The sequence below is a fragment of the Cervus canadensis genome, chromosome 12 (genome assembly GCF_019320065.1).
Source record: "Cervus canadensis isolate Bull #8, Minnesota chromosome 12, ASM1932006v1, whole genome shotgun sequence".
In the NCBI taxonomy this organism is placed as follows: Eukaryota; Metazoa; Chordata; class Mammalia; order Artiodactyla; family Cervidae; genus Cervus; species Cervus canadensis.
In genome coordinates this window covers 12,831,107-12,903,195 of record NC_057397.1, presented here as the reverse complement: position 1 = coordinate 12,903,195, position 72,089 = coordinate 12,831,107, and the positions used below count along the sequence as shown (strand labels likewise).

General features: G+C 43.5%; 1 protein-coding gene, 1 long non-coding RNA gene and 1 other non-coding gene across 4 annotated transcripts; 1 reads left to right on the top strand and 2 right to left on the bottom strand.

Moving 5' to 3' along the window:
• Positions 1–17,196: 17,196 nt before the first annotated feature.
• On the bottom strand, positions 17,197–41,707 carry LOC122451391. Of its 2 annotated transcripts, none has more exons than XR_006272401.1 (3): positions 41,400–41,707; positions 39,733–39,801; positions 17,197–17,502 (listed from the first exon to the last, which is right to left on the bottom strand). It is a non-coding gene; the product is annotated as an uncharacterized LOC122451391 (long non-coding RNA). The 2 variants fall into 2 exon arrangements; XR_006272400.1 differs by lacking the exon at positions 41,400–41,707 and adding an exon at positions 39,894–40,057.
• Positions 33,199–33,271, top strand: TRNAG-CCC. Its single transcript has one exon. It is a non-coding gene; the product is annotated as a tRNA-Gly (tRNA).
• Positions 41,708–52,019: 10,312 nt separating the features above from the next.
• NTAQ1 (N-terminal glutamine amidase 1) lies at positions 52,020–70,597 on the bottom strand. Its single transcript, XM_043483881.1, has 6 exons — positions 70,129–70,597; positions 65,043–65,142; positions 64,201–64,251; positions 59,955–60,103; positions 58,835–58,959; positions 52,020–52,675 (listed from the first exon to the last, which is right to left on the bottom strand). The coding sequence occupies exons 1-6, from the start codon at positions 70,215–70,217 to the stop codon at positions 52,566–52,568; spliced, it is 624 nt and encodes a 207-aa protein (XP_043339816.1). The 5' UTR covers positions 70,218–70,597; the 3' UTR covers positions 52,020–52,565.
• Positions 70,598–72,089: the final 1,492 nt, after the last annotated feature.

Here is a 72,089-nt window from a genome sequence, read left to right as displayed (position 1 = left end):
TGGAACATGCCCTGATCCTGACACTGACACTCCATCAGAAATTGACATAAAAGTCACCTGAGAATAATTAGAATCTTTTTTAAAACTCCCAGCAGGATCACAAAATCTCACCATTCCCTACACATGCCATGCAGTCTTCTTTCAGGTCGTTCTACCTTCCTACAATGCTCTTCCCAGCCCCTCTGTCTGATAATTATCCATTGCTCCTTAGGGTCATTTCCTAGCTGCAGCTTTCTCCAACTGAGTAAATCTCATCTTCTGGTATCACTTTTTGGGCTCTCCTGGTGGTTCAGATGGTAAAGAATCTGCCTGCAATGCAGGAGACACGGGTTTGACCTCTGGGTCAGGAAGATACCCTGGAGAAGGGAATGGCAATCCACTCCAGTATTCTTGCCTGGAGAATTCCATGGACAGAGGAGCCTGGAGGGCCACAGTCCATAGGGTCACAAAAAGTCTGACAGGACTCAGTGACTAATACTATATTTTCTGTTACACCATAATCTTACTTGTACCTAGCATAGTGCCTGGGCCAAATGAATGAATAAATCCACACATACATTCACAAAATGCTTCTGAAAGTCTCACTTAGGACCACAGACTTACCCTGGACTAGAATAAGTATCAGCCTGAGTTTATGTGCATAGACCTATTTATAGCATCTTGGTTACAAATTAATGGCAATTGAAAAAGTAACAAATGTGGAGACCTAGTGTTCATTAAAGTTTAAGTTCAAGCAAATATAAGTCTAGTAAATTTTCATACGAAATAAGAGGGCCTTTTATTATTCTTTGAGAAACTCACATTGAACAGACTAAACAAGTCCCTTTGACAAACAATAAAAATTCTTTTAAACGTTTTAAAACTGCAATTATAACTCTAATGCATTTGCTTTTTTTAAAAAGTAAGCACTTCAAATACCTACTCACAGAAGCTTCAATCCTAATAAGCAAAACATTCCCAAGTTAATTAATAACTTATAAATTTAGTAAGTTAAACATAAATATATCTCAAATTCTTTCAAAGAAAAACTTCAGCATTCTTAAAATTAGTGAAATTATTATGCCTTTCCATTAAAAATCATCTTACACTAATAGCTTATTTTAAAATGGAAAGCATAAGGCTACAATGGTGGGTGGAATAATGGTCCCCCAGAGCCAAGGAATGAGATCAAAGTCTACAACCTGGAAAAGGCAAGGATTAAGCATCCACCCCTAGAGCCTACGGACTTCCCTGGTGGCTTAGTCGGTAAAGCATCTGCCTACAACGCCAGAGACCTGAGTTCAATCCCTGGGTCAGGAAGATCTCCTGGAGAAGGAAATGGCAACCCACTCCAGTACTCTTGCCTGGAAAATCCCATGGACAGAGAAGCCTGGTGGGCTACAGTCCATGGAGTCGCAAAGAGTCGGACACAACTGAGTGACTTCGCTTCCTAGAGCCTACAGAAGGGAACCTCACCCTGCTGACAACTTGACCTTGGCCCAGAGAGACCTGTGTCAGCCTTCTGGCCTTCTAATGAATTTGTGTTGTCTTAAGCCACTGAGTTTGCAGTAGTTTGTTACAGCCACACAGGAAACTAAGACAGAGAACCTAGCAGACACTCTAGCTCTGCCCCTTCAGATAAATTCCCACTCATCCTTCTGCTCCATGTCTCCCGTCCCCCGCTGAGTGGTAAACTGTCTACCATGAAAGGCACAGCCTAAGTCAGCACCCAGTCACTCTGGCCGCCCTGATACATGGGCGGATACATGGGCTTTCTGGATACATGGTCCAGAGAGCTGGACCGCAGGGCTACGCCTGTTGGAGGCAGGTGTGAAGCTGCCTCCTTCCCGCTCTACACGGGCTTCATTGAGGCTGACGCCAATCACACTTCTGGCCAAGAAGCATCCAGAGACCCAGCATTTCAAATTCTCGCCAATAAGCCATGTTTATGAAGCAGCAGTGTCCTGCGCACTGGGGCCGCCCATCAGAACCATGAACTCAGGGACTTCCCTGGTGGCCCAGTGGCTGAGACTCCGAGTTCCCAATGCGGGGGCCCAGGTTCCATCCGTGGCCAGGGAACTAGATGCTACAACTAAGAGTCTGCACACCACAACTAAAGAGCCCGTGAACCACAACTGAGGCCCGGTGCAGCCAAATAAATAAATAAAATTTTAAATAAATATTCAGTTCAGTCACTCAGTCGTATCTGACTCTTGGTGACTACATGGACTGCAGCACACCAGGCTTCCCTGTCCATCACTGACTTCCAGAGCTTGCTCCTCATGTCCATCGAGTTGGTGATGCCATCCAACCATCTAATCCTCTGTCATTCCCTTCTCCTCCTGCCTTCAATCTTTCCCAGCATCAGGGTCTTTTCCAATGAGCTTCAGCTTCAGCATCAGTCCTTCCAATGAGAGTGAAAAAGTTGGCTTAAAACTCAACATTCAGAAAACTAAGATCATGGCATCTGGTCCCATCACTTCATGGCAAATAGATGGGGAAACAGTGACGGATTTTATTTTCCTGGGCTCCAAAATCACTGCAGATGGTGACTGCAGCCATGAAATTAAAAAGACACTTGCTCCTTAGAAGAAAAGCTATGACCAACCTAGACAGCATATTAAAAAGCAGAGACATTACTTTGTCAACAAAGATCCATCTAGTCAAAGCTATGGTTTTTCCAGTAGTCATGTATGGATGTGAGAGTTGGACTATAAAGAAAGCTGAGCACCAAAGAATTGATTCTTTTGAACTGTGGTGTTGGAGAAGACTCTTGAGAGTCCCTTGGACTGCAAGGAGATCCAACCAGTCCATCCTAAAGGAAATCAGTGCTGAATATTCATTGTAAGGTCTGATGCTGAAGCTGAAACTCCAATACTTTGGCCACCTGATGTGAAGAACTGAGTTATTTGAAAAGACCCTGATGCTAGGAAAGATTGAAGGCAGGAGGAGAAGGGGACGACAGAGGATGAGATGGTTGGATGGTATCACTGACTCAATGGACATGAGTTTGAGTAAACTCCAGGAGTTGGCAATGGACAAGGAGGCCTGGCGTGCTGCAGTCCATGGGGTCGCAAAGAGTCGGACACGACTGGGTGACTGAACTGAACTGAATGATTATTCAGGACTGATTTCCTTTAGGATTGACTGGTTTGATGAAAACTGAAAAACAATGATCACATGAGTTTTAAATGAATAAGTAAATCTATATAGATAGATTTTAAAGAACAAAATATTTTATTTTAAGGAATAAAATCTATCTCTACATATCTATTAATATATCTGGGGGAGGGATTACTATCTATAGTGAGAGATGGAGAGAGAGAGAGACCAGTACCTCCTATTGGTTCTATTCCTCTGGAGAACCCTAAAAAAATACGAGCTCCTAGAAAGAGAATAAGGGCAAGGCAAGTCTAAAGGAAGGATTCAGAGGGCAAGAGGAAAAATCCAGAGGAGAGCGGAATCTAGTGGCTACCAGAGGCAGTTAGCCAGCTACCACATCCTGAAAATCATACTTGGCAGATGCCAAAGAGCATAAGGAAAGAGTCACTCTTAACCCACAGAAGAACATTTGAGTGACTCTCCTGTCTCCGTACTTTTAAAACTTGCATTCAATTGTTTTAATTTTACTTTGCAATTTTTTTTTCTTAATTTCAAAATTACTCCATGGAGCCCCTACTTCCTTCAAAGAGGCAACAAGGCCTAGAGATGAAGAGCAAAGAATCTGAAGTCAACTTCCCGGGTTCGAACCCCACCCTACCTCTTCTCGGCTGTACCAAACACTGTACTAAAACCTTGACCTGCCTCAGTCCCCTTATCTGTAAAATGGGAATGATGACAATACCCACATCATGGAATTGCTGTGAGCAGTAATTGAGTTGATGCATTTTACATGGTTTTTCTGTGGTTAGAGCAGTGCTTAACACATAAGCTTACTTATAAACATTTGTTATTATTATTCACAAGCCCACTCTCCCTTTTATTTTGTTTTTTTGTATTATGTCTTCTAAGCAGAAAAACCATGTAGCCTTCACTATCTCTCAAGAGAAGCACAATGACTAAATCAATGACCCCCGCAATTCTAGCCTTTGTTTATTATTTAAAACCAGTGGTCTCCAACCATCGCATCAGTAAATATTTTTTAAGCATAAACCAAAATACGAGTGTTTATTTATGAACTATTGGCAAGCACTATTATCATTAATTAATATTTCAAAGCACAGTGCACACATAGGAGGAGGCTCATTATTAGTAATAATGGACATAAATCCATATTCCAAATAGCTGTGACCATTATGAACTTTTGGGCCAATTTTCAATTCAATTTCATTAGCTTATCATTGAGCTAATGCAGCCAGTGAAGAGCAATGTCAGTGCTCACACTTTTGTGTTTCTTGGCATCTGCAACAGTATCTTCACTCTGCTGTTTCTTTGCAAGAAACTAGGAAACTTCTTAAAGCATTCGCCCATTTTGTGAGATTTTGCTTATTTCAGACTAGATACTATAATCCACAAATCCACTTAGTCGGGCATACAGAAGTTGCAATATGTTACAGTACACTGATCAACTTTGGGTTCCACTGCCTTCCACTCCTCATTGGTACCAAAGTGCCTTGGGTACTGAATGATGTCTGATAGATGGATGGAAAGGACCACTGTCAACCCAGACATTAAACATCTTTAAGGCTTTTGTGCTAGTTGTTCTCTGCTTGACCCTGAAGATACATTCTCCGCTTCTCTGCCAAGCTCAGTGCCCTAGGAGGCTGACCGCAAAGAGCCCTATATCCCCCAGACTCTCTTGCCAGTTGGCATCTGGTTGGGTTTGTCCAATAGGAGGTGCTGGCAGAGACCAGAGCAGAGAAAGAGTTCAGGGTCATTCCTGCCTGCTCTCTCCTGGCTGGTCCCTGGTCCCTGGCAGAAACTGTATCCCTCCTCCTTATGGTTCCAGCCATCCCTAGGCTTCTCTCCAAACCTGGGAGAAGTAATTCTCATTGTTGCTCATCTCTGGGGGCCTTAGCATCTTCTGTGTTCCCTTAACCCTGCCCACACCTGTCTGAGTAATTCCTTCGATGAAATGACACAAGATTATTCCCTGGCAGAAGATAATTGCTTGACGTCTCACTCTTTAATAGAAAAATCAATAGTAGTTTTGGGGTTTTTTTCTTCCAGCCTCTCACTTTGGAGACCACTGGTTTAATGAACTGTTCTGATAATTGAGTCAAATCACTTTTCCTGAATAGTATGAAAGGAAGCCTGAGATTTCCATCACTCTTTGCTCATGCCAACAAGCACAAGCTGAAAAGAATTGGACCCACAGATGAGTCCCGAATAGCCAGTCAGCAGAGCCGGCTTCCACTCGGGGCTCTGTTGCAGCTGGGCTAAACCTGAGGGAAGCCACTTCCACTCTCTGACTCAGTTTCCTCATCTGTAATAGGAAAGAAGGTGGGTTGGTTTAGCTATCTCTAGGTCCCTTTTATTTCATATAATCTTTTGAGATTTTAGGAAATCATATATTAGTTCAGATGAAACTAGTTTATTTTGTCTTTTTGTTTTATTTCTTGCTTCTCCAACAGTCTCTCCATCCCCTCTCCAACTTCTGCAGCAGACATTACACACCCTCCACCAGTTAGGATTTTTCTTGGATGAAAATCCTTTCAATTTTATAAACTCCTAGGTAATAAGAAATGAGAAAGCCCAGATGCAACATCAATAATAAACTGAATCCTACTCTTGGCCAAATGCTTTCAAATATATTATTCTTTTGAACTGTCATAGCAGGCCTGTAAGACAGATACTAGTATTGAATATTATCCTCACTTCACAAGTGTGGAAACTGGGGAGGCTCAGAAAAATTAGATGATGTGTCCAAAATCACACAATCTGGTAGGCTGGAAATGGCTCATGAGAGCTGAGCTGAATGCATTCAACTTTTTTCAACTCCACATTCAGTAGCATGTTAGTAACTTACAATCAACCATAGTGGGAATATTTCCATCTCAGAAGTCAGGAAGAACTACAAATCAGAACTTTTTTTCTTATTTGGAGAGTTGATTCTTTTAAATATTTACTATCACACACTTTGGTCACACAGTTCCTAAACCACAGAGATAGGTTTTAAGCTCAAATCTGACCCTAAACCTGGTGTCCTTTTATGACTCTGCAGCTCCCCCTGCCCCACAGTGCCTAGTGCTATACCTTATGAAGAGTCTTTGTGAAATATTTCCTGCACCAGCTGCCCAGGGTCCCTAGGCTAACCCTTCATTAGCCTTGACATCCGAATGGTCTTATAGAGGGAGACTTGCCAGCAAGTAACTGAACAACTTCTTGGCTTGTGCTCACAACCTCGCCCCAGTAGATGAGAAAAGATTATACACAGAGCTCAGCCCTGGGTCCGTCGCCCTCCTATGTATGAACACAGCTCCCGCCTCCCCTCTCCCGGTTAACATCTGCCCCTCTTTCTAGTCAGGCATTTCACAACTCTGAAGTGCTTTGACATGAATGTGATTTTTAAACTATAATTGATTTACAATATTGTGCTAGTTTCTGGTGTATAGCAAAGGGATTCAGTTATATAAAAATATTTATGTGTTATTTTTCAGATTCTTTTCCATTAGAGATTATTAAAGCATATTGAATATATAGTTCCCTGTGCTATACAGTAAATCCTTATTGTTATCTATTTTACATATAGGGGTGTGTACCTGTCAATCCCATGCTCCTAATTTATCCTTCCCCCTCGCTTCCTCTTGGGTAACCATAAGCTTATTTTCTATGTCTGTGTTTCTGTTTTGTAAGTAAATTCAGTTGTATTGTTAGTAAGTGATATCATATGATATTTGTCATTCTCTATCTGACTTACATCACTTAGTGTGATAATCTCTAGGTCTACGCATGTTGCTGCAAATGGCAATATTTCATTCCTTTCTGTGGTTTTTGTTGTTGTTTAGTTGTGTCCAACTCCAGTATTCTTGCCTGGGAAATCCCAGGGACCAAGGAGGCTAGCAGGCTACAATCCATGGGGTTACAAAGAGTCAGACACAACTTAGTGACTAAACAACAGCAACACAATGTCACATAAGGTTAAAGTATACAACATAATGATTTGATACATTGGATGTTATGATTTTTTGTAACACCTTATGGAAAAATATTAACAAATATTGGCCAACCCAATATATTGTTACATGATATCACAATTAGGTTAGTTAACACCTTCATCAAAAAAAGTTGGCTTAAACATCATCATGAAAACATTGGCTTAAAACTCAACATTCAGAAAACTAAGATCATGGCATCCGGTCCCATCACTTCATGGCAAATAAATGGGGAAACAATGGAAACAGTGACAGACTTTATTTTTGGGGCTCCAAAATCACTGCAGATGGTGACTGCAGCCATGAAATTAAAAAGACGCTTGCTCTTTGGAAGAAAAGCTATGACCTAGACAACGTATTAAAAAGCAGAAACATTACTTCGTCAACAAAGTTCTGTCTAGTCAAAGCTATGGTTTTTCCAGTAGTCACATGTGGATGCAAGAGTTGAACTATAAAGAAAGCTGCGTGCTGAAGAATTGATGCTTTTGAACTGTGGCATTGGAGAAAACTCTTGAGAGTCCCTTAGACTGCAAGGAGATCCAACCAGTCAGTCCTAAAGGAAATCAGTCCTGAATATTCATTGAAAGGACTGATGCTGAAACTGAAATTCCAATACTTTGGCCACCTGATTCAAAGAACTGACTCATTAGAAAAGACCCTGAAGCTGGGAAAGATTGAAGACAGGAGGAGAAGGGGATGACAGAGGATGAGATGGTTGGATGGCATCACTGACTCGATGGACATGAGTTTGAGCAAGCTCTGGGAGTTGGTGATGGACAGGGAAGCCTGGCATGCTGTGGTCCATGGGGTCACAAAGAGTTGGACACAACTGAGTGACTGAACTGAACTGAACTGAACACCTTCATCACCTCATGTGTTTACCATTTTAGATGTCTGTGGTGAAAACATTTAAAATTTACTCTCTGAGCAACTTTCAAGTATCTAATACATTGTTAACTCAGGCTATACCCCAGAATTTATTCATCTTACAACTGGAGGTCTGTACCATTTACCCAACAGTTCTCCATTTCTTCCAGCTCTCAGTTCCCGTCTACTTCTGTGAGTTTGGCTGTTTTAGATTCCACATATAAGTGAGATTATCTAGCATTTGTCTTTCCCTGTCTACTTATTTTACTTAGCATAATGTTAATTTATGTGCTCAAGGTCCATCCATGTTGTCACCAATGGCAAGATTTTCTTTTCATGGCTGAATAATATTCCATTACATATTTTTAATATAGGATATTAAAATATATTTTTATATAATGTATATATTTATCTATATTACTTTGTTTTTCAGTCACTGTGTCATGTCCAACTTTGTGACACCATGGACTGCAGCATGCCAGGCTTCCCTGTCCTTCACCATCTCCCGGACTTCTCAAACTTGTGTCCACTGAATCGGTGATGCCATCCAACCATCTCATCCTCTGTCATCCCCTTCTCCTCCTGCCTTCAATCTTTCCCACCATCAGGGTATTTTCCAATGAATCAGCTCTTTGTATCAGGTGGCCAAAGTATCGGAGCTTCAACTTATATATTATATATAATATAACATACATATGCATATATTTATATATCACATAATCTTTATCCATTCATCTGCCAATGGACACTTAGTTTGCTTCCCTGTCTTGGCTATTGTGAACAACAAAGCTGCAATGAAGTCCTAGGACTTGAGTTAAAACCCAGTGCAAAGGACAAATGGCACTGAGTATTCTGACCTTGTAAATCCAACAGCTGGAGCCAGCCACCACCCTGAAGGGCTTACGGAGAGGTCAGAATCAACTGAATTCCCTCCACCCTCTGAGTCAGTGTAACAGGAAGAGTGAAGAGAGGGGAGGACAGTGTTCATGGGAAGAGCCTATATCCTCCCCTACTCCCCCACTGGGACTCCAGGGGAATCATTCATAAAGTCCAGGAGTTCCAATGATGTAGAAGACCAGCATTTCATTCCCTACTTGCAACTGTTAACTGGGGCAGGGGAAGACAGACTTGGAGAGGACACTGGCTTGGGAGAGGGAGGGGTGGCAAGGCACCTTGCAACGTCCCCAGAGGCACACAAGGGCGTGCACATTTCCCCAGGGTGGAGTGGACACTAAGAAGGTAACTGGGCTTGAGTCATCTTCTCTGCACCTCATTAAAAGAGGATCCCCGTATATATTAAGTTAACCTTACAAATGCATTCCAGTATATAGTAGGTACAAACAAACAGTGTTTGATTCCATTTATATGAGGTACCTAGAATAATGAGGGACAGGGAGGCCTGGCATTCTGCAGTCCATGGGGTCGCAAAGAGTTGGACACATCTTAGCGATGGAACAACAATGACCAAGAATAGTCAAATTCATAGAGTCAGATCCCATCCTCTTCACCAAAAAAAAAAAAAATTCACAATCAGAAAGCACATCGGAAGATGCCAGGGGCTGAGGGGTGGAGGGTGGGAAGGGGGAATGAGGACTTAGTGTTTAATGGGGACAGAGTTCTGGTTTAGGAAGGTGAAAAACTCCAGAGATGTATGATGGTGAGAGTCGCACAACAATGTGAATGTCCTGAGTGCCACTGAACTGTACAGTTAAACATGGTCAAAATAGTATGTTTTATATTATGTGACTTCTACCACAATAAAAAAAAAAAAAAAACCATTTTAAAAGGGGTGTCCCCCAGGTCAGTGGCCCCAGCAGCCATGGAAGAGGCAGGAACTGAAGTAGGGTCAGGGGAAGAGTTTGCAACTGAAGGCAGCTCTCCGAGCTGGGGAGGGTGTCGGGGAGGGAGAGATTCCCAAAGGGCCTGCAAAGGACCAGCCCTCACACACCATGGAAGACCCAGCCTTGAGAACCCGCCCCCGAGAGAGGACCAACGACCTAGCAGCTGGAGAGACAGCAACCGCCCCTGTAGAGAGAATGGAAACCTCACCCCAGACTGCCAAGTAAGGCAAATGTCGCCCTGACGTCACCCTCCTACCGCCCACCCACACCTAAGCTCCGGAGGAGAGACAGCCACGAGGAAACCAGGAGCGACTGCAGTCACAGCTGCACTGGCCGGGCCGGGAGGAGAGCTACGGCGGGAATCGGAGAGAGACGTTATCAAATAAATCAGGCTGAAGCCCAGTTCTGGAATGAAACTGCTAATAACCAGCGGGAAATGAACAACTGCATAACTTGGCCTGAAGGTCATCAAGGAAGCTGTTCCCATGAAGCTTCGGAAAGAACCATATAACAACGGTTGGGAGCCAATACTGAAAAAATGTATTTTCATGTTGATGCCCCAAACTGACACTTCCCACTAAGTTCCTTCCAATGTATTTAACATTATTACTGTGTGTCTGGTACTAGATCTATGATAAATTAGGAGATTAGGATTGACATATACACAGTTATTACGTATAAAGTGGATAACTAATGAGAACTTCGCCCAGGGGGAAAAAATAAAGACAGCTAGAGTTATCATATTTGAGGAGCCCGCATATTTATGGAGGAGAGCCAGGCATATAAACCGATAATTGTAATACTCTACAACCAGGTTTATATGAGGTTCAGCAGAGACACAAGAATATTTATACCAAATAGACTTTTCTATGTTTCAGTTTCCTCATCTATAAAACAGGAATAATAACAGCATCTACTTATAGAATGGCTGGTTGGATAAAGAGAGCTGTTTTATGTAGAAAAGTACCTGGCACAGAGTAAGCTGAACACTTTTGCTAGTATTCGATATTTCTAGCTGTGGTTATTTTTGCTACTTGTATATTGAATAGCAAGGCATTGTTCTAAGCATGTGAAATGGTTGATTATCTCAAAAATCTATGGAATAGGCACTACTTATTAGCCCCCTCTTTATAGACAGAACTGAAGTACAGGAGGATGAGCAGCTTGGCCAGGGACACAGTGGAACTGCATTCAAACCTGGGCTGTCTAAATCCAGAGTGCACACTCACTTCACTGGGCACTTCCGGGAACGCAGAGGCGAAAGTCCTTTTTTCCAAAACAGCAACCGATAAAATATAAGTCCTAAAATAACTTGCAACAAAAAAAGAAGTCTGGCTCTGGACTCTTTAAAAACACTTGCACACATTTTTCGATCCAATTTTAAATTTGAAAAGGCAAAAATCATGGTGGAGTCCCAGATGTGCAGACATGAATTCACTGGGTGATGTGGCCGGGGTCCCTCCTGGTGCCCCTGCCGTCAACCCCACCTCTGGCTCTGCTTGGGGAAGTGGCGTCCTGCCCCTCGGCCTACTTCGACTTGAGTGCCGTTCCCTCTGAAGGGGAATTCAGGTCCTCGAAGTGTAGCCTGGATGAGCTATGTTGCTCTCAGTGTTTACGTAACCATCCCAGCTCCAAGACGAGAGATGCCAATACTGGGTAATGACAGGCTTGCAGGCCTGTCACTGGGGAGAGAAAACATGGATAAGAGCTCCATCTGCCTGTGGAGTCCAAACTTGTCTGGAAGCCCAAGAAAGCACCATGAAAAGGAATCAATAGGCCAAATCCCCTAGCACCCCCATTCAAAACATCCTTTTTTAATTAAATAGACGGAATTTGGCTGCCCCCAAACTGAGCATGACTGTGAAGTTGTAAATGACATCATCTCATCTGGATAGCGTTTTGTTAAAATGGAGGGGCTCCTATAAAGTTCCCAGCCACAAAACCAGCCCCTCCAACATGTTCTTTAATCAAGAACAGCAAAAAAGAAGAGTTCAACTTAAGAAGTAATTTTTTTTAAAAAGTTCATTAACCCATGCTATGCATCAGGATTCCGGATATCAAAATCTTGCTTCTCTTTTACACGCTAAATTATGAGCTCATGTCTGCTGTTCCCATGGGGGGTTGGTGGTCCCAGCTTTCAATTCTAGGGCCTTTCATCAATCCTAAAATTAACATTCTTTCCATTTTTATATCTTTGAATTCAGGCTGCATCTTAACAATCCATGGCATCTTAGATATAATGAAACACAGACTTATGATTGAAACACATGTAGCCCATCAATTCTACTTTTAAATTCCTCCCTGTTCAGCCCCTCCTCTCCTTCTCTAGTGCCTTTCCCCAACTAGGGCCATCAGCATCGCTTGCCTGGAAATTTACAAGAGGTGCTTAGCCTGTCTCCTCATCTCCAGCCCGAACCCCTCCAACATACCCACTTTGCTGCCCGAGAGGTCTTTCTAGAACACATTACCTAATCCCACCACTTCCCTGTTTATGATCATTCAATAGATAATCATTGAATCTGGATAACAGGTCAATGAAGATTCTTTTTGCTATTTTTTCTAATTTTGGGAAGGTGTCTTAGTCTCAGGCTGCCACAACAAAATAACACAGACTGGGGCCTTTAACAACAAAAATTTATTTTTTCACAGTTCCAGAGGCTGGAGGGTCCCAGATCAAGGTCGAGCAGGGTCCAGTTTCTGGTAAGAGCTCTCTTAGACCTGCAGACATCCATTTCCTTGCTGTGGCCTCACATGATGGACAGCTTAATTTCCTTCTAAAGACCCTATCTCCAAATACAGTCACGTTGGGAGTTAAGGTTTCAACATGAGAATTTTAGGAGGGAACACAATTCAGTCCCTAGGAGTATATTTGAAAACATACATGATAAAATGTATAATACATCAATGAGGATGCCCCAAACTATTACAATGGCTACCTCAGGGGAGGGGGAGGGGGGAGTGGGGGACTGATTTGGATGGACCCAGAAGAGAGTAGTGAAAGAGGACTTTCACTCTTTAACTGTAAAATTATTCTTGCTTTTTCCAAAGTGTGGCAAGAGTCACTTTTGTCATTTTTATAATAATTTTTCAAATTATTCTTAAGCTTCCCATTAACACCAATCTAACACTCAAGCTCAGTGTCATGACCGCAGGGCTGGTGATAATATAGTCCGTGCATCCCCTAAAGCCACATTCAGAGACAAACATACCTTCTGCCCCAGGACCTCGAAATCACAGGCAGCTCCCTAAACTAGCCATCTCTTTCATGCCTCTGTTGTGAATTCTTCCCACTGTCTGGAATGCCCTTCCCTGTTCCATAAACTCCAACTCTCCCTACAAGACTCAGCTCCAATGTGACCTCTTCTATAAAGCCTTGTTTGAGCATCGCCTCCCAGTTCCTAAGGCACTAAGTCCATGGTCCCATCACAGCCCCGATCTCACCATATTATAATTATTTGTGGCAGAGCTGTCCCTCCCAATAAGCTAAATCTTTGAAAATCTGTATTATTATTCATTCATTTTTGTATCCACTGTGCATAGTTCAGTGGCTGCCAAATCAAAGTAGTTTATTACATGTATGCAGTATAATTAACCAACGAAATAGATTTTTCTGTTCATACCCAACTGTGTTTGGTAAATTTAATTCCAATCACAATCCAGCTGACCTGAAGTGGAACTGGGTAAGCTTTTGGAGGAGATAGTTTTAAGACTAACAAAAAAGTCCTCTTTCACATCATAAGTAGCTAGTGAATCTATAGTCAGTTTGTCCAAAAAAGAAAAAAATCTCTGTCTAAGGCACTTGTGGTTCCTTATAATCTCTTGGGACATATTTTTATTTTTTTTTTAAATATATATATATTTATTTATTTGACTGCATGAGGTCTTAGTTACAGCACATGGGATCTTGTTCCCTGACCAGGGTTTGAACCCGGGCCCCCTGCATTGGAAGCAGAGAGTCTTAGCCACTGAACCACCAGGGAAGTCCCCATATTTTTATTTTTTTAAAATATTTTATTTTATATTGAAGCATAGCAAATTAACAATGTTGTGACAGTTTCAGGTGGACAGCAAAGGGACTCGGCCGTACACATACATGTATCCCTTCTCCCTCTGGGAACTTAGTTTTAAAAGAAAACAGATTTTCAGTCCTCTAAACAGATTTTCAGACCAGCTAAATGAGAATCCCCAAGTCTGTAAAAAGCTTAAAACACCCTGGGAATGCTGATGAAGTTGGTCCAAGGATAGGTGCTTTGAGACTACCATTTTAGGGGAAAACAGGAAAAAGGCTGGGGTAAATTCACTCACGATACTGCAATGTCAAGCAACTTTTTCTTCTTATATTTACAGTAAATGGTGGATTAACTATAATTCATATCATTTGTTTTGGAAACTTGCTGCATCCCTCTGACGGTGAATTAGATATTAGAAACAGGTGCATTGACATCCTGTATCTGCACTATAAAGGTGTGAGGCAAAACCAAAGATGTTTTCGAAGGCTGTGCTAGAGAGAACTCACAAAAGAAAGGGCCGAAATAAGCCTAGGCAGCATGCCAAATGTTCCTGCTTTCTTATAGGCTCCAGATGAAGAGCAAACCACTCGGCTTGGCAGCCTGCACTGCGCTGGACATTTTCTCTCTGCTGCTCCAGATTCACTCTCCTCTCCCCTCCATCCTCTTTGTTACCTAAAAGGCTGGCCCATGTGAACAGCATCTGTGGATCTCTCACCTGTGGCTTCTGGTTAGATCTGGCCAATGGAAGGAAGACAAAGAGCTCTGGAGGGTGAGGCAGGGTGGAAGGCAGATTACTTATTCCTACCAGCACCTCCCTGCTGTAATTAGGGACCACAAACCTAGGGGTGAAAAGCAACGCGAGTTTCTCATTTGCAGTTCTGTAGGTCAGAAGTCTAGAATGGGTGGGCAGCACTGGTTCCTTCTGAAGGTTCTCAGGGAGAATCCATGTCTTTGCCTTTTCCAGTTTCTAGAGGCTGCTTGCTTTCCTAGGCTCTTGGCCCCATGTCACTCTGACCTCTGCTTCCGCCGTCACATCTCTTTTTCTGTCTCTGACTATCCACCCTCCCTCCTAAGGAGTGCTTGGTCCCGGTCACCACCATCTTTTGCACAGACAATCCCAACAGCAGTCTTTCCTTCATATTTATTTTTATTTGTTTGGCTGTGCTGGGTCTTAGTTGCGACACATGGAATCTTCTAGTTATGGCCTGTGGGATCTAGTTTTGAAAGGTTGTTGCTGACCCACAAAAAGACACCGGGATTCTTGGCCTCTGGAGGAGAAGAATTCAAACTGGGGCCAGAGACGAGGCTTGATCGCTCAGAGCTTTTGTGTAATAAAGTTTTATTAAAGTATAAAGGAGATAGAGAAAGCTTCTGACATAAGCACCAGAAGGGGAGAGAAAGAGTCCCCCGCTGCTAGTTTTCTAGCTGGATGTTATATAGTCACTAGCAATCTGTTAATGAAAGAAAGGAATGTCTTAAAACTCAGAATGACACCAGGCCCCTCATCCATAAAATGTATTTTGGGATAATCTTGGCACCAAAGGAGTCATCCTTCTCCGGCCAGTAAAACGATTGACTTGAATCTTGTAGAAGGGTAGATTACCATACAAATAGTTTTGTTTACATAGATTAGGGGAACAATGTATGAGTATAACATAATGGTTTGTCAAGTCGATTCTGAGTGATTAGGCAGAACGGACTTGAAGACAGAGTCTGGGGTAAACGCGTAGTACATTAACATAGCTTAAGACAAGCATTTCCATAAGAAGAATGCATTGCTTAACTCAAGGTTTGAGAATAGTTAACTTCAGGTGGAACCAGGTGTCATTATGGCAACACAGTATTTTAAGAGAAACCTCCTTTTAAATTTGTATAGAGAAGGGAAAAAAAAAAAAAAAAAATATATATATATATATATATATATATATATCACTAGTTTGTTTCCTCCTTCTGCTTAAGAGAGAAAAAATGTCTGACACTTGCAGCTTATTTCCTCCATTTGGAGACCCCTAGCCTTCCTGCCTGTTACCCTCCCAGTTTCCTGACCAGAGTTCGAACCTGGGCCCTCTGTACTGGGGTGCTGAATCTTAGCCACTAGACTACCAGGGAAGTCCCCTCAACAGCATTCCCATCCTGTCTACTTCATTCTTCATGCACCAGCAAATTGGATAATGTCACTTGTCTATTTAGGACCCTTTGGTGGGTTCCTATTACACTTAGAATAAAACTGAATTTCTTACCAAGGGCTGGTAAGGCCCTCCATGACCTGTCCTGACCATCTTTCTGGCCTCATCTCACCCCACTCTCCTTGTTATGCTGCAGCCACACACACTCTCTTTCAAACCCTTGAACTGGTCAAGTTCTTCCCCCACCCACTCGCCAAAACCTTTGTATTATTTCTTCTTTCCAGGCTCTTTCATATCATGGGGGCTTAAATGTCACCTGGTCAAAGAAGTCTTCCTTTCCTTCCCATGCAAAGTAAGATCTGAGCTTCCTTCCCCATCCCAACTCCATTATTCTATATTTCAACCCTTCCACTACTTCCTTGGTGGTGACTATTACAATTTGTAATGATTCCACTTGCTTGTTTTTTAATGTATTCTCTACTAGATTGTAAATCCATGAGCACAAGGATTCTGTCTTACCTAATAGTGTCTCCCTACCACTTTTGAGTTGTGACAAAGTGAAAGTGATAAGTTGTTCAGTCTATGCAGTATTTATTATATGTGGTATGGCGGCCATTTCTTAGACTCTTATAAACAATGGCTAATAAAGTCAAAATTGCAGACTTCATTGCTGTGTGAGCCAGTTTCCTTTACTTGTTTTCAAAGGCTCAAACCTGACCAGCTGTTGCCATCATTCTATCTCCAGCCCCACGATAATGTTGCAGGTAATACATTAAATACAAATCCTTACCATTACTATTCAATACACTCAGTTCAACAGCTACTTATAAGCACTATACAGTGTGTATCTTACAAGGAGGGGGCGTGGGGGTGTCATCATCCACTTGTAATGAAAAGTAGTGTTATTTTACTTAAACAAATAATAGCAGGAATTAGTTTTGATGCATATTAGGGGCCAGAAACCATGACAAATGTATGTACATCATCTCATTTAATTGTCAAAACAGCCCTAAACAGTATAGAATACCAAGAACATAGGTTCTAGAATCATATTTATTTGGGTTCAGATGCCAGTCCTGCTTCTCTTGTTGTTCAGTCGCCAAGTCATGTCTGACTCTTTGTGGCACCATGGACCGTAGCCCGCCAGGCTCCTCTGTCCATGGGATTTCTCAGGCAAGAACACTGGAGTGGGTTGCCGTTTCCTTCTCCAGGCAATCTTCCCAACCCAGGGATCAAACCTGCGTCTCCTGCATTTGCAGGCGGATTCTTTACCACTGAGCCACCAGGAAAGCCTTCTGCTACTCTTATAAAGTTCCTTAACTTCTCTGTTTCCATTTTTTCATGGGTAAAGTGGGGGTAATAGTAGTAACCACATTTTATTAGGGTTGTTGAGAGGATTAAATGAGATCATGCATGTGATGTACATGGCACATAGAAAGCATTCCATAGATACCATCTGCTGCTGCTTCTTAACTTGTCCTTCTGGGGGGCACTGTATGTCCTTCAGCATCACAGGATGCATCCAGCACAGAGGGAGTTAGCCAGGCTGAGTTCCTGCCCTTCAGAAGCACACCATCCGAGACAGCTGTGAACACACAGAATTCAGAAGAAGAGAGCAAACACGTTCCTCCAAATGTCTGTGTTCATTTTATGGGCCAAGCCCAGTAAACCCATGTTCTCATTTCCTTTTCCACCAAAATAGCTGTCTCTGCTCCCTGAAGAGGCCTTGGATTATTATAGTTCCTTAAATGCCCTGAAATCCTCAAGAGAGAAGGAATGTTTTTCTAAAGCAGGCAGAGCTTGGAGCTAGAAGACAAAAGGTTAAATTCTCTTAAGCTACAACAATGTAACTCATTTCCTGTTTTTCTCAACTGTCTAGACACAGATCTCATAAGCATTAGCCATGAATCCCACCATCAGGTTAAAAATAGAAGGTTTAAATATGAAATGCTGTGGTGGGGGAAAGATTGTAGGTTTCTACCTTCATCCACAAAATGACTACTTTGAAACGGGATGTTTCATCTTTGCTGTTAGTTTTTCCATAAGTTCTGTTGAGCTCTATTTCAATGGCAGGAGTAGAGAATACATTTTTTCTAAAGAATATATTTGCCCCTTGAAAAGCAAATGCAATTTTCCCCATAGACTTTAAAAGCTATTTGAAGACATACCTTATAGCAGCTTCTCTTAACAAGGAATGTGGTCACACAACTTTAAAAATTTCACGTTATTGTGCAGACCAACATTTAGTCCCAGAAATTTATACAACAAAAATCACATTAAATTTGACATGTTTTCTTCTTCTTTTATATCTTCTGCTTCCATAAAGTGGTCTGATAAATATTTTGTTTATATCATATAATTTTTCTGGAAAATATATTTTTTTTAAACTCCTTTAATAATCCCTGGGCAGTGTTACATAAGTGTGGGGGGGACTACCATGACACGCTTCCCAAATTTATTGGACCACAGAGCCCTTTCATCATGATAAGCCTATTAACACTTCCCAAAACAGTATTCCATGGAATACCAGTTTAGGAAACATGAATTGGATATCTCTATGATTTTTTTTTTTTTTCTGTTCTCAGAATTATATCAGGTTAGGTCCCTTTTCTAATAACCTAGGCTATGTGAATCATAACATAAAATTGAAAGTAAACAAGTACCGTTGACTTTGCAATATTGTAATATTCTCCTTATTTGGGACAGACAAATAGAGAAGCCTGCCTTGTAGATACTCTTGCAGCTTCTTTAGAGTGAATGTATTCATTATGGCTTTTAATATTTATATAGGGAATTCCCTTATGGTCCAGTGCTTAGAATTCCATACTTCGGGGGCATGGGTTCCATCTATGCAGGGAACTAAGACACCACAAGCCAAGCAGCTCAACCCAAAAAGAAATCTATACAGATTCATTGAAATAAAAGTTGATGTGTGTGTGCTAGTAAACATAAACATATTTCCTAGCTCCGTCCACTGAGAGGACCTAGAAGCAATGATGCCCCAGCAGCAATGAGCACCCCTACCACCAAGATCATAGTTTCTAAATCCATTCTCCAATAAAAGGAACTAGTGCTTTGGGGGACATGAAAGGGGTGTTGGGGCAAGGAAATGTAAGACGAGCCTAGAAAAAGTAGGCACTGCCGATAGTAATGAATGATGGAGCATGCTGAAAGAATACAGAAGCCAACCTAATTAAGCTCCTCATGGGAAAGCTGGAACAATGTGATCATAATAACAATAGTATTAGATTATAACCCATAGAATAAAATAAATATGTATTAGCTCATTCTAATACAAATAAGTAAGTGGAAGAAAAGAAACAACTTTTCCTTACAGAGGAATTCCAATTAACAAATATAGGCATGAAAGAAATAGAAAATCTCCAGTAAGCAAACACCACATTAATAATTGTTTCTGGCAAAAATCCTGCATAGATGCTAAAACTAGTGTGCAAACGTATGACAAAAAAGGATATATTCATGGTCTCAAAGTATCTCCCCAAGATATTTGTTAGCTGCAAGAGGAAAAACAGTAACTTAAATTCAAGAAACCTGACAGATACTACTTTAACCAAGAGGTCAAGTTTAACAACACCAGTTATAAAATACATTGGCATTGTGTACCTCCTGAAATGGTACATGGAGAAAGGTATGGCATTACTTCTGAGGTATCCTTGCTAAATTGCATTACCTCAATTTAATCAAAGAAAACACAGACAAGCCGAAACTAAAGGACATTCCACAAAGTAACTGATAAGTTCTCTTCGAAAGTGCTGAGATCATGAAACACAATTTTTAAAAAATCTAAGTTGGAGAAGACTAAGCTAGTCGTCCCATAAAGTCCCTGCATTGCAATAGGAAACTGGAAACTTAAACAGGAAAACAAGCAATTTCAAGTAAGGTCCGTAGCTTACTTATTAGCATTGAATTGATCTTAATTTCTTGGTTTTGATCATCTGACTGTGGTTAATCAAGATGTTAACATTAGGGGCTTCTCTGGTGGCTGAGTGGTAAAGAATCCACCTGCCAATGCAGGACACACAGGTTCGATATCCCTGACCCAAAGATCCCACATGCCACAGAGCAGCTAAGCCCTTGCACCACAACTATTGAGCCTGTGTCCTACAGCCTGGGAGCCGCAACTACTGAAGCCCGAGCATACTAGAGTCCATGCTCCACAACGAAGAGAAGCCACAGCAATGAGAAGCCTGCACCCCACAACAAAGAGTAGCCCCCGCTCACCACAACTAGAGAGACGCTCGCACTGCAATGAAGACCCAGCACCGCCAAAACTAAATGAAAAAAATTTTAAAGATGTTAAAATTAGGGAAAGCTAGTGAAGCACATATATGAATTCTGTGTATTATTTTTATTAACTTTTCTCTAAGTCTAAAATTAGTTGACATTTTTTAAAAGTTAAAAAAATAGATTCATTAGCCAAGTATTTATAACTCAGTGCTTGTGAAAACCAATGATATTAATAATGTTAATAGCAATAATAATAGCGATCTGATTTTTTTTTTTAAGTTTTCACTTCCTGACCATCTTTAATGTACCAGGAGTTGCAGTGGGAGCTTCTTTGTGCTCACGCATGTGTATGTGTCTATGTGTATATGTGCATTTTCCTTTAACCTTCACAATGTAAGATGAAGTTAAGCAACATGACCAAAGTAATATTACTGGTCAGTGGCAAGAGCTATGACATCAACTTATGCTGTAACTTAGCAAAAACAATGAAAGTAAATTACTTACTATTTGAAAGAGGCTAAATTGAGAAATAAATTACAGGCAATGTTGAATATCTATACTACACTATTTCTGTTTCTTGTTCATCTAAGACTTAAAGGCATGTCAACAATTAAGAGATTCAAAAATATAAATTAATCAATAACCTACATGAGTAATGTCCCCTTTTCTACCTGAAAATTTGTCCGTAAAAATTCCTTAGAGTTGCATGCATGCCTCGGAAGCTTTTGCCAAGCTTTCTCACACTGATTTTACTGAATACTCACAACCACCAAATGAGATGTGTCATTTTTTGCCATTTTATAAACAAAAAGAAAACTAAATCTCCAAGAGACAGAGATTTTGTTTTCCCCACACATCATCCCATCCCTCCACCCAACAGGCAACAGCCCTGGTCATTTCTGTCCATCAAAATTAAAATCAACTAACATCCAAGGTGTCATTGAACAAGGAAATAAGTAATGAAAGTCCAGGAGTGGTGGCTGGCAAAGGGGCAAACCGATGGGAAGGAGGAAGATGTTTTGGCTAATTAACAGTTTTTAAATGTGCTTCTAAACTCAGGTCAGTCACTTTCTGTAACCTGGACAAGTTATTCTTTCTGCCTCTTTCTCCTCAACTGAAAAAACAAAAAGAATTGTAGTAAATGTAGTGGGGGGTCCCCCTAAATTTATGCCCATTCACAACTTCAGAATGTGACCTTATTTGGAAATAGAGTTACCAAAGATGTAAATAGTTTATTTAAGATGAGGTCGTACTGGAATAGGGTGGGCCCTTAACCTAATTGACTAGCGTCCATATAAGAAGAGGAAGTAGGGAAATGACAATTTAACTTGGGAGACAGAGACTGAGTGATGCATCTACAAGCCAAGGAACCTAGAGGAGGCAAGAAAAGATTCTCCCCTACCAGTTTCAAAGGGAGTGTGGCCCTGATGACACCTTGATTTCAGACTTCAAGCTTCCTGAACCGCTAGAATTCACATCTGTTGTTTTAAGCCACTGAGTTTGTGGTAGTTTGTGATGCAAGCAGTCTTAGGAAATGTATGTTGTTGTTCATTTGCTAGGTCGGTGTCCAACTCTTTTGCGACCCCATGGACTGTAAGTAGCCTGTGAGTCTCCTCTGTCCATGGTATTTCCCAGGCAAGAACACTGGAGTGGGTTGTCATTTTCTTCTCCAGGAGGTCTTCTTGGACCAGGTATCAAACCCGTGTCTCTTGCATTGGCCAGTGGATTCATTATCACTGAGCCACCAGGAAAGTCCAGGAAATGTATACAATTGCTTTATCAAGGCTAAGTTTAAAAAGAGGGTGTTCCTGCCCTAGGAAAATGTATGTAACGAAATAGAGTCAAATAGGCATACTTTTAAGTATCGGTGCTGGCTATTCACTATTTAGACATACTCTTCTCCATTTCCCACCCTTCTGTGTGGCCTGGAGTGCTGATCCCAAAAGACTGTGGTGTCCAGGCTCCCCTGCCCTTGGATTCTGGTTGAGTTTGGCCAGTGGGTGACAACAACTGGGAACTGGAGGCTAGGAGAAGTTTGGATATTTCTCATTCTCTCCCTGCCTTGCATTCTGGCTATGTTTTCCTCTCTCTACCACTTCAGCTCCTGCTAGGCACCATGCCCAACTCCCAACCACCATCTGCAGCTTTGAGACCCACAGTACAATTTCCTCCCCTTGCTCCTTCATCCCTTGGGGGTTCCCTCTGCTTCCAGTCCCAAAGAGCCTCAACATCCCTATCGGTTCCCTCTATCCCTGCCTATTACAGACTGCATGTGTATGCCCTACCCCTAACTCCTATGTTGAAGCTCTAACCCACAATGTGATAGTATTTGGTGGTGGGGCATCTGGGAGGTAATCAGGGGTAGATGAGTTCATGAGGGTGGGGCCCCTATGGTGGGATGAGTGCCCTTTTAAGAGAGAAAAAGAAACCAGAGCTCTCACTCTCTCCATGTGAGGAGAAAGAGGGCAGCCATCTGCAAGCCAGGAAAAACACCTTGACCAAGGCTCTAGTCTTGGATCTCCCAGCCTCCAGAGCTATGAGAAATAAATGTCTGCTTTTTAAGTCACCTGATCTGTGACATTTTTATAGAAGTTCCAGCCAGTACACTGACTCACCTGGGTAAACATTAAATCCTCTTTAAAATCCTGGCTGAGTGTACTTTAGATTTTCCTTCCAAAACCTTGACTAACAGAATTGTCATGTTATGAAACCAGATATAAACCTGGCCAATGCTGGATCATGTCACAATGACACATACCTACAGTTTTCCCTTCTGGGCACTGGATTTTTTAAAATTATTGTATCAGCTGCAAGGGTCCATTTAGGTCTATCCAATCTAGAAAATTACCTTTATTAATAGAAGTGCTTTAACTCTGGGCTCTAGAAAGACCAGAAAATAATGCACTAAAAATGATTACACTATTGTAAATCAATGTATGGGTGAATAGCAATAAAATAAAATTTTAAGTGATTTGACCCAAAACTCTACAAAATACATTCCTAATTCTCCTCAAAACTGTCAGTCATAAAAAACAAAGAAAAATTGAGAAACTGTCACAGACCAGAGAAGACTAAAGAGACACAACAACTAAATGTAACGTGGTGGTATCCTAAATTGAACTGTAGAAGAGAAAAAGACATTAATGGAGTAAGTAGTGAAATCCAAATGAAGCCTGAAGTTTAGTTAATGGTAATGTACCAATGCTGGGCTCTTGGTTTTGATAAAAGTACCATGATAATGGTACCATAGATAATGGGCTTCCCCAGTGGCTCAGCAGTCAAGAATCTGCTTGCAGTGCAGGAGCTTCAGGAGATGCAGAATCTATCCCTGGGTTGGAAAGATCCCCTGGAGGAGGAAATGGCAACTCACTCCGGTATTCTTGCCTGGAGAATCCCGTGGACAGAGGAGTCCATAGGGTCACAAAGAGTTGGACACGACTGAAGTGACTTAGCATGCACTTAGCATGCATGATCATACAAAATGTTAACATCAGGGAAAACTGAAACTGGGTAAGGGATATATGGGAACATTGCAACTCTTCTGTAAATCCAAGATATTCCAAAGTAAAAGTTTATTTTAAACAAAAAAGTTTAAAAGAATTAATAAATAAACAAAAAAGTGGCTGGACCTACATTACAAATGAAAACTAAATACAGGTTAAGGGACAGCAAACTTAAGCATCAATAATTTGTTTACAATATTGAAGATTACAAACTGAGTTTCTTATATAAACTCAATACTCCTCTCCAAAGATACTGAAAACCTTTCATTATACAAAGCTAAGAGAAGTTGTACTAGAAGAACAAGCAATGCAAAAGAGATTTCAATTCACATATGCACACCTATCCCATTTGAAAGAAATAAAACACCTGCCAAATAACTGCAAAGCAAAGCATTATGCTAACTCACACACAATCACCACTGTTCAGCCCAAATGAGGGTGCTATTGAATGTCTCAATCTGCTAGTCTTGCAGACACAATCTCTCTTTCACCCTATTTCCTGTGTGTCTTGAATAGAACATTAGGTTATTGAAATGACAGAAATTTTGGTTTCAACTAGAGTGGGATGTGTCTGGGGAGACCCTAAGAAATAGCCCTACAGAGAGCAGCTTCAGATGGAACATGGACTCCTTCAGACATCTGGACACAAGTCCCAGCCTTTAAGCCCTCATCCCTTTCATTCTCCAAGCAAAATGCATCAGTTTCACTAGGTATTCAGTTCAGTTCAGTTCAGTCGCTCAGTCGTGCCCGACTCTTTGCGACCCCATGAATTGCAGCACGCCAGGCCTCCCTGTCCATCACCAACTCCCGGAGTTTACTCAAACTCATGCCCATTGAGTCGGTGATGCCATCCAGCCATCTCATCCTCTGTCGTCCCCTTCTCCTCCTGCCCCCAATCCCTCCCAGCATCAGGGTCTTTTCCAACAAGTCAACTCTTTGCATGAGGTGGCCAAAGTACTGGAGTTTCAGTTTCAGCATCAGTCCTTCCAATGAACACCCAGGACTGATCTCCTTTAGGATAGACTGGTTGGATCTCCTTGCAGTCCAAGGGACTCTCAAGATTCTCCTCCAACACCACAGTTCAAAAGCATCAATTTTTCGGGGCGACAGGGGAAACAGTGTCAGACTTTATTTTGGGGGGCTCCAAAATCACTGCAGATAGTGACTGCAGCCATGAAATTAAGATGCTTACTCCTTAGAAGAAAAGTTATGACCAACCTAGATAGCGTATTAAAAAGCAGAGACACTATTTTGCCAACAAAGCTCCGTCTGGTCAAGGCTATGGTTTTTCCAGTGGTCACTAGGTATTAGCCCTTAGCAAAGAGCAGTGGGCATGAAGGTGATCTGGGGCCTTGGTAAGAACAGGCTCACATGGGCTCTTAAGAGCATGGACAGCATCTCACAGTCTCTTTTACCTCTTCAAATTCCTAGCAGAGGGAGGGCAGGCACACACATTTTCCTTGATGCTGCTAATGGAAAATTAGATTCTATACAGAAACACACATAGCAGGGACTGGTCTCTTATGCACAACTGTATTCCCTTGGCCTGGTTAATGCCTATATAGTAGACACTCAGTAATCACTAATTTGGTGAATTAGACTGTCAATCAACTTTCCCCTCGGCACTGATGACAACTTAAGAAAAGATGTTACTAGGTCTCCATCCAATGGGTTCGAGTTTTATTCACATTTTTGTGTTTTTTATCACCACCTCATTCAAAAAGCCATTATTTGCCCCCAAGTGTACTTTACAAAAGAATTCTTTGATCTGGTTATTATTCATATATTTCCATCAATTAAAATATAACAACAATTGATGATTTTTGACAAGGTTGCTAATCAGTTCAGTTCAGTCCCTCAGCTGTGTCCAGCTCTTTGCAATCCCATGGATTGCAGCACATCAGGCTTCCCTAGCCATCACCAACTCCTGGAGCTTGCTCAAACTCATGTCCATCAAATTGGTGATGCCATCCAACCATCTCATTCTCTATCATCCCCTTGTCCTCCTGCCTTCAGTCTTTCCCAGCATCAGGGTTTTTTCGGTGAGTCAGTTCTTCTAATCAGGTGCCCAAAGTATTGGAAATTCAGCTTCAGCATCAGTCCTTCCAACGAATTTTCAGGACTGATTTCCTTTACGGTTGACTGGTTAGATGTCCTTGCAGTCCAAGGGACTCTCAAGAGTCTTCTCCAACACCACACTTCAAAAGCATCAATTCTTCAGCGTTCAGCCTTCTTTATGGTCCAACGCTCAAATCCATACATGACTACTGGAAAACCCATAGCTTTGACTAGACAGAACTTTGTCGATGAAGTAATATGTCTGTTTTTTAATATGCTGTCTAGGTTGGTCATAGCTTTTCTTCCAAGGAGCAAGTGTCTTTTAATTTCATGGCTGCAGTCACCATCTGCAGTGATTTTGGAGCCCAAGAAAATAAAGTCTGTCACTGTTTCCATTGTTTCCCCATCTATTTGCCATGAAGTGATGGAACCAGATGCCATGATTTTAGGTTTTTAAATGTTGAGTTTTAAGACAGCTTTTTCATTCTCCTCTTCCACCTTCATCAAGAGGCTCTTCAATTCCTCTTCGCTTTCTGCCATAAGGGTGGTGTCATCTGCATATCTGAGACTATTGATATTTCTCCCTGCAATCTTGATTTCAGCTTGTGCTTCATCCAGCCTGGCCTGTTGCATGATGTACTCTGCATAGAAGTTAAATAAGCAGGGTGACAGTATACAGCCTTGACATACTCCTTTCCCAGTTTGGAACCAGTCCGTTGGTTCTAAATTGTTGCTTCTAACTGTTGCTTCTTGACCTGCATACAGATTTCTCAGGAGGCAGGTAAGGTGGTCTGGTATTCCCATCTCTTCAAGAATTTTCCACAGTTTGTTGTGAAAGGGGAAAGAAGAGTTTCTTCAATAAATGGTGTTGAGGAAAGTAGATGTCCACAGGGAAAATAATGAAGTTAGAACCTTATCTCACACCATACACAAAAATTAACTCAAAATGGATTGAAGACCTAAAAAATGAAAACTATGAAACTCCTAGAAGAAAACACAGGGGGCAAAGCTTTATGACACTGGTCTTGACAATGACTCCTTGAGTATGACACCAAAAGCACAGGCAGGAAAAACAAAAGCAGACAAATGAGACTACATCAAACTTCAGACTTATGTGCATGAAAAGGCAGAATCAGTAGAGTGAGAATTCAGCCTATGGAATGAGAGAAAACATTTGCAAATCATGTATCTGAGAAGGAGTTAATATCCAGAATATATATATTTTTTTTATTTCAAACATGAAACAGCATTTAAACATCATTATGCTAACAATCTAATAATACTAAACTTCCACATATTATCTGGTGGGAATGTAAGTTGGTACAAAACTTTAGAAAAGCAATTTGGAAATACGTTTTGAGAATCATAAAAATATCCATGCCCATGCCATAAAAAATATCCAAACCCCATTTCCAGGAATTTGTTCGAAAGAAATTATACTATAAGAGAAAAAAACGACTTATGTATAAAAGATGTTTATTTCCAAGTTATTTATGTAACTGCTGGCAGACATAATCAAAATATATTTTGTTTTTCTCCCACCATCCCTCTAAAATGAACTCATTTGGAGAGAGGGGCAGTAAGGAGGAAGAAAGGAGCTTGTCCTTGACTCTAGATGACAACTATTGCTGGACCTTGTCTGCTCTGGCCACTTCCAAGTAATGACAGTTTGATGCCACATCAAGTCACAAACATGGTCTTAGTAGAGTAATTCAATGTGTCAGGTCATTATATTAATCAACAATTCAGTTTCATCCCAACACTTTCTCCCCCATTCCCAGATAGAGCCAGCAGTCCAGTGCGAGGTGGAGGGGAGGAGGGGTCTCCTCCGCAATTTCTTCTCTCTTCCACTACTCTGTCGCATGTCCTCCCCCACTCACTAGCTGCTGTTTTGGATCCCATGTCAAAGTGACAGAGGTAAATGGTTATGTCCCGAAATACTTTAATTGGCTTGTGACTGGCACGGTCGTAAGTTCACTGGACTTTGAGGCTATAAACTGCTTCTTGCTTGTGCACTTTTTCATGGGATCTTTGGAGATCTCCATCTCTGGGGACCTCTCCAGTTTTTAATTCTCAGGACAAGAGAGATGTATGAAGCATTCCATCCCAGCTGCCAGTACCCACTGTGCCCCTGGTTCCCTGACAATCCTTTCTGTTCAAACTTCATCATTTGAGTTGTTCTCACCGCCTGAGAAAGTCCAATGGGCAGGACTTAAATGACTCCTGCGGGGAATGTATAAACTATGTATAGGTATATGATTAAATATTACTAAGATATAAAAAATAAAGAACTATTGATACAAGCAACAACAAGGCTAGAACTCAGGCTGTTATTTCTGCTAGTGAAAAAAGCCAATCTCAAAAGGTTACATACTGCATGATCCTAATATGTAACAATCTTGAAATGATAAAGTTATAGTGATGGAGACCAGATCAGTGATTGCCAGGGAATAGGGTTGGCAGAAGGGTCTGAACAAAAAGATGTAGGGTGAGAGAGCTTCTTACTAGTAAATCAGTATCCTGATTGTGATGGTAATACACAAATCACAAATCTGTACATGTGATTAAATTCCCCACCTCCTTGGCAGTCTAATGGTTAAGATTTTGCCTTCCAGTGCAGGGGTGGGTGGTTTCAATCCCTGGTCAGGAAGCTAAGACCCCACATACTTCAGGGGCCAAAAAACCAAAACATAAAGCAGAAGCAATATCATAACAAATTCAATAAAACTCTCTGGTCCACATCAAAAAAAAATTGTTTTAATTGCATAGTAACACACACACACACACACACACAAGTGCATGTGAAAATGGATGAAAACCAAAAAAGTCTGTAGTTTAGTTCATAGCCTTGTACCAGTGTCAATTTCCTAGTTTTGAAACTACAACTATCACTGGGGAAAAACTGGGTGGAAGGCACATGAGAACTCTCTGTTTTATTTTTGCAACTTTTTGTAAGTCTTAGAGGCTTTTTAAAAACATATATATATATATATATATATATATTTTAAATAGCTCTAGCCTAGTTCTCTCCCAAGTGACTCACATTTGAGTCCTAGGAAACCCTCTCTCATCCTTTGCTCCAACAACCCCTGGGAGGACCAAACACCACCTTCTGTGTCCTGCGGCCACAGCCCACCCAACTGGTTTTCTTTGTCTCCAATTATAGAAAAAAGTACTTCAAGTTCAATATGTGGACCTGAGGAAGCCCCCATCATGTACTTTCAGAAAAGGAGGCAGAACCCTGTCTTTCCTCTGGGGAGGGAGGGGGGAGTCCCAGCATGCAATGCTCTCTCTACCTCCTCCCATCCTCCTCTCCTCTCCACACACACACCTGTGCATTCGGACTGGCTGCGGGAATCTAGGACTTGCATGACAGATTCATGAGAATTCCCCTGGTATAGTGGATGCTGTGGTCTCTGCCCACAGGACGGAGGCCCTCATTGTCACCCTGAGTCTCTTTGAAAATGGATCTAAGCTAACTACCTCACCCAAGGTCATGGCCACTTCCCAGGGGTAAGCCGCATCCAATGACTGGTCCCTGGAGAGGTAAAAAGACCCAATCTCCTCGCCCCAGTACAGAACAATTCTGCAAGACGATCTTAGCTCCAGAGCCAGTGGAGGGCTGGCTGAGGCCTTTGTAGTAACTGGGTTGAAGTTCAACTATTCCTTCAGCCCAGTCGCAACTTCCTTTATTCCTCCATAGGCATTGATCTCCAGCACTCTCAATAAACCTCCTGGACTGAAATCTTCATCAGGGAACCTGATCTGTGACACTTGACAAATTCCATCTATGATTATCAGTCTCATATAATTGCAATCTGATACCTATTGAATCAGTACCTGAGTCAAAACTGAGAAAGGAAAAGTCCCACATGACACCATGTTATGCTTCTAACAGAAATAACTGAAGAGAAATTTATTAATAAATCACAGCAAATCAGCTTCATGGAATAGTAAAGAGTCAGGAAAAATCATGAACATTTTACACCAAAATATTTCAGAAAAATGACTATGGTCTAGGATTAAGAGAACAGAAAATTGATTCTGGATCAAAAATAGAAAAAGAGGGACTTCCCTGGTGGTCCAGTGGCTAAGACTCCATGCACTCCCAATGCAGGGGGCCCAGGTTCAATCCCTGATCAGGGAACTAGACCCCACATGCTGCAGCTAAGAGTTTGCATGCTGCAACTAAAGACCCCACATACTGCAATGAAAATCAAAGATCCCACATGCTACATCTAAGACCTGGTGCAGCCAAATAAATAAACATTTTATGGGGAAAAAAAAACGGAAGAATTTTTAGAAAGAAAAAGCAATAAAGGGCATCTTGGCAATGATGGGAAAAATCTGGATATAGATAGTTATATATAGATTATGTGGTTTCATCAATATTAATTTCTTGGACATCATAATAACAATATTGGGATTAGGTAGAAAACTGTCTCCATTCTTAGAAAATCCTATTAAGAGAGAAAGAGAAACTCTTTCTCGCCAAGAACAAGAACTCACTCTCTGCAGCGATCTTATTCCCATTCCTGTGCTAAACGCTCCCCCTTGTGTACCAAAAGAGCAGACCACATTCATCAGAATGCATTTTAAAACTCCCCAACACAATAGGAAAGCAAAGCTCCAAGACTTGCAGAGAAGGTCGTCCAAGTGTGGCACACTTTAATGCCCTCTCTCCCAGCTCCCAACCAACAGTGGACAGGTTCCCGTTCCCCAGACTGTGTCTCATAAGATCAAAATCTGAATTTCAGTTCTCATGGAGGGAATGTATGGTTAGCCAAGAGGTGGGGAGGAGGGTACCTATAACCTTGCCCATAAAGGTCGTGGGCTCCTGAGTCAAATAGCCCGGAGGCTAAATCCCACTCAGTCTTACTTAGCTGAGTGACCTCTTTGAGCATCAGTTTCCTCATCTGTGAGCCAGGGATGACAGTAGTACCTATCAAAGAGTAACTGGGAGAATCAACTGAGATTATGCAACCCAAGACACAGCCTAGGGCTTGGTCTATGTTCTAATAAAGTTTAGCAAATATTAGGAACTCCTTGGCAGTCCAGTGGTTAGGACTCAGCACTTTCACTGCCAGGGACCAGAGTTCAATCCCTGCTTGGGGAGTTAAGATCCCGCAAACCACATGCGATGGCAAAAACAAAAAAAAAAAAAGATTTAAAGCTCAGTAAGTATTAACAATTATTATGATCTACTAATCTCTTCTTGAGGAGGCTTGTAAGAGAGTTCTTTAGAGCCTTGTAGAGCATCATTTGAAAAATACTGCCCTGAGTATCTGATTTGTAGAATTTATTCTTGGGTAGAATACATCCAATGTTTTTTCTACAAAGCTAACATTACTATCATATATTAAAAACAAAAAATAGGGCCTCCCTGGTGGTAGTGGTAAAGAATCGGCCTGCCAATGCAAGAGACATGGGTTTGATCCCTGATCCGGGAAGATCCCACATGCTGCGGAGCAACTAAGCCACAACTACTGAGACTGTGCTCTAGAACCAGGGAGCCACAACTACTGAGCCCGCCTCACACAACTACTGAAGCCCGTGCACCTGAGAGGATGTGTTCCACAACGAGAGAAGCCACCACAATGAGAAGCTCGCACACTGCAACTAAAGAGCAGCACCCCCCCGCCCCCGCCATCGCTGCAATTAGAGAAAAGCGACAGAGACCGAATACAGCCAAAAATTAAATAAATAAAGGGTTTTCAAATAAACAGATAAGAAAAAACGAAACTCTCCTTCAGAGATTCATGCACTGAAAAGGACTATTTCATTAGGGATAGCTTTCCTCATCAGTGATTTCCAAGAAAATGGATTTTTGAGTTCTCTACCAAGTTTTCTGCTCACCATTGTGCCTCCTCTGGATCTTCTGCTTGACAGCCTAACCATGGTCTCCTTTAAGGCAGGTCACTCTCCAGCCCCATGACAAGATGCCTGGAGGCTCTCATTCATGCTCCTGCTTCATGGACCCAAGTGCCTATGTCTCCTCCTCCTTTTGCTCTGTCTCTTCCTTTCCACAAATCCTCACTGAGCATCTGTCTCTGAAAGACACAAGTCTTGTTGGTCTTGGGTACTAAATTATCCGGACCATACTTCCTGCCTTTTATGAGTTTATACTGGTGTCTAATAGGCCAGACTCTAGCAGGAAAGCCAAACGTGTAAAAAGATCCAGGGAGACATTACAGTGAATACAAAGACTGGTTAGTATCAGAGAACATCAGGAGCCCACTGGGTTTAGGAAAGCTGAATTAAAATCCTAGATTCCCTACAGACTGGCTTTGTGAGCTTGAACAAGTGAAACAACCTCTCTGGGCTTCCCTGGTGGTTCAGATGGTAAAGAATCTGCCTACAATGAGGGAGACCTGGGTTCGATCCCTGGGTTGGGAAGATCCCCTGGAGAAGGCAATGGCAGCTCACTATACTATTTTTGCCAGAAAAATCCCATCAGAAAAATCTCTGTCCCACTGATGAGGACAGAGGAGCCTGGAGAGCTACAGTCCATGGGGTCACAAAGAGCTGGACATGATTGAGCGACCTCGACATACCATCTCTCAACTGTCTTAGGTTGGGTTCCCCCAAAGCAGGAACTGAGACGGGGCTGGAGTACAGGTGGTTTATCTGGGAGGTGATCCTAGGAAGCAGCAGCCTGGAGTGGAGAAGTGAGGTGGGAGAGGCAAGGGAGCGGGTTACGGTGAAGGCAATGAGCAGGTAGTGGGGGCTTCACCCTGCTGCGTACCCCTGGGAGAAGCTGCAGCACCCCACTGGGAGCTGTGCCCTTCAAGGGGAAAGAAAGCAGAAGCCTTTATCCACCAGCTCCGCGTATCAGCAGAGGCTGAAGCCTGCTCCAGCCGTTTTAACTCCTTCCTGTATCCAGCCTGACCAAGCCAGGGTCAAGTGCACCAGGACCAAGGAAAGCCCTTCACGGATGCACCAGGGCTTCACTCAGGTGAGAAAGAGTAAGGGGAGATGGGCCCTCGATGGGAGGGAGGGACTGACAGCAGCTGTTACACCTTCTAGAAGAACTGTTTTGCAGACAAATGAGAAACTCAGGGAGCCCTGAACAGAAGCATTAAATGCACGTGGATGTAAAAGCAGGATGAAGTACCTCCTCCACCGACCCCTGGGTGACAGAGCAACTTAAGCATGTTCTTATCTCCTTGCTTCCTCTTCAGCTTTCAACTGGTATGAGCCCCACCAAGTCCTCAAGACAAAATCTTCCAGATCTATCCTTCCTCCAATTTCCACAACGGCCTCCCTAGTCCTGACCCTCTTCTGTCTGTATGCAGAGGCCTCTTTCCTTTGGTCTCCCCTCTGCCAATCACACCCCCACCTGCCAATCACAGTCCAAGGACACCCTACACAATGCTAGTTTCCCCACATCCTTCCCCTGTTTAAGAGCTTGCCCCCAGAGGCCCCCCTCCTTTTTTTTTTTTTTTACTATAAGATTAAGCCCTAATGGGACTTCCCTGGTGGTCCAGTGACTAAGACTCTGCACTCCCAATGCAGGGAGCCCAGGTTCGATCCCTGGTCAGGGAACTAGATCCACAAGCCTCAACTAAACGTCCTGCCCCCCACAACGAAGACGGAAGATCCCGCATACCACAACTATGGCCCGGCGCAGCCAAATAAATTTTTTAAAAGATGATTAAGCCCTAAATCTCATCTTGTCGAGGCTCTCACATTGTAAAGACCAACCACATTCCAAAGACAGGCCACCCCATTACTTCCCCAGGCTCTCACTTCTATAATCCACTCAGCATCTCAGTCCCGAGACCAGCAAGAGAAGCAATGCTCTAATTCCGCCTTTGGATTTATTCCAATGTGACTGGATCTTCACCTCAGGGGGTAGCAATCCTGGAGTCAGACCCAGGTTCAGATGACATTCATCTGCGTGTTGACTGTGCTCCTTGGGGAACATTGCCCGCACCTGTTTCCTCATTTGAGAAATAGATAATAATAATCCCTACTTCATATGGTTGTTGTGAGGATGAATCATTTCATATACAAGCAGTAGCTTTGACCCGCACTGTTACAAACTGATAGCCCAATAAATACTGGCTATCATGACGGGTTCCCACAAGGGGTTATTTTAAGATTCTTAAATTCAAGAGCGATCTATCTACTAAGAAGGTTTTTTCTCTGCATGAGCTCATGCTTTCTGAGCCTTTCTGCCCCTAGGCTGCAGCTCAAAGCCATATAAGGCACCAAAACACATTCCTCATGAGCACAGACAGCTCCTCAGCCAACCCTTGAAAGGTCCCACCTTTACCCACAGCAGCCAAATCAAAGGTTAGCACTGCTGAGCAGAAGGCTGAGATCGGTATGATAGGAAAACAATTGGAGGCATGTTTCCCCGTTACTCAGTCTCTCTCAGCGTATGGACGTTGCTGTCAAGTTCTCTAGGTGTGTGTCACACATTCTGGCTTCCCGTGCTGCTGGTCCACCCCACTTTCACTCCAGAGAACACCTGAGGATGCAACTGTTAAAAAGCTCTGCTTTGCTTATTAAAAAAAAAAAAAAAGGTCCTATGGGTAAATGTGTGAATGAGGGAAGGTGTGATTTATATATTTTTAAATTTTATGTATTATTTATTGTATTATTATTTTCAATATTTTAAATAAAATACTATTTATTTATTAATGAGTAAGATTCTTGATGGGGCTCACAACTTTTTTTCCTTTTGATAGGGGTACAGTGTGAAATGGAGCAGGACCACATGGTCCTTGCCCCCCCACCACCGTGTCCTCTGCATGCCTTTTGCCTGTGGGAAACTTTAGTCAAAGAATAAGTTTAATCAGAGAAATCAGAAATGTGGAAACAAAGGAAAACAGTCAAAGGAGACTAAATAATAGTAATGTTGTCATTAAGCACAATCAAGGATCTTCAGTTCTTTCTCAAGGGCTATAGAGAATATTCTGACCTATATCCTGTGAGCTGTCCTATAGACACTAGAACAGCAGGTAGAAAAGTTAACTACATGATGACCAGACTACCCAGGATATGAGCTGCCACAATGCATTTTAAAATACTTCCTCATTTATTTGGCTGCGTTGGGTCTTAGTTGAGGCATGCAGAATTCTTTAGTTGCAAGGAAATGGGAACAAGTGCACCCCGGAACTGAAGATTAACTGTACCTAAAACAACCAAGATGATACTAGTCAGACCAGTGATGACCAATTTGAAGATGACTGTTAGAGATGACTGTGCTGTTTCTGCATGTGAACTCCCCTACTCTGTCTATAAAAGCTCTCCCCCACTGCTTGTCGGGGGCAGGGAGGGGGTGGCGTCGGGGGCGGGGCGGGGGGGGGAGTCGGCCTTTGGCCAGATATCTGCCACCCTTCCCCCAGTTGCCAGCATCTGAAATACAGTAAACTTTTCTTTCCACCAACCTGGCCTGTTTATTGGCTTTTGAGTGTCGAGCAGCCATGGTGAGCAGCCAAACCCCCATGCATACTTTGCGGTAACAAGTTGATTGACAATGTTGTCTTAGTTTCAGGACAGCAAAGGAGGCTCATGACTCTTAAAAACACAAAAGGATATATGAGGGAGTTTCCCTTCTTCCTCTGATGCCAGCCACCCAGTTCTCCTCTCCAGAGGCCACTACTATCACCAGTTTCTTTGGGATATTGAAAATTCTTTGAGATGTTCTATACAAATACAAGCAAATATATACCTATTTTCTCTCTCTCTTTTTTTTTCTCTAACCAAGACACAAAGGTAGCAGATACATGTATGTTCTAGGGTCCTTCCAAAGTAAAGATGGATTGACTTTTATCTATTTTTAAATATTTATTCATTTATTTGGCTGTGCTGGGTCTTCGTTGCAGCATGCAGAATTCTTTGGTTGCAACATACAAACTCTTAGTTGCTGCATGTGGGATCTGGTTCCCTAGCCAGGGATCAAACTCCGTCCCCTGCACTGGGAGCACAGAGTCTTAGCAACTAGACCACCAGAGAAGTCCCTATTATTTTCTCTTTTATTTATTTATTTTTTTTTATTTTCTCTTTTAATACACACTTTTTCAATCGCTTTTTAAATTTAATTTTACTAAATATTTAATACACGTGAAAGAATATAATATCAACTTAAAGAGTAAAAACACTACCAGTCAGCTTAAGAAACATAAGCTTCATTTGTTTTCGTAGCTTCATGATGTTTTCTTCCATGTTGTTGTTCAGTCGCTAAGTCGCGTCCAACTCTTTGTGACTCCAAGAACGGCAGCACGCCAGGCTTCCCTGTCCTTCATTATTTCCTGGAGTTTGCTCAAACTAAAGTAAATTGAGTCAGTGATGCCATCCAACCATTTCATCCTCTGTCTCCCTCTTCTCCTGCCCTCAATCTTTTCCAGCATCAGGGTCTTTTCCAGAGAATCAGCTCTTCACATCAGGTGACCAAAGTAATGGCGCTTCAGCTTCAGTCCTTCCAATGAATATTCAGGGATTGATTGGTTTGATCTCCTTAGTGTCCAAGGAACTCTCAAGTGTCTTCTCCAGCGCCACAATTCAAAAGCATCAGTTCTTCAGTGCTCAGTTTTCTTTATGGCCCAACTCTCACATCTGTACACGACTACTGGAAAAATCATAGCTGTGACTATACAGACTTTTGTTGGCAAAATGATGTCTCTGCTTTTTAATATACTGTCTAGGTTTGTCATAGCTTTTCTTCCAAGGAACAAGTATCTTTTAATTTCATGGCTACACTCACCATATGCAGTGATTTGGGATTGCCTTCCACAGAGTTGGAAACAAATTGATTTTTATTTTTTAAAATTTCCAAGGTGCCTAGAAGTTTAATAGGTGGCAACATCATTTAAGTTACAGAGCTAAGAGGTTGGGAAAGTGAAAGAATCATCACTTTAAAGTGACATTTTTTCAAAGGATGAGCTAAATATCATTTTTCTGTTTCACCCTGAGGTAATCACATAAAGCAACTCTTGGCTTTTCCTTCAATACTTGGTAAAGAGTCCAGGTACACACTTTATTCTAGCATAATTCCTGTAAGAGTTGATGTTATTCAGAACTGACCAAAATAATTATTTCCTGTAATGAGGTAATTATGTAATTAATCAAGTTCAGCAACACTTTATTGTAATTCTGTTTACTTAAAAATGACTAATGCTTTAGGTATTTAAGAAGTGCATCTTGTGCTCCAAGTTTTGAAATAAAAGTCCTTGTGACATGTAAGTTCTCTTGACATTTAATAGCATCAGGAATAAGCAGGTTGACTATTAACTGAATCGTTTATCTGGAAATATAACCACTGTCAGATTATAAGGAACTATGAAATGGAATGTCACAGCCTCCGGAATTTGGCATTCCTGTAAATAAGTACAGTGAGTTAAAGTGACTTACTCCAATATTATAAAGCAATTATCCTCCAATTAAAAATAAATTTAAGAAAAACAATGAAGTGACTTACTTAAAGCCAACTTTACTTATATGTATATACATATATGTGTATATGTATATATATATTTATTATTTATTTACTTATTTGGGCTTCCCTGGTGGCTCACTGGTAAAGAATCTGCCTGCCAATGCAGAAGACGCAGGATCCCTGGGTCAGGAAGATCCTCTGGGGAAGGAAATGGCAACCCACTCCAGTATTCTTGCCTGGAGAATTCCACGGACAGAGGAGCCTGGTGTGCTGCAGTCCATGGGGCTGTAGAGAGTCAGACACGACTGAGCAACTAAACAGCAAGAGCAGCATTTATTTATTTATTTATTTGACTGCCTTGGGTTTAATTGCAGTACACAGGATCTCACTGCACCAAGCAGATCTTCCCTTGCAGTCCATGGGCTCTCTAGTTGTGGCTTATGGGCTTAGTTCCCCAACCAGGGATCAAACCTACATCCCTTGCATTGCAAAGTGGATACTTAACCACTGGGCCACCAGTGAAGTTCCAAAGCCAACATTACTTTTGATCACGAATCCACCTACAGCAAAAGGAGTAAGTCAGTGAGTTGGTACCCTAGGATTCTCTGGTTTTACCACGTTCCTCATAACCCAGAAGTAGCTGATCTTCTGGAAGGTAGAATAAATGGCCTGTCGAAGGCTTAGGCACAGCACCAGCAGAGAGACACCACCTGGTGATGCTGACCTCCTGTCCTCAAGAATGCAGTAAGCCATGATGGTGCTGCCAGAATTCCTGGCACCAAAGGATACGTGTGAAGCATCTCTGGCCGCTACACCCAATGATCCCCTCTCCAAATGTTTGCCTCCCTTCTCTGTGATTTGAATCAAACTCTTTTTGGCTTCAAGCAGCAAGAATGACTTCTGTTATCTGCAACTGAAGCCTGACTGGTATGCTTACTGAATCAACACCTCTCAGATAGGGCTCTGAACATCAGCCTTTTGTGTGTGTGTGTGTGTGTGTGTGTGTGTGTGTGTGTGTAGGCTTCCTCTAGTTGCAGTGAATGGCGGCTACTCTCCAGTTGTGGTGCATGGACTTCTCATTGCAGTGGCTTCTCTTTTTGTGGAGCAGAGGCCCTAGGTGTGCAGGCTTCAGTGACTGTGGAGCTTAAGTTGCTCTGTGGCATTTGGGATCTTCCCAGGCTAGGGATCGAGCTGTTGTCCTTTGCCTTGGCAGACAGATATTTAACCACTGGACCACCAGGGAAGAACAAAATAACTCTCTTAAATGAAGCAATGAAAGCCCAGAGAGGTTAAGTGACTTCCTCAAGGTCACTCAGCAAGTGACTAACAAAAGCACAATTATAATGGGGACTAAAGACTCAAACCTGATTTTTCCTGCATTCTGAGTGCAGGCACTAGGTCCCCTCTGTACCTGGCCCCAAGGAGGTCACACACAGCTCTGTACCCCATGGGCCTTGAGTGGAAAATGACTCATATATCACCCATGTTTCTAGAAATGGTGTCTGTCAGAACAATGTGACTTTATTAACATTTTTACCGTCAATTTCTTTCCAACGTTCTTCCCAGAAATTGCTCTAAAACTCCAGATCCCCATGGAAACCATTGGAAAGACTGCCTATTGACTCTACGTGTGATGCTGCTGCGACTGCTCCCTTGATAACAAACGGATGCTATTAAAAGCCTGGCTCAAATGGAAGCCTGCTATAGCTCATGGCGAGAGCCACATTCTCTTTGGACTGACAGGGCGAAAAGAAATAACCCTCTGATGCTAGGCTACGTGGTCAAGTTTAGAGGAGAGAAGGAAAAAGTAATGCCTTCCCCAACTGTCACGAGCAGACACAGAGGACAAGGCGCTTTCAATATATGTTTACAACTGGAGACTAGAGTGAAGAACCCACCAAGAGTGTCAGAGTGACGCCGATTAAATCAACTCACAATAATCTTTGCTATCTGCCATTTGTGATGTCCTTTCTAGACCAAAAAGTGAAAGAGTAGTGGAGTGGAGGCTTGAGAGACCAAAAAAGAAAAAAGGATAATACCATCTAAATAAGAATTATATAACTTTCCTAAACAGTACAGTACTGTTTGCAAAAGGACAGTACAATCTGAAAATGGAACAGAACCTGGTCAAAAGGAAGAATGCAAAGAGCAAGAATTTAGCAACAATTTTCTGGCATTACTCAGAGATCGGGCAGGGGCGGTGGGGGGGGGGGGGGACCCTGATCTTCCAGACCCCTGAGGTAGCAGGGATTGCTCCTTCATTAAATGTTCCAGGCATGTTTGTTGGGCACCTACACAGTGGCAGACAACATGCTAGGCAAGGCAGAGAGAGCTCATAGTCTAGTGATGGGAGATAAAAACAGACTTTACACAAATAAATATAGCAAATCACTTTAGTTAAGTGATAACTGCTGGGAAGGGGGAGGTGGTGAAGCAGTCTGATACTGACTGGGGCTGGCAGCTTCTGACACGTGACCAGGAAAGGATTAGCTCAATTGTCAGGGAGCCGACAGCCAAGAGAAAATATGAAGGGGCAGAAAAGGGGTCAAATTAGAGCAAATAGCATGTGAGGTCCCTAAGGAAGGAATGAGTTCCTCCTTCTTAGGAATAGCAAACTCACCAGTGAGGCACGACAGGAAACGGCCAGGAGCAGGGGTGCTGGAATCACAGAGGCAGTCATGTCCAGGCCCTACAGGGCATTGTGGGCGAGAGTAAGAACAGTGGATTTGATCTTTTCCCCTTTTTTTAAACACTGATTTTTTTTTTTTTAAGCATGCTCACTTATTTATTTATGCTTGGCTCTGCTGGTCTTCACTGCTATGAACAGGCTTTCTCTAGTTGCAGCAGCAGGGGCTACTCTCTAGTTGCTGTGTGTGGGCTTCTCATTGTGTGGGCTTCTTCTGTTGTGAAGCACAGGCTCTAGAGAGCAGACTTCAGTAGTTATGACGCACGGGTTTAGCTGCTCCGTGGCATGTGGGATCTTCCAAGACCCAGGATCTTGCCTGTGTCCCCTGCATTGGCAGGCGGAGTCTTAACCACTGGGCCACCAGGGAAGTCCTGAATTTTATCTTAAGTATATGTTGAAGCTAGTGTGAAGTCCTGGTAGTGGTGGTTGTTTTGAAACAAGGAAGTGAGATCATCTGTTTATATGTTTAAAAGACCACTCTGGCTGCTTTGTGGAGAAAACACTGAAACGTGGGAAGGGGACAAAGGAAAAAGCAGGGAGTCCATTAGGGGTGGTGCCTAGACTTCTCTAAGACCTGGATGAGACATAGCCAGTGCTCTACCCACAGGTTCCCCATCTGTGGATTTCAATCTGCAATCTTCCATCGGTGGTTGGTTGAGTCCACTGATGCGGAACCCACAGTTGCTGAGGGCCGGCTGTATGACACCATTTTATATAAGGAACTTGAACATCCAAGGGGCTTGGTATCCACAGGGGTCCAGGAACCAATTCCCCATGGGAATCAAAGGATGACTATCCCTCTGGGGTATCCAACTTCCCTTCCTCCAGTCGATGCTGAGGAAGGCGGTATGAACTGATGGATGGATCTAGTCAAGAACACAGAAGTGTTCGCCCTGAGTGAGAATGGTGGGCCTGAAGGACAGGTCTCTGATGTCCCTCGAGGTCTCTCTGAAGGACTAGAAGCGGTAAATTTGTTCCTCATGAAGGAAGAATTTGATGATGGCCATGATCAGGGCAGCCCCCTCTTGACCCATATCCCACTTCAGGACAGCCCCACTTCTCTATTCCTTTCATCAGACCATTCTGCCTCCTGCCTCCCCTTCTCTCCTAAACCCATTTCAAGGAGGCTTTCATCCCCACTGCTCCTCTGAACTTGCTCTGAAGACATTTGCCAAGGCTGGTGGTCATCTCAGTCCTCAGCTTACTCAGTTGATCAGCAACATCTGACTCCCTCTTGAATTATTCTTCTCTGAGCTTTCCTGTCTTCTCCCCCTCCCTACCTGACCAGCCCCTCCTTCCATCCTCTTTCTGGAGTCTCTTCATCTCCTGACCTCTAAGTGTAAAAGCTCCCAGGGCTAGGGCCCCCACGTCTTCAGTCTACACTCCTTCAGTCAGTGATCTCACTGAGTCCCGTACTTTTATATACTATTAACTGAAGTCTCCCCACTTTGTATTTCCAGCCTGAACCTCTCCCCTGAATGCCTTTATCCAACTATTTGACATCTATTCTTAGACATCTAACCAGCATCTCAAATTTAAGATGCCCAAAATAAAACTTGATCCTCCTCAACACTCCTCCTCCCCAAGATTTCTCCACCTACCATCTTCCCCAACTCGGTAAGTAGCCACCATTCTTCCACACACAGTGTGTGTCCATTGTCCATCTTCTCCACCAGAATGTGGTCTCTGTGAGTGCAGGAGCTTGTTTTCTTCGCTGCTCAATCACCAGGGCAGGAATGCTGCTCGGCACATAGTAAGGGCTACTTGTTGAATGGATGAAACACATCCTCAAGGAAGCCTCCCTCCCAGTCCCCTTTAACCAGGTAATTTCCCCCATTACACATTCTCATGGGGCTTCCCAAGTGGCTCAATGGTAAAGAATCCGCCTGCCAAGCAGGAGCTGCAGGTTCAATCCCTGAGTCCTTGGGAAGATCCTCTGTAGAAGGAAACGGCAACCCACTCCAGTATTTTTGCCTGGGAAATCCCATGGACAGAGGCACCTGGCAAGCTATAGTCTATGGGGTTGCAAGGAGTCTGACACAGCTGAGCGACTGAGCATGCACGCACGCACGCGTGCTCACACATGCTGAGAACTGCTACCTCTCTGTGTCAGCACTCTCACAGATGCAATCGCACAGTCATTTGATTGCTGCTACTCTCCATCGTGAGTCTATAAGCTCCAGGCGAGCAGAAGCTACTCTGGTTTCAGTTACCAGCATCTATCCTGGGGCCTGAGGTTACAGAGTAGGCCCTCAATAGGTTAAAAACAATAATATTGGTGTTTTTTTTAATATTTACTTGACTGTGCCGAGTCTTAACTGCAGCACACAGGATCTTCACCCTTTGTGGCAACATGCAGGATTTTTCATTGCAGTGTGAGAACTCTTAGTTGCAGCATGTGGGATCTAGTTCCCTGAACAGGGATTGAACCCAGGCCCCCTGCATTGGGAGCTCAGGGTCTTAGCCACTGGACCACCAAGTAAGTCCCTAGAGATTGTTAAATGAATAAACAGATAATATAGCCTAGGGGTTCTCTCTCCAGAAAAATACACTCATATACACTCTCAGTGTGTGTTGGGACTCCAGGTTAGGGACCCTTTACATTCAGGTTGCTCTTACAAAATGCCACAGACTGGGTAGTTAATAAGCCTCAGTAATCTATTACTCGCGGTTCTAGAGGCTGCAAGTCCAATCAGGGTGCCGGCATGGTTGGCTAAAATCACAGGTTTGCAGGTTTGTCATTGTATCCTCACATGGCAGAAGGGGCTAGGGCACTTTAGGGGATTTCTTTGATAAGGCCACTAATCCCCTTCATGAGAGCCCCACATTCCTAATCTTTTTAAAAAAATACTTATTTTATTTGGCTGTGCCGGGTCTTAGTTGCAACACAGGTCTTGATCCTCACGGCAGCATATGGAATCTACAGTTGCAGCACGTGGCATCTTTACTTGTGGCATGTGGAATCTTTTAGTTGAGGCACTCAGGATATTTAGTTGTGGTATGCAGGATCTAATTCCTCAACAAGGGATCAAACCCAGGCTCCCTGCATTGGAAGCAAAAAATCTTAGCCATTGGACCACCAGGGAAGTCCCCCCACCCGTCTCCTAATCTCTAATCTCCCTCACACACACAGACACATGCCACCTCCTAATACCATTGCCTTTGGGGGTCAAGATTATACCACATGAGTTCAGGGAGTGGATTGGGGGAGATACAGATATTCAGGGCATAGCATCCTTGCTGAATTCCAACAGGCTAAAGCTACTATGCAGTTCACCGGGGTGAAATACAGTGATATTGTTCCTTCTCTACGTCTGTTTGGTCAAGGCACACAGGGAAGTATTGATAGATATTCTGACGAAATGTTCTCATTAGCCGGGGTATTTCTGAACACTCTTCTCAGAAATGGCACAAACAACCACGTCCAAACAGGATCAGGAGGGAAAACAGGGGGACAAAGGGCAAAAGAATAGGCCGAGATAATCCCTCCCGCAGAGCATTCCCGTCATTTCTCTGCCAAGAGAAAAAAACAGTAGTAACAGTTGTTTGTCTCACAACTCATCGACCAACTGTGGCTGCTTTATGTGCACAATTACACACCATTTCATTGATTTTATAACAAGCAGCGCTACTGGAAACACACTGAGAGAACCTCATAAATATAGATACATTCATGCAGCAAATGCTCACGGAGCATCTATTGTCTGCCACACGCTGAAAGACAAACAGAATGGGGGACTACTTAGCACTTTTTGTCCACAGAGTATCAGAAGCTGATCTGAAATAGTTATAACACAGCCTCAACACCACACTGCAGTTATAACTAGACAGCTTCTTTCACTCAGGTCCTATGAAGGCGACAAAAGGACCTGCTTAGAGAAATTGTCATTAACCTCCAGAATGAATGATATAGTCAGCTCAGTTGGTAAAGAATCTGCCTGCAATGCGGGAGACCTGGGTTCGATCCCTGGGTTGGGAAGATCCCCTGGAGAAGGGAAAGGCTACCCACTCCAATATTCTGGCCTGGAGAATTCCATCGACTGTATACTCCGTGGGGGCGCATAGAGTCGGATACAACTGAGCAACTTTCACTTTCAAATACTCTACACCTGTAACCAAGCACCACACAGAAGAGGCAGCGGTGTTAACGTGAGTCTCTGGCTCTCGCCCACTGAAGAGCTAACGGTAACCCCTAACCAGGGGAACCAAGTGAATGACTCTGGCCCCGTATGGATTTGTTTTTCTGGTCCTAGGGATGCTCATGTGTTCCCAAATTTTCTGGTTCTGTAACATCTGTACTGGAATAATCACTTCTTCCTTCAAGATCCTTTTAAGTAACTACAGAAAAGTTCTTCATTTTGGCTTGCATACAATGTTTGTTCGAAGTGAAATCTCCAAGCGCCAAGTCTTTACCAAAAGATTGCTATACAACAGGCTCCTCCAAGGTTCGCCCTCTGCTTTACAAGCGAATGAGAGTGAGGTAATAAGACATACTAAAAAAGGACAGAGGTTCTGTCCCTGGAACCTGAGCATTCTCCACTGTCTTCTCTTATAGGGCAGTTCTGTGTTATTCATCAGGGCCTAGCTTTGCAAATGGTAGGCATGTGATACACCCTGGGTGGGTGGATGGACGGACGGATGGAGGAAGGGAAGGAGGGATGGAACCTGTCACCTTGTAACTTCTAACTCTTCTTCAAAATGTATTCAAGGCAAATGACCACGACTTCCTCTTCCCTGAATGGTAAGTACCTGGTGTGTCCCAGGCTTCTAACCATCAGTGACGACAAACCTGTCACTTTTATAGTAATTCCAAACCTTGATGATTTAGGCACATATTCACCATCACTAGGTCCAGCTTTTTAATAACCATTCTCCACCAACAATTTCTGTGCATTGTCAGGGGTTCTTGCTATTATAAACCGAACGTAAGCAAGCCCCCCACTAGCTCATCAATCCTATGTAAGGTCATTTTCTACTTCAAAGTCCTGATGAGGTGCAGACAGCCTTGGCCGCCTCACCCTCACAAGGACCCCCACTTCCCACCGGCACCCACTGACCCCACTCCCTTCCACCTGGTTCACTGCGGCTATGCCCCACCTCACAGGGCTCCCAAAATTCATCACCGACCTAGAGTCGACCGTTGACTGACCAGCCTGAACCACTGACCAAGGCTTCACTGACGAGGTGGAAACGACCGCTGATTCACACATGGAGAACACAGACTTTTCACTCTGTGTGCTGAGGTGGAATTAAACACCCCGAGTTCTGAAGAAGTCACTGAGGCCACCGCTGATTATAATTCTTTTCACACAGAGAACTCTGAAGTAGATTATGACGACATCACTGCTGATTTTTCTAAAGAACCCATGACTGAACCCCTAGATAAACCCAGCATCTTCATGGGAAGAAACAAGTCTGGCTCAGTGTTTTGTTTTTTTCGAAAATGAAGCAAATTCTCCACTAGCTGTGATCATCACTCTGCTAACCCCAACTTTGTACAGAGATTCTGAGCCTCTAAACAAACCCGTGCTGTGCTGGGCTTAGTCACTCAGTCGTGTCCAACTCTCTGCACCCCCATGGACTGTAGCCCACCAGGCTTCTCTGTCCACTGGGGATTCTCCAGACAAGAATATTGGAGTGGGTTGCCATGCCCTCCTCCAGGGGATCTTCCCAATCCAGGGATGGAACCCAGGTCTTCCACACTGCAGGCTGGGCCACCAGAGAAGCCCAAGAACACTGGAGTGGGTAGCCTATCCCTTCTCCAGGGGGAACTTCCCAACCCAGGAATCGAACTGGGGTCTCCTGCATTGCAGGGGGATTCTTTACCAGCTGAGCTACCAAGGAAGTCTGTGAACAAGCCTACCACTCCTTAATAGGAGCTTGAGTAATCGCAAAAAATAGTGAGACATACAGTATGAGGACAAACAGAATAGCAGGAATTTTACCCAGACAGAAGAGGGGCCTCCTATGCCCCCTTTTAATGTGGGCTCAATAGATGTCCATTTGAACTGAAGAGCAACTCCCTAAAAAGGACTGATCAAAGTTTCACAGAAAATAAGAGCCACAGCCTCAGGCTTTATCATGCTTCTGTCACGCGAGTGTATGTTCCTCGGTTCTTTGTCTTGTCACAACAAAAATTTGGAGTGACGGACATTAAAGCCCCTCGGCAGGTCACAGCTCTCGGAGGACAGACCATGTTATAGCTTTTAAATAAATCAATGTTACAGCTCAGTGTTATAGCTCTATTTATTTAGATAATAGCAGGAAAATCCATCTTCGAGGCATGAGGGCACGTCGATCGAAAGATGCGAAGAAAAGATCGCCCCATCGCGCGGGAGGGAGGGAGAGAAAGAGAGAGAGAGAGAAGAGGGCTTTGGCTCGTCTTTTTATATGTTTCTCTGTCCCTGGGCCTGTCTTATGCAAATTGGGCCAGCCAGGAGTGTTGTTTGTTTTACCTGAGGTTCTCACTCCGGTCCTCGGACCTTCCTTTGTTCTCTTTTCGCAGGCTTTTCCCTTCCAGGTCTTTTAGCCACAGCCATTTTAGACTCCTTTTCCCTATTCTAACTACCTAAGACTTCTATTCTGTTGCTCTGAGTCAACCACTCAAATCCCAGCCTGTCAGGCCACTGGCCTCCACTGTTCTCCTTTGACGCCGAAGACCAGATATTTTCAAGGTTCCCCAGGGCCGAACTGGGCCCCTAGTAACACAGTTCATTCCCTTCATTCCCAGAGGACAGGGCTTCCAAGAGGGTGGGAGTGGGGCCGAGGGTGCGCTGCATGAAGGGGAGCAGTGAGGAACACACCCCATGCTGTCTGTGCCACCCATGGTCCCTCTAACCACCAGGCCTCTGTTACCCAGTCTGGTCCACTCAGCTGGGCGTCTTCCTCACTCTGGGTGACTTTCTCTCAGGAACCTGTTTTCCTCTCCTCTAGCTAGGACGGCTCAGAGGCCTCCTAGTCCATCAGACAAGCCTGCACATATCTAAACTGTAAATAAAGACAAGATTCACTTGGCTTCCTTCCCACAAGGCACTCGAACCTCATGCAAAAGGTATGGATGGACGGCAGTGTTCCTGAACATTCTGTGAAGGGCAATAATCCCACAAACACTGTAGGACACTGAAGGGGCAGCTTGCATGAGAACACCATGGATCTAACTCCACCTGGAACATCAGTCTTATTTCCAACCCTGTAGAAATACCCTGATAAGTCTTGAATGGGCTCTGTATTAATTAGCAGGGGTGGTGGCTAAACTGCAGAATCAAGGTGCATCAATAACTCTTTGACTTAAAAAATTACACAAGTGTGTCTCTTAAGGAAGCGCTCTACAACACACTCTTCAGGCAGGCCTGCAGCTCAGCTCCATGGGGTCATTCAGGAATCCAGGCTGATAGTGGCTTTGCCATCATCAGTGGGTGGCTTCCAAGGTCATTCTAGTCACCATCATATCGAGAGGGTAACAGGCAGGAAGGCCAGGGGTCTCCAAACACAGGAAACAGGCTGCAAGTGTCAGACATTTTTTATCTGTCTCTTAAGTGGCAGGACATCCAGCTCCACCAGAACTTAACTTTTCTCAAACCTTGATCTAACCAATGTGTTTTTCTCATGAAAATGTTTGTCTTAAGCTATGTTAATGTACCATGTATTTACCCTAGACTGTGTCTTCAAGTCAGTTCTGAATAAGACTCAAGCAACTTGACAAACCAGTATTTTTTACTCTTACATTGTTCTCCTAATCTATGTTAATGAAAATACATATTGCTTGGAAATCTGCCTTCCTTCAAGATTCATGTCAATTGTCTTATGGCCCAGGATGACTCACCTGGTGCTAATGTTATCTCAATGCATGTTGTGGGGGAGGGGCCTGGTGCCATTCTCTGAGTTTTGAGACATTTCCTTTCCCTACTTAGCAGACTGCTAGTAGGTATATAACATCCAGCTAAAGACTAGCAGAGGGGCACTCTTTCTGGCACCTTCTGATGTCGATGTCAGAAGTTTTCTCTATCTCTTTTATACTTTAATAAAAACTTGATTACACAAAAGCTCTGAACAATCAAGTCTCACTGGCCCTGGATTGAATTCTTCTCCTCTGGAGGCCAAGAATCCTGGCCTCTTTCATGGTTTAGCAACAACCTTTCAATATCATGCAGTAGGCAAGGGGGAGAGATGTGCAGGAGGGGATGGACAATGTTTCACAAGTCAGCCCCGTAAGTGGCATGCACCCCCCTCCCCTTAGATCCCAAGGTGAGACCTGGGTCACATGGCAACACCTAGCCGCAAAGGACACTGGGAAATGTAGTCTCTGGCAGAGCAGCCACAATGCCAGCTACAACTCCGAGACTCTAGAACAGGGGACAGCAAACTATAGCCCAACGGTCAAATCCTCCAGCCCCCAGATTTTACAAAGTTTCGCGGAGCACAGCCACACCCACTCATTTACACACTGTCTATGGCTGCTTACCTGCTAGGAAGGCCAAGGCTCAGCTGAGCGGTTAGTTATGGATGAGACCTTGTAGCCTGCAAAACCTAAAATAGTTACTATTTGGCCCTTTATATTAATAGAAAACATTTGTATCCCCTTTTCTAGAAAAAAAAGAATGGATTCAGTGGGACAATTAGCAGTCTACACTTTAAAAACTTATCTCAAAAACTGCTATAAAGATGCATAGCCAAAAATACTCCTTGAACTTTTTTTTTTTGGTTGTACCAAGAGACTAAAACAACTTCAGGACTCTTAAATTATGAACCATGCACACCACAGACTACAATATATCCTTTAAAAGGAATGAGGAAGTTCAACATGTACTGATTGGGAAATATCCAAATATATTAACTTTTAAAAGATACAGAATGGTACTTTTAGAATGTTACCATTTGTAGAAGAAAACAAAAACCAGAATACATAATAACTAATAATACACAATAATTAATACATTAAACATATATGCTTTCATGGGCACTAAAACATTCCCGCAAGGCCATAAAAGAAACAGAAAACACGTTACTTCTGGGGGTAGGGAAATCAGAAGGGAAATTTAAGGTGAGAATGGGAGGGAAGAGTACTTTCTATCATATATCTTTCCCCTCTCTTTTGGATTTGTACAATGTGCATGTACCAGCTATTTTAAAATAATTTAATTGTTCGCCAGTGAAAAGAAATGAAGCACTGACACATGACACATGACCCTACCACATGACCGAGTCTTGAAACCATGATGCTCAGTGAAAGAAGCCAGTCCCCAAAGGCCACACAGCATCTTATTTCATGTATGTGAAATATCCAGAACAGGCAAATCCACGAAGACAAAGAAAAAGTAGATTAGTGGCTGCCTGGGGTAGAGGGAGGGGAAATGGAGAGTGACAGCTAAGGGGTGCAGGGATCCTTTTGGGAGTAAGGAAAGTGTTCTGAAATTGACACACAACTCCGAACAAATTAAAAGCCATGAGACTGTATACTTGAAAAGGGTAAATTGCTTATTATTTGAATTCCATCTCAAGAAAGCTATTGAGAGGCTTTCCTGGTGGCTCAGTGGTAAAGAATCTGCCTGCCAATGCAGGAGACTTGGGTTTGATTCCTGCATGGGAAAGAGAGCCTGGAAAAGGAAATAGCAACCCACTCCAGTATTCTTGTCTGGAGAATTCCATGGACAAAGGACCCTGGCAGGCTTCAGTCCATGGGGTCATAAAAGTCAAACACAACTTAGCGACTAAACAACAATTAAAAATTAAGCTGAGAAAAACCACAGAGTTTGTCTTTACTTCCACTGCTAATGAGCCCTTCTTCTGAAAGACACAATCATTTGTAAAAGCCATGGTAATACCCACAATCAGCTATAGTCAGTTCTACTGACCTGGGAGCCATTTTATATCATGTAATTGCTTCCCTGTCAAGATTCCCAGAGATGCCTTATTTCTCTTATTTTCAGAGTCAACTACAAATTCTACTTTCAGTTCAGTTCAGTTCAGTTGCTCAGTCGTGTCCGACTCTTTGCGACCCCATGAATCACGCCAGGCCTCCCTGTCCATCACCAACTCCCGGAGTTTACTCAAACTCATGCCCATTGAGTCAGTGATGCCATCCAGCCATCTCATCCTCTGTTGTCCCCTTCTCCTCCTGCCCCCAATCCCTCCTAGCATCAGGGTCTTTTCCAATGAGTCAACTCTTCGCATCAGGTGGCCAAAGTATTGGAGTTTCAGCTTTAGCATCAGTCCTTCCAATGAACACCTAGGACTTATCTCCTTTAGGATGGACTGGTTGGATCTCCTTGCAGTCCAAGGGAAGAGTCTTCTCCAACACCACAGTTCAAAAGCATCAATTGTTCAGTGCTCAGCTTTCTTCCCAGTCCAACTCTCACATCCATACATGACCACTGGAAAAACCATAGCCTTGACCAGACGGACCTTTGTTGGCAAAGTAATGTCTCTGCTTTTTAATATGCTATCTAGGTTGGTCATAACTTTCCTTCCAAGGAGTAAACGTCTTTTAATTTCATGGCTGCAGTCACCATTCGCAGTGATTTTGGAGCCCAAAAAAATAAATTCTACTTTTTAGTCCCCTGCATTTCTTGAAAGTTCCTCTTTCCACACAGCATTTATCAGTATTTATTCAGTTCTCTCACACACGCTAAGGATAAAGAAAAGCGAATCTGACCTCAGAGAAAAAGAAAAGCACAGAGAGACAATGGTTACAGTTTTCTGACAAAATCAACCGTTTTGAAGAAAAATTCTTGCGAGGGAAGCTATCCATCAGTGAGAAGTGACAGCACTCCTCCTCACACAAGCTGGAGAGGAAAAGGAACCTTCTGGTCTGTGTAACCGGCAAGTTCAAAGGCTGCGGCTGGCTTGAAGCACAGGAAGATGCAGGCACTGAGAAATGCCCCGGGCGCCTGCTCTGCTGGGCTGCAGTGAGCAGGCAGGTCCTTCTCCTGCAGTCAGCATGCCCCCCAGCAGCCCCAAACTTCCAGGCCCCTGGCCCAGTAGTCCTGAAGGAGCGAGAACGTCTCTCTCTGAATGTCAACACAGCAATTCCAGAGAACCCTGGGACAGGTCACTCTTAGACTTGTCCAGGGCTGGGGTCCACGCCTGGTCCAGCTTAGGCTACATGCCTTTATTTATGGCCATGGGGACTCTATGAAATATGCGAAGAAGTTTCTCAAAGGGTACTGTAGGAGTGGTAGGTAGAAAAAAACAAATGCCCTCTACTTCCTCCAGCAAGTCATGACAACGGCCACTGGATATGTTGACAAAACCTATAAAGTTTGCTCACCACACTGGTTAGAAGTAGGGGGTTTTCAATTTCAAGGCAAGGTGGTTGGAAAGTTCAAACTTAACACACACAGATTGCCTGACTGGTCTGCACCAGACATAATTTTAAATACCAGATTGGAAACCTGCTCACTAATTGGCAAGGGGGAAAAAACCTTCAGAGATGCAATTTATAAATCAGATCACAATCCTTTGTTCCCTCTGAATGTTTCTGCTCAAGGCAAGTATTTCTGGAGTCCAACCTGCCAAAACTTATCTTCTTTATTACAATAGTCACATACTTTTTAAATGACCATCTGAAACTCAACAAAGTCATCCAAGTATAGGGTCTATATTGAACTCTAATCTATAAACATAATTTAGGCTATATTTATATTCCTCTTACCAGAGCTGATTCACTTTCTCTCAGCATCTTCCAGGTCAGCTGAACCAGCTGGATATGTGGTATTTCCTGAGACTGATTCTCGAGGAAATGACTGTAGGTGTCCCTCCAAAACACAAGGCAGGGGATGTGAATGGAAGTTTCTTAGTAAGCAGAAAGTGAAGTCGCTCAGTCGTGTCCGACTCTTAGCGACCCCATGGACTGCAGCCTACTAGACTCTTCCGTCCATGGGATTTTCCAGGCAAGAGTACTGGAGTGGGTCGCCAGTGCCTTCTCCATTTCTATTTATCTATTTCTTAGTAAGCAGAAAACACACCTAAGAGCAAACACTTGCATAGCCCTATTATAAGAAATGAGCTCCTTTTTAGAACAGAACCATGGAGTATGTGAATGAGAACTATCACTATATGCTGCTTTAATGCCAAACGTCTTTTATTTGGAGTTAGATGATGAAAGCCAAAGTTCCAAACACATCTTCAAGAAGGAAGACTTGAAGCAAGGGTTCCTGTCTACAACTGAGACAGTCTTGAGTATCCCAGATTATCAAGAGGGACACAAAATCTTCAAAACAAAATTAATTTACGCAATTTTATTTAAAAACATATAAATAGGCCAAAGAACACTTAAGCCTGAGAGGGCTGCAAACTTTTCTAAGAACATAATGGTCCCAAAAGACTAACATTTATTGCTGATTCAGCCCACAATGGCAGCCCTCTTCAAGCAGCAGCACAGTTACAAGCAAACATTTTATGGGCATCAGAGATTCACAAAGCAATGGGCCACGGCCCTGCCCTCAAGGAGCTTACCGTGGAACTAGAGAGACATGATACATCCAAAAGAGACACAAAGTCCATGTATCAACATCAAAACAAAAGCAATTACTGGCATAAGTCTTCACAGGTTTTAACAAATGAACAGTAGGAATATCTGAGCAACTACATCAAGTTTCAACCTGACATATCGAAAAAATGATTTCTATTTATTTTTTTCAACTCAACTGAATTAAAAGGGGAAAGCATAATTCCAAGCCAAATGTACCATAATGTTTGCTGTCTCAGATGAAGGGGTGGATGGTTCAGGTTCTAGTGTTTCTCTACAGCACCACATCCCGAGGTCAAGTTCAGTAGTTCTGGCTGCTAAACCGATGTACAAACTCAGACAGCGAGTAGACGGCTCCCCATCCGACCTCAGGATCCATGCTGATAAAATCATTCAGGTTCATCTTGGAATCTAAAATAATACATGAAAGAAATGTCCACTGCAGGCACAACTCTGATTTAACAGCCCCAAAGACCAAAAGTAGGGAAAATTATTCAAAGGTTTCATAAGGGATCAATATCATTCTGTGATATTCTTGTCTCCAAGTATAACCTCAATTGAATCATGAAAAACATCACACAAACCCAAACTGAGGGACACCATACACAGTTACTGATCAGCATCCTTCGAAAGGGCTGTTGTTTAGTTGCTAAGTTGTGTCTGACTTGCGACCCCATGGACTGCAGCCCACCAGGCTCCTCTGTCCACGGGACTTCCCAGGCAAGAATACTGGAGTGGGTTGCCATTTCTATCGCAAGGGGATCTTTCCAACCCAGAGACCAAACCCACATCTTCTGCACTGGAAGGAAAGTTCTTTACCGCTGAGCCACCAGGGAAGCCCCTTCGAAAGGGCAAAAGTGTAAAAGTAAAGGAAAAAAGAAATTGTCACAGATTGAAGGAATGTGAGGAGACGTGACAACTACATGTAACATCCTGGGTTAGATTCTGGACCAGAAAAAAGAAATTGGGGTAAAAGTCGCAAACTATAAATAAGGTCTGTAAGTGAACAGTACTGCACTGATACTTTTGTATTGATTTATTATTTTCTTTCTTTAGATAATTATGCCATGGTTTTCTCAGATACCCTGGAATCTGAGCAAAAGGTACAAAGGAACTTTCTGTGCTGTTTTACCCAATTCTCTAGCAATCTGAAGTTATGTCAAAATAAAAAGCAAATGAAACAATGCACAAATAAACTGCTGATCTACTGGATACGACTGCGAATTTATAGGAAATTAAGAGGATACAAGAGATACAATCCGCAAAACCAGATCTTTTCTCCCAGATTCATTTCTTCAACAAATAAATTACAAGGAAAAAAAAGAGCTTGACTAGGAATCTCTACATATTAAAAAAAGACTCCTCAGAAACATAACAACTAAGCATAAGGTAGGGGTTTTATTTGGATAATAATTTAAATAAATGAACTATAAGAAAAAGATTATGACTTTATGAGATAACTGTGAATCTAAACACTAACTAGAGAGATAAATGCTGATTTTAAAGAACTGTTAATTTTTTTAGCTGTAATAATGACACTGTGGTCATACTTTAAATAAACTAATCCTTATACTTTAGAGATCCATACTGAAATATTTAAGAGTTGAAAGGACATAATATCTGGAATTCACTTCAACATAACACAAGAAGGGGGAAATTGGATGGGCTATCAGCCATGAGCTGATAACTGTTGAATTTTCTGTCTAGTTTTGTTTATGATTTAAATTTTTCATACATTTTTTTAAAAGTGTGTACACATTTCTTCTTGTCCTCATTCAAGAATAGTTATAGAACTGTACTCCTATCAAAAACCGTCAGGAAAGTGGACAAAGTATATTCAGCAACCCTTTCCACAAGCCAGACAATGGGCAATACGACTGACTGCTAAGAAAGCAGAAACAAGGGAGGGAGCCCTAGGATCCCCCAGTTCACTGCCCAGGGGGCATTTCCAGACCACAGCACAGAAGGAGCCACACGAACAGCACGGGGGTTCTGCCCACGGGAAGACAGAGACCGGAGTCCAGGAGGGCACGGCAGCTACGTGCAGGGGACAGAGTGTGGAAGAGGACGAACTATGCAGACAGTGTTCTAGATTTCTGCAGAGGGGACTCACCCTCTACCCCCAAGTCTGCCTACGGACTGAACTCATGAAGCTAGGAAAGAAGCCCAGAAAGCAGTTGGTCTAGTAACTCCCAGAACTTCCACGGTCCCCACCAGCCAAGGGGGAGAGAATTCGTAACACATGGGCATTTGGCAGAAACCTCAGAAAGGTTACACCTGAGCAGCAGGGCTAAATGAGCGCAGGGTGAAAGGCTGCTGAGAATCTGCACTCAGTCACTTCAGTCGTGTCCAGCTCTTTGCGACCCCATGGACTGTAGCCAGCCAGGCTCCTCTGTCCATGGGATTTCCCAGGCAAGAATACTGGAGTGGGTTGCCATTTCCCCCTCCAGGGGATCTTCTCGACCCAGGGATCAAACCCACAACTCTTATGTCTCCTGCACTGGCAGGTGGGTTCTTTACTACCAGTGCCACCTGGGAAGCCCATACTAAAACAGTAAGCCTTCAAGTACACCTGACCCCTATAATTTAACTGTATGCCAGAACCGAATCCAACATTGTTTTTAAAAGTACCTCAAGATCTAGCACGGAGAAGGCAATGGAAACCCACTCCAGTGCTCTTGCCTGGAAAATCCCATGGACGGAGGAGCCTGGTAGGCTGCAGTTCATGGGGTCGCACAGAGTCGGACACGAATGAGCGACTTCCCTTTCACGTTTCACTTTCATGCATTGGAGAAGGAAATGGCAACCCACTCCAGTGTTCTTGCCTGGAGAATCCCAGGGATGGTGGAGCCTGGTGGGCTGCCGTCTACGGGGTCACACAGAGTCAGACACGACTGAAGCGACTTAGCAGCAGCAGCAAGATCTAGCAACTAACAACGTAAAATTCACGAAGTCCAGCACCCAACCAAATATCATGAATCACACAAAGAAACAGGAAAACGCGACTCAACATCAGGAACAAAATCCATCAACGTAAACAGACTGAAATAACAGAGAGAACGCAACCAGCAGACAAGGATCAGCTATTATAAACACACTCTGTACATTCAAAAGAGCAGAGGAAAACATGGGCACAACAGAGAGAAATGGGAGATATTAAATCAGCCTCAAGTGGAATTTTTAGAGATGAAAAAATAAAATATGTAAAATGAAAAAAAGAAAACGCACTAGATGGGATTAACAGCAAATTAACGCAGCAAAAAAGATGAATGAATTTACAGACAAAATAATTATTCAAAATGAAACACATACAGAAAAAGTCTGGAAAAAAGTGATCACTGACTTAAGAGGATAAGAACAAGTCATCTAATGTATGTGTAGGTGAAGGACAAGAATTATTTTTAAAAGGGGAGGTAAAGGTGGCAGTCAAAGAAAATATTTGAAGAAATAATGGCCAAATGTTCCCAAATTTGATGAAAACCATAAATCTACCAATCTAAGAATCTGAACAAACCTCATGTGGACTAAGTCTAAACAAAACTAAAGTCCATCATAATCAAATTGCTGAAAATGGGAAAGAGAAAAAAACCTTAAAAAGCAGCCGGGGACGGGGGGGGGGGGGGGGGGGAAGATACACTACGTTTAGAGAAACAAATATAAGAACAACAGCATGCTTCTTGATCAGAAACTAAGCAAGCAGAAAAAGAAAGACACCTTTAAAAAACTGAAAGAAAAAACATGTAAAACTAGCGTATATTATCTAACAAATACATCTTTTCAAAAATGCAGGTAAACACTTAGGATACAGAACACGAGAAACAGAGTCTTACAACAAAAAGGCTAGATAATCAGCAAAACCAGGACTTCTGCTGACGTGATCAGACAGCCAGGGATGCCGGATGACCAGTAATCCAAAATAAAGGAAACACATGCGCCTCCCAGGAGAAAAGGGGCAAAAGGTCTTGCTTACATGGGGTAGATGTACTTACTTACTTGACTTATTCCATGTAAGTCAGCTAAAATCTTTAACAAATGGCTAAAGGAAACCTCAAGTTCTGAAATACAGTGGTATTCATTTTCTAGGACTTTTTAATGTAATTAAATAAAAAATGATTATCTGCAGGCATTCATTACCTACCAGTGTATAAAAATAAAATAAAATTTTTAAAGATCAGTGTGTAACAAATCAGCATTTGCCTGTACCTCCTAAGAGGCACTATAATATTTCTATTTACGTATAACATTGATCCGCCAGCTGAGCTCAAATGAGCCAGTGTCACTGTAACACATCATTTGAGAACAGGAAATCAAAGGATGAGAGGCAGCAAAGGGCTTAGAAAGAGAAAGGGACAGTCACGGTGTACCCTACAGTTCAGTCCAAGACTTGGGAAAGGTCCTTAAAAACTGAGCCATCAAAGGCTAGTGCTGGAACTGAGCCTTTAGGGCAAGGCTGCAAGACTGAATCTCGGTTTCCTTCTTATCAGAGATGGGCAAAAAGGAGGGGGTAGTTTCCTTTATCTAAAATACACTAAATGCTAAATTAAAAATGGGGCCTGCAGACACATGGCCACCAAAATTATTAAATATTGGGGCCAAAATATAATGTGAAATGTATGAAATGTGATAAATTTTAAGCCCCTAAGGGCCAATTCCACAACTAAATGCAGGGAACCAAGTAAAGCTGCTATGAAAGTATCTAAAACAGGCATTAATTGAAAGTTTGATGTCTTCTTGGAAACTTTTTTAACTTTTTTTTAAAAATAAAGCAATACTAATTAGCTAAAAGTAATCCCCCTTTATCCTAACTTCAAACACATTCCTTTGATAAATGGGGCTTCCCTGGTGGCTCAGCTGGTAAAGAATCCGCCTGCAGTGCAGACCTGGGTTTGACCCCTGGGTTGGGAAGATCCCCTGGAAAAGGGAACAGCTACCTATTCCAATATTCTGGCCTGGAGAAGTCCATGGACTGTATAGTCCACTGGGTTGCAAAGAGTTGGACACAACTGAGCTAAAAGTAATTCTCCCTTATCCCAGCTTCAGACACATTCCTTTGATAAATGGAGCTTCCCTGGCAGCTCAGCTGGTAAAGAATCCGCCTGCAATGCAGGAGACCCCAGGTCCACTCCTGGGTCGGTTCAATTGATAAATACAGGGCTTGAATTAATGCATTGACCACACAAGAGAACATGGCCACATGGTTAAATTACTACATGAGAAACCAGTATGTTTACCCCACACTTCAGAGCAGATTCTTTTGAGTTCCAACCTCAAGTTCAGGAGGCCGCCGATGAGCTAGTTACACAGGGGCAAGAAAAGACATCCCCTGCCCTGCTCTCGAGCACAGGGAGGTAACAGACCCTGCCACCCTCCTCCAGCTGTGCCCGGGGGCAGGCAGAGGGCTGGACCTCCATGGGCTCCAGTGTTCGTGTCGGCCGAGTGAAGAGGAGACGAACATAAGATAGGAGGGGGCTGGCACAAACAGCACCTCCTGGGAAGCAGTCACCAAAACCCAAAGGAACACCTCAGAGAGGATGGGGGCTGACAAGGTTTGCTGAAGGCTTACGACATGTCAGTGTCTGCGTCGGTGCTCCTACGTGGAAGAGACACAGAGAGCCACGTGGGCACTGTCCCGACCACACCCAGTAGGGTGTGCGAGATGAAAGCAAGACCCACGAAGCCCTCTCTTGACCTAAGCTAGCCCAGTTCTGATGCTGAGCCTGGGAACCAGGTTGGTGGACCCGAAGCAATGCCAATGTGAACTTTAAAAATCATGACAGCTTTCCACAGAGAGCCTCAAAAATCAGAGATGGAATCCTCCTTCAGTGTTCACTTCCTTCAAATATACCAAATACACTTTTTACTTTCTTCCCTGCTGAACTCTGAACTCTAATGTCTTATTTCTCTGGCCTCCTTTACAGCCTGCAGAGCATCTTGACTCAGACAGCAGCATCCTCATCATAGGATGGTTTTTACCAATTAATGGCAACCTTGTGAATTACTTCCCACCATAAATTCACCCAGGTGAATGCCAGACAATAGTAATATGGTGAAGAACCCTTGATCTACTTAAGCCTTGAGAAATTATTAACTGGACTGATGCCTAAAAGAACATAAATGAGGTGAGTGGGACAATAAAACCGGCTAGCACTCACTGCCTTTCTAATGCAGATTTTATTACAGCGATTTCACAGGTCTCAAGAGGCACCAGGGGATTCCCTTCACCATAACACGAAGCCCCACCCCGGGGAGGCTCTACAAGTCCCATGGTGAAGTGGCACAAACACAGTTCTCCCCAAGTCTGGTGGACCAGAGGCAGGGACGGCTGATACTCCGCCAACAGGGTTGTGGTTTGGCTCCCTGAAGCCTTTCCTCTCCCATGAAACCGTCCAATCCTGCTCTCTGAGCCTCCCTTCCTGAGTCTGATAAATACACACAACTACACTCCCTCTCACCTCCTGACCACCCCGGGAGTCTTACCCAAACGAGAGTGCACTTCCTGTCCTTGGTTAAGGGAACTCGCTCACCGGCACACTGATGGGAAACCCCTCTGAGAGGGCGTCCCTGGCTCACCTCCAGTCTCGATGCAGGGATACGACGGGGGAGGCTCTCTCCAGTTCCCACTGGAGTCTTTCATGTGAGATCGGTCAGAAGCAAAGTTCTTCAGATACGAGTCTGCACGGATCACTCTAAATTTCCTGCACGTAAACCAACACTCATTTATGTAACAGTTGAAATTCTAACTCAATTCTTATAGAGACTCATCTTCTATGACATGAACAAAACTAGGCAGACATTTTTTTACTATTAGTGACAGGCAGATAGTTTAGTTGCTAAGTCTTGTCCGACTCTTGCAACCCCATGGGCTATAGCCGACCAGGTTCCTCTGTCCATGGAATTGTCCAGGCAAGAATACTGGAGTCAGTTGCCATTTCCTTCTCCACTATCAGTGATACACAAACAGATATGTGGCTATAACACCTGTTAAAGATGCCATGAGAAATGATCAGCTGACATTCCAAACTACAAAGGCATGGAAATCTATCCAGTTGCCTTTACTTACTCAATGAGTATATCAGGGGTCAAGGGCATAATTTTCAGGTGCTGATATCATGAAAGTGTTAGTCACTCAGTCGTGTCGGACACTTTGTGACCCCAAGGACTGGAGCCCGCCAGGCTCCTCTGTCCATGGGATTCTCCAGATAAGAATACTGGAGTGGGTTGCCATTCCCTTTTCCAGGGGATCTTCCTGACCTAGGGGTTGAACCTGGGTCTCCTGCATTGTGGGAAGATTCTTTACCATCTAAGCTACCAAGGAAGTCTATCATAGTCCTCCCAATTTTGGCATCATATAGCATCCAGCTCCCCCAACCCACACTACCCCACCACCCACACACCCAAAAATAAAGAGTATGAGAGACATTCTGAAACTGACTTAAAGAAAATGTTTTGGATCTCATCACACAAAGTTTTAAAGACTGCCAGCCTTTCATACGACGGACAACCTTTAAAACTTCAAAATATTTTGAATCTTCTGTGTAGTACATGACTCTCAAATATCAACTCAATGGTGAAGCCAAGACAAGCAGTCTTTATAAAACCAACGCAGAAACAAACACGCAAAGAAAGTAACTGTATAATCGTCAAAGTCTAACTTCAGAAAAGTAGGTAAATCCACCCTGAATTTCCTCACCTTCTGAACTGTGGATGGATGTCCTCGTCAGACTTAAAGGCATCTTCCACGTATGTGTCAAAGGGGCAGGGGAATGGCAGGACAGTGTCAAGGTCATATATGAAGCTCTGTCCTCCGCTTGAAACATGAAGCAAGACAACATGGTAATCCTAGAAGTAAAAGTTGAAGTTAACCAGGTTACCTTATGATGGAGTATTCCAAGGTTATAGTAATAATGCCTATCTACCACCAAAAACATATACAAAACTAATACAGCCCTCCTTAAAATAACAAAGCAAACACAAAACCCTGAAAACAGACCAGATGTCCAGTGACAGGGAACAGTTACATCAAAGTGGAAATGTTCATGTACATTAAATGTATACCTTCAACCCAGCAATTTTACCATTAGGAATTCATCCTAGAGAAAAACTGCCATATGCAAGTAAAGGTATATATTCAAAGAAAATCTCTGAAGTGCTGTTTTTAACAGTGAAGATTCAGAAACAATTAGAAGTCCACCAAGAGGGGAAAGGCTAACAAACCACAAGGCAGCCGTAAGATGGGGTACTGTGCAGTTGCTAAAAAGAATTAGGTAAACTTCTGTGGAAACTGGATTAACTCTGTGTTACACAGTTGGATGGAAAAAGCAAATTGCAGATTATGTATCATACATTATTTTAAAATTGATGTGTATATAAAGACAGATGTGTGTGTTCAGAAGTACACAGGCATGCATATGAGTACAGAGAAAAAGTCTGTAAGGATATCCTAGAAACCATTAACAAAGGGGAACGGCCTGAGGTCAGCCTGGAGAGGGGAAGAAGGACTTTAAAATGTTGTTGCTGGGACTTCTCTGGTGGTCCAGTGACTAAGACTCCGTGCTCCCAATGCAGAGGGCCTGGGTTCAACCCCTGGTCAAGGAACTGGATCCCACATGCCACAGCTGAGAGTTCTCATGCTGCAACGAAGATAAAAGATCCCTCGTGCTGCAACTAAGACCCAGCGCAGCTAAAGAAATAAATTTTTTAAAATATTGCTGTTATTGATTTTCGATCAGCCATGCCCTAATCTGGAGCCATTAAAAAGGACATGGAGAGCTTCTCCCGCAGAGCTGGGTCCCAGCATGCATGTGAACTCTTTCACCCCCAGACACGGGGTACTGCCCAAGCCAGCTAAGAGGTGGAACGGATGTCAGGAAGATTCATCAATGGACATGAGGGCAGTCTGATGCCTACAGTGCCTCGGAAAAACGCTCGCACAGAGAACAGCACCGTGAGATTAAAAAGTCCAATCACATTAGTACAATGTTAGGAATACCATACGTTTCTAGTACTTCAGAGCTTACAAAGCACTTTCTTAAATGATGTTTCATTTGACCCTGTGAGGTAGGGAGAAGACAATTAATTGAGACTGGAGACACTGTGCCATCAGAGCCCAAAGTTCTTCCTTTGGCTCCAATTCTATCTTAGGAAAGCAGAAAGAGCATCAGAAATGAACGCTTCTCCCCTATCCTCCCTTTAATGCATCCAACCCTCCACTATAACAGTCCACGACTTCGGCCCCCTGGGCTTCTTCATGTTATTCCACTCCACCTGCACTGCCGTCTCCACTGCTCTCTCCCAATTCATCACTCCAGCTCCGGCTCAAATGCTTTCCCCACCCAGCAGTCCATCTTTGATCTTCTCCCATCCCTGCCAGCAGTAGTCTCTGCCATATCCCAAATCGGGTTCTCTCCTGACATCTACTTCATGTTATTTTTTTTTTAAATACATATTCCCAATTACTTGTGGGAAACCCTGCTATTAAAATACAGATACAGAGATGAGAAAGATAGGTCCAAACATTCAAGAAGTTGCTGGAGAAGTGAGTGGGAATCCCAAGTCAACGGTGGCAGAGAAGTGAGAGGATGAGGGAAAGCAGGAGGCAGGAGAGCCTGCGGGTTAGGGCATGTGAGGCAGGATCACCCAGTTCAACCTCAGCCCCACCACCAACCGGCCTCCATTTCCTCTTCTGTAAAATGGGGATAACTGTAGTGTTTGAAAGTGAAAGTTGCTCAGTTGTGTCCGACTCTTTGTGGCTCCATGAACTGTAGCCCGCTAGAATCTTCTCCAGGCCAGAATACTGGAGTGGGTAGCCATTCCCTTTCCCAGGGGATCTTCCCAACCCAGGAAGCAAACCAGAGTCTTCTGCATTGCAGGCGGATTCTTTACCAGCTGAGCCATAAGGGAAGCCCAACTGTAGTGTTTACCTCATAGTATTACTCACAGTGTTACTGAGAGAATTAATGAAATTATCATGTAAATACTCAGCCTTCTTAAAAACCAACCAAAGTGGCGGGAGGCCCCCAGAAGGGGGACGGGGACCCAACTAATAAGGGGAGTTTCACTGAGGAAAGGCTGCATCTTGCCTAAAGGGGAGAGCTTTCCAGAAAGAGGACATAGCTTGTGGAAAGGCATAAACAGAGACTTTCTAGGCACTCCAGTGCTTAGGACTCTGCTCTTCTACCAAAGGGATGACAGGTTTGATCCCTAGTTGGGGAACTAAGATCCTGCATGCTGCAAAAAAAATTTTTAAAAATGGAAAGGCATAAACAAGGAATATCCTTCTGGTCTTAGGTTCTATGTTCCTTAGGTCTATGTTCCTACATAGCAGATGGCCAATGAACTCGAGAGGGAAAGCAGGCCACTTCCACGAGAAGAGGCAGAGATGGGGACCAAGGAGTACAGACTCGAGAAGCAGCATCACTCTGAGCCAGGTGAAGAGCTTGTCCAAACGCCTGGGAAAGACACCGCAGGCTAGAGGCAGGAGCGCCCACTTAGAAAGTGACCTCTTCCTGGGGGGTTGGTCTCCACCCACTGAGGGAGGCTCACCCATCGCCTACAACAGAACAGCAGTGAGGCACAGATCAACTGCCAGAGGTGCATTCCACACAGGAAGTCTGTGGGCGACTTCCTGAGACAGGATTCTCCACCAGGAGCTGCCATGAGCTGCTGTGTAAGGAGGGCATGACCACAGGTCCTTTCCCTGCAAATTCCCTGAAGCCCGGAAGCTGAGCACTTCAGCAAGGGGCATGATGCTAGGGCAGATGGACAGTCCACAGCTGGGCTTCTACTGCTCTGCTAACAAAAACTGCTAACGCTTTTAGAGCGCTGGTGCAGATACCAGAGTGATGCTTCAAATAAGCATCTCCCTGAGGCCTGCAGTGACCAGAGGAGGACACCAAAGAAGGACGGTAACTAACCCGTCCAGCTCACACAGCCCATCAGGAGGGGACTTGGGCTTACCCTCAATGTGCCTCACTCAGCCTGTGCTCCCAGCCCAACACTGCTGGATTCGCGCTTTAGAGCAGGGAGTCTCCTGCTGGTGAAGGAAGCATGAGTGTGAGCTCCATGAGGCCAAGAGTTTCAGTCTATTTTGTGCCTCATATATAACACGCACTCAATACATATATGTTAAATAAATAAATGAAGCCAATTCAAATGATGTCTTATCCTAAATATGCATCAGAAACTTGATGTTTGTTACATTATCATGAACGGAGCTTTTATTTTATCCCCATGTTTCTTAGCACAAACAATTCCATTCTTCAGGTTAAGGTGACATATGGATGTGTGCTGGAAAGGACCCCATTCTGCCACCGATCAGCCAGGTGACCCTGATCTAGTCACTTTGCCTTTCTGGGCTTGTTTCTTCACCTGAAAAATGAATGGGTTGGAACAGATCTGTGTTTTTCAAATGCCAGTCATGCTCTCTCAGAAGTTTGCTAAGAACACAAATTCCCAAACCTTTAGATCAACTAGATTAGAAGCCTATATATATATATTTTTTTGTGGCCATATCAGGCAACAAGCAGGATCTTAGTTTCCCAATTAGGGATTGAACCTAGGCTTCTGCCAGTGAAAGCCCTGAGTCCTAAACACTGGAATTCCCAGAAACCTGTATTTTTCACAGTCTCTGGATAACTCTACTGTGAAGATGGATGAGATGCTGCTGAAGTTCCTTCCAGTGCTAGATAGACAAGAGTCTAGACAACAATTACATCTGCTACATCAGCCATTTAAAATCACTTCTATAATAATTTGGAAATTAAAAGAAAACATGCCCGTCAGTGCTTCTGCCTTAGACCAAATAACATCTGTCATCCAAAGGTCAAATTATTAATAACTATCATAGTCTTTCTCTACTGCCCCATCATTTCTGCTTTACCAAAACACAGGATTACAAGTACTGCTGCATCAGAGGCTGTCTGTGCCGACCGTCTTACCCAGATGACAGGTCCATCTCCGGGTCTTGCCTGCTGCTTCCAGATAGGTATCTACAAATACAATACAGTTCCTGAGTCACCTTCACAGAGCAACCACTTCCTTCAGGCAATGCACACATGGAAAATAAAATATTTCAAAACCACCAACAAGTGAGGTGGAAGAATGAACAGATAAGAAGAAATCCAAATCTTTCCAAGGGTCCTTAATGATGAAGGAGCAATAATTCATTGTTAAGATGTTCTCTGGAGAGTAGAAAGAGACCCAAACTAGGGATCGGAAGTCCTGGCAGGTTCACCTCTTGCTCTCCCACTTAATCATTCATGGAATCTTCCCAAGTCTCTATTTCCTCATCTACAAAACGGAAACAGCTGTCCAGACCCTGACTACTTCACAAGGTATCCACTGGGATCAAACAACATGATGCTCACAAATGTGCTTTACAAACTATGAAGAGTTTACTTTTTTTTTTAATACTTTATAGAAGTTTAATGTAGTTCCATAAAACTCAGGAAAGAAACTTTTCCTTCAAACCTGAGCATATGTGCTTCTAATCTAAGCATTTTAAAAAGCTCTAATACTTAAAGAAAGGGAACTGAATTTGCATAAACATACCATCACATATTTCCCTACCTGCAAGTTAGAAACTAAACTCTTAACTACATCCTTGTAGGAAAAAAATCTGATTCAAAAACAAACTTTGAACTGTTGCCATATTTTATAAAGTACATTTTATTTATTTATTTTTTTAAAGCACATTTTAGAATAAGCTAAACCCATCCTCTATTTAGCTTCAAATGTCATCCTGAATTTGTGTTCTTTCTGTAATCACTCCCCAACTTACCATCTTCCTCTCATTAGATATGAAGACAGCGTAACACTCTTCTAAAGGATACTGGTCATGGTTTTTGATGTATTCACAGAGCTTCCAAATATTTTCTTCACTGGAATAAAATAATTGTTTAAGCAATATAATTAAGCAAGAACACTCAGTGTCTTTCACATTTGAACAAAAGACTGATTATTACATTAAAAAAAAAAAGTTGGCAGAGACCTTAAACACCACCTCCTCCAAAAACTGGCTAACAATTGTACCTCCTCTGAAACATCCCCAGCAACAGCTGTTACCAACCTGAACTGTGCGTGGACCCCTCTGCGGACACACTGTTACCAGAGGCATTTTAAGTGCTCAAATGGTCCATCAATATTCTAAAAGTTCTGAGTCCAGGGACTTGAATTCCGGTTCAGCCACTTACAAGGTAGTAAGTTTTGGACACCTTGACCTCTCTGAGTGTCTGCTTTTCTCCTCTGTAAAGTGCGCATGATCATATCATCAATACTCAATAAATCTTAACATTGATTGCCTGCTTCCCTTTGGAAATGGCAGGATGGGTATTGTGTAGGAGGGCTCCTGCCTAGAAAAGATCAGGATGGTTATGGGTTATGTCCAGGAATTCTTCTGGAGGGAGCCTCTTGTGAATGCTATTCCCCAAGCCCCTCTGGTATGGAGGAGGTCCTGACTTTTAGAAAGCTCTTCCTCAGGCTGAACTGAAATCCATCTTTCTTATTCTCCTACCCTAGAAGAATCTCTCTTCTGTATGAGAGGACTTCAGCTGTTATGAAGCAATGGTAGGAACTACCGAAGTAAAGCAATGCCCAGTGCATCAAGCCAAGCCATGTTGGCAGTCACACTCCAGCACCCCTTGGCGGTATTCACAGCCCAAGCTTTGGGTTCCCGTCTCCTTCTATCGGGGCACACAACAGCTTTGCTCAAAACGAGCTACGCCAATATTCTGCTCACACAAGTGACTCAATTTGTCAAAACCTTCATTCCAGCCACCTACACCATGCAACCGGGAAGTGGCAGTGAGGACTGGTACAATTCTGTGCAGAAACACTTTTCACTCAGCCTTGCCCTTGTCCACCTGCCTCAACACTTCACATAGCCAGACTTAAAGTACCCGTTAAGTGTCTGTATTCTTCTCCCATGATTTTGTTTTTCCCTAGAATATCTAAGAAGTCTTATGGGGAAAAAAAATGGTGGCAGAGATACCAACAGGAGAATGCTAATAATTCTATGGGACGTGCAGCACAGAGTAATAATATGTTAACTGTTTCAATATGACATATAACAATGTAGTAGCTAAAATTTTTTTAACCTGGATGTTCTCAGACAGAGCTTTGAGAAGACATTTGTCCTTCCAACCTAGAGACATTCAGGAGCATTGACTACCAACAACAGCCAGTGATGTACAAATCACTGTGCTAAGAGCTTGGAGTTTAGAATGATAAATCAGAGTCTCCGACAATGAGAGGAGTCACACATATCCATAAATAATCGAGCATCGCAGGAGACCATAAAAGATGCATAGAGCAAGTGCAGAGGAGGGAGTCATTCATTTTGAGGGATACAGGATGATGGAGGAAATAGGTCAGCGGGTTCTCCGTGTGTGTTCTTCTTTCCCCTCCCAAGAATGGACACAGAGTTAACCCCAAAAGTCCTCAAAGCCATATGTACCATGAGCACTACTGGTTGGCTAAATACACATGTAGCTTGGATATATTTTGCTTATTACTTTTCAAACATAAGTGAACATTACACAGAGAAAAAAATTAAACCTAAGAGATATTGAATTTGTAGTCCCTTTTAATCAACAATTTTGTTTTCAAGAGTACAACTAATATCATGAAGGAGGATCTCATAAAACTTTTGATGCTAATTAAAAAAAAAAAAAGAGGGCCTCATCCTCGGAAATGCTGGGAGTCACCACTGGAATAGAAAGTGCTGCAGATTAGCTATGAGTCTGCAACTCATTTAATTGGTTTAAAAAAATGGGCAGGGGAGGGGTGATAACAATAACACCCCAGGCTGTCAGCTGAGTATCTGGGTAGCAGAGAGGCTGACAAAGCAGTACTGGGACTGGGATTCTGCAGGGGTGACTGGTGATGAGCTGATAGAGAAGCATGCAGAAGGGGAGGATCCCTGGGACACAAGTGCTTAACAACTATTTGAAAAATCCGAAACAATTACAACAGAATCAAAAATGCTTTGCAGGAGACTTCCCTGGTAGTCCAGGAGCTAAGACTCTGTGCTTCCAATGCAGGGGGCCTGGGTTTGAGCCCTGGTCAGGGAACTAAATCCCACATGCCACAACTCAAGAGTTCACATGCCACAACTAAAGATCCCCCATGCTGCAACAAAGACCTGGTGCAGCCAAATAAATAATTTTTAAATGCTTTGCAAACTGCACAGAAACATAAATATTATCTACCACTATTATCATTAAGCTGGGTCTTAAAAGCTAAGTGACATCTGACAGAAGCTAACAGACATCAAGAGGAGGGATTTATTCCAAGTTCGAAGAATCCGCAGGAGCAGACAGAAAGGTGTTCCAGCCTGATGCGTTTGGACAGGATAGAGCACTGGTTCTCCATCAGAGGTAATCTTGTCCCCCAAGGAACATTTGGCAATAGCTGGTGACATTTTGGGTTGTGACAGATTGGGGGAGGGTGGGCATCTAATGGGTAGAGCCTGCCCTACACAGAACAGATGCCCAAACAAAGAATCTCCATGCTCAAAATGTCAACAGAGGCAAGGCTGAGAAACCCTTGGGCAGAGCAGAGAAGCCAGGTTCACGAATAGGTCGCAGGAACAGATGGTGACCAGATCTTTAGAGTGCTTGCTATACGCAGGAGATAGACTTTTTTGTCTGGCCCTGAGATCCTGAAACAGGATCAATGGGCCAGACTCAGACTGCTCTACCGTGCAGCTCACACATCCAGGCTCTCTGGGGTTGGACCCTAAGATCTGCATATTCTATAAGCTCCAGGTGGTTCTCTGGGTACATTCAAATTTAGACTGGCTTTGAGCAGTATGAAGCCAGCTGAAAACTAAAGACTTAATGGGCTATGGGAGAGCTGGGCAGAGATGCCTGTTAAGAAGGACCAGAACAGGCCCCAGTGGCCAGACCTATCTACGGCTAAAGGAACCAAGAGGAGACGATCAACTGAACAGATATTCATCACCTAGTATTTTTCCACTGAATCACTGCACTCCTATTATGTCAGCCTCTCTGTTATTCCTCGAATACTCTCGCCTGCTTCCTTCTGAGAGCCTCTGTACCTGCTGTCCCCCTGCCTGGAGGAATCTCCTGCCAATACCCACAAAGCTCCTGCCCTCTTTCGTCAGCTCTCTGTTCAAATGTCATTTTATCAACGTCTTTAAGTATCCTAATAATACAGTGAATCATCATCTCTTATCTTGTTCTATTTTTCTCACAGCACTCAACACACCCAAGTGTGGTTAAACTTGCTTTTGTCTGCTTTCCCCCAACAAAAATGTATGAACTATGAAATCTTACTAGGGAATATGTCTACATTGTTCACTGCAGTATCCTTAGTGTCTAGGATCCTGCTTCACATCCTCTGTAAACATTTATTGAATTAATGAATAAAAAAATGAATGGATCTCAGAGACAAGAACTAAGAGAACTGAGGTGAGAGGAGGGGCAGAAATAAAATGTAGAAGCAGCACCTACCCTGGAGGTTCCAAGTTCAGCACCACCACTTGCTAGATGTGTGAAAGTGAAAGTCACTCAGTCCTGTCCCAGTCCTTGCGACCCTACAGTCCATGGGATTCTCCAGGCCAGAATACTGGAGTGGGTAGCCTTTCCCTTCTCCAGGGGATCTTCCCAACTCGGATCGAACCCAGGTCTCCTGCAATGCAGGTGGATTCTTTACCACCGGAGCCGCGAGGGAAGCCCTTGCTAGATGTGTGACCTTGGGCAAACTAAAGACCTCCCTGTGATTCAGTATTTTCATTAGGAAAGGAAATGAGAAAAAGGATAATAAAAGATCTATCTCCTAAACCTGAAAGGAAGTACTTGGCACTGGGCCTGACATGCAGTCAGAGCTGAACAAACTCCAGCTCTTCGTAGCGCTGGTTTGGTGACCAGCCGAAGGAGGAAAGGTAGTTTCAGAGGACCCTGAGGTTTCTTGGGCAGGACTGGAAGTCTCCATTCAAGCAAGGGAATGGTAGGCGTGGGAGTGAAAAAGACTAAGATTAAGGGTTGTAATTCCATCACAGAAGTCTAGGAAAGGGGTACAGTGTGAGGACTCTGTTCCCAATCTGCCTTCCTTCACTCACAAGCTATGCTGTTGTTGTTCAGTCGCTAAGTCGTATCCGACTCTTTGCCATCCTATGGACTATAGCTAGGCCTCCCTGTCCCTCACAAGTTATGCGGCCATAGGCAAATTTCTTGCAACCCTCTGTGCTTCGACGTGCTCACCCTTAAAACGGGAGTAATAGTACCTTCCTCCTAATGCACTGTAGGGAGAAACGAATTCGTTTACTGAAACGTCTGGGAACAATGCTCGGCATATACTGAGTACCACGTGTAAACGTAACCACTATTACAGTAACGACGTGGTGGTCTTTAGGCTCCTAGTTTCTGGTACAACGGGGCCTGACTTGGAATCCTGGCTGCCTTCAATGAGTGACCTTGGGAATGTTATTGCAAAATCTGTGCTTTCATTCTCTTCCAAAATTAAAATGACCTTCACATCAGTGCGAAACCACTTGGGCTTTAATTTAGTACAATAATTTTCAAAGGCTCTCTACCCTCCACCCTCCGCCTCCAACTCCCCTTCCAGGCGCCCCCAAGCACTGAGATCCCCTGAGAAAGGTCCAGGAGAAAAAGGCCAGGCAGAAGTAAACCACCACCCCCCTCCCCCAACCCCCTCCGAATGCCCACGATCCACTCAAGACTCTAGGTCTGCCATTCTGGCTCCCTCCGCCCCTCAAACCGGAAAACCCTCAAGCCAGGCCCAGAGCGCCCCCGGGGAGGGGCCGGGAAGAGGCGGAGCCCGGCTGCGTCTCCACCGCCGAGTGGGCCGGGGAGACGCCGGGGGCTGCCCCCGCGTCCCCTCACCAGTAGCAGCTGTTGTAGACACAGGCGTCCCGCGGGGGGCTGGCCGGCTGGTAGTGGGCGGCTGCGGCGACGGGGGCGTCCCCTTCCATGGCGGGCCTGGGCACGGGCCAGAGGCGTACGAAACAGACCGGCCCCGCCGGCGGGCTTCGGAGGAGGAGCCGGCGCACCACACGCAGCGCTGGTTCGCTGGGCGGACTGGGAGGAGCCCCAGGCCGCCGGTGGCGCCCCCGGGTGATGGGGCCTGGGGCAGGGTGGGCGGAGCCTGAGTGGCTGAAAGCGCAAGATCCCGCGCAGAAGCTCGAGAGGCCCGTGGCAGGTTCCGGGAGGGTGGAGCTGGGAATGAAGAGAGTTGTTGTCAGTGGCTGGACTCGGGCGGCCCTGGATTGGCTGGGCAGGTTCTGGTGGGCGGAGCTTGGGCGGGGCGAGCGATGCAAAGTCCTGGCGCGGAAAGAGGTGGGCGGAGCTCGAGGCGCTCCGTGGCAGTGCCGTTGAGGGTGGAGTCTGAGCGATAGCGGCTTGAGTTCATAGTGGGCGGAGCCAGGAACGTGGAGGATCTTGTGGTTCCTGGTTTGCGAAACCCCGCCAGGTGGGTGGGGTCGGGGACCAGGGGCGGGGCCACGCGGCACGTGGTCCTAGAGCGGCAGTGTGCCGAGAGTGTTGGAGACTTGGGAACAGCGTGGTTTCGATCAGCGTGGGAAAAAAAGAGGTCACCGGCTGGCCGCTTGAGAGGGGAGTCAGGGGAGGGCTTGGAATTGGTAAACGGTGCTTCATGAGTCTCGGAGGAGTCTGACACCCTTTAACCCCTTGCCAGCTGCGGCCGATGAGATTGGGAAAGCTTCACGTGTGCAAGTGAAATAAGAGGACCTTGTGTGTGAAAAAGGTTTATTTTTGAGAGAGGCGAGGGGGCGCGGGGAACGAAAAGGATGGTGGAATGGTGGAGGGATGTTCATTCCAAATATACTGACTCAAAAAGATATATTGATTCTTTCATAGAGTAAGTAAGAACAGTTTTGAAAGTCCTCATAGTGCCCTTTTAGTGTTAATCATATATTTATTTGCCAGCAGTCTGGAAGGAAAGACACCAGATTGTTAAAAGTGTTTATCTCTGGTGAATGAATGGCATGGAGGACTTTCACTTTAGATTTGTATCCTTCTGAATGTTTATATTTGCAAGGGTGAAAACCGAAATTGTTAGATTGGATTATAGATCATATATATGTGTATGTATATATATATATATATATATGCAGTCTGATTCTCCCAGTCTCATGAGTTCTAAAGCCCCAAAGTCCTCAAGACTTAATATAAGCCTTGTGTCAGTTATCAATGTATTACCTCTCAGGTCCAAATACATACTTCAACAGACTTAATAATAAATAATGGAATTCCTTTAAGTATTTATCCTTTAAAATGAGCACAGTGTTAAACCTTCTCTATTAAATGCACTGAAGGAAGAAGCTTCCTGCGGTTTCTGGGAACCAACCAGGGTTAGGAGTGTGGTCTCAAAAACATCCAATAGGATCTGCTCCAGCCACAGCCCCAAGATCTGTCCTTCTGTGACCTTGCAGCTCTAGCCTTGCAATAACCTTTATGCAGCCCTCTTGACTCAGAAACTAGAGCCCTGCAAGGGCTGCAGGCAGCCACCTAGCAAGCCTTTCACGGGGGCAGGTGACACACTGAGCAGTCCTTCTGCCTCCATCTCTCCAGTCCCCAGCGTCTTAAAGGTCTTCTGTCCTTGCTGGCTCCCAGATTCCCATGGCTCCCCGGGAGGCTGGTTAGTGATCATGCTCCTCCACCCTCTTCTCTCTTGTTTACCCAGCTACCTGGACTGCCTCCAACCTGCTAAATGAGCAAATGTCTCTGCTATCTGGTAGCCAATGCTCTCTCCAATGAGATCCAGACCCCTCTCAAATTTGTCCTTGAGAACCCTTCCTCAGCCCATAGTTTCCTTTTATCTCACA

Bases quoted from the DNA above. Each gene is read 5' to 3' on its own strand.
- NTAQ1 (XM_043483881.1), bottom strand. From the start codon at position 70,217: ATGGAAGGGGACGCCCCCGTCGCCGCAGCCGCCCACTACCAGCCGGCC. The intron at 65,143-70,128 runs GTGAGGGGACGC...ATTTTATTCCAG, and splicing joins GTCTACAACAGCTGCTACTG to TGAAGAAAATATTTGGAAGC. The intron at 60,104-64,200 runs GTAAGACGGTCG...TTTTACTTCTAG, and splicing joins GAGATGGACCTGTCATCTGG to GATTACCATGTTGTCTTGCT.